The sequence below is a fragment of the Pseudophryne corroboree genome, chromosome 6 (genome assembly GCF_028390025.1).
Source record: "Pseudophryne corroboree isolate aPseCor3 chromosome 6, aPseCor3.hap2, whole genome shotgun sequence".
Classification (NCBI taxonomy): domain Eukaryota; kingdom Metazoa; phylum Chordata; class Amphibia; order Anura; family Myobatrachidae; genus Pseudophryne; species Pseudophryne corroboree.
This window is the reverse complement of record NC_086449.1, coordinates 336,684,845-336,756,933: the sequence shown is the minus strand read 5'-3', so window position 1 is coordinate 336,756,933 and position 72,089 is coordinate 336,684,845. Positions and strand designations below refer to the sequence as shown.

Here is a 72,089-nt window from a genome sequence, read left to right as displayed (position 1 = left end):
CAGGGCGCAGGGGGGGGGGGGGGCGCCCTGGGCAGCAATAAACCTCACATTTGGGCACATGCAGATTGATTAGGCTGCGGAGGCAGTAAATCTATGATCCCCCGCCATTTTAATTGAAAAATCACTGGGACCGAAGCCTGCCGTCGGGTGGGCGGGGCTTGATCCTCAGCACTAACCAGCGCCATTTTCTCCACAGAAGCTGCATGAGAAAAACGCTGGCTCCCTGGTCTCTCCCCTGCTGAACTTCAGACTGGAAATAAGAGGAGGGGGGCACATTAGCGACGCAGTGAGTGGGAATTGGTATATTATATATAGAAAAGCGCTATCTGGTCATATTTTTTCCAGTGTTTTTAAGCTCTGGTGTGTGCTGGCATACTCTCTCTCGGTCTCTTCTTAGGGCCTGGTTGGGGTTTTGTCCCCTTATAGGTTAATCCCTGTGTGTGTGGGGTGTCGGTACGTGCGTGTCGACATGTCTGAGGCGGAAGGCTTCTCCAAGGAGGAGGTGGAGCAAATGAGTGGTGTGTCCCCGTCGGTTGTGCCGACTCCGGATTGGATGGACATGTGGCATATGTTGAATGCAAGTGTGGCATCTTTACATAAAAGGCTTGATAAGGCTGAATTAGGGGGGACATCAGGGGGTCAATCCTCAGATTGGACCGACTCACAGGGCCCGTCAGGGTCTCAAAAGCGTCCCTTAACACAAGACACTACTACCGACACGGATTCTGATTCCAGTGTCGACTACGACGAAGTAAAATTGCACCCTAGGGTGACTAAAACCATTCACTGTATGATTGTGGCAATAAGGGATGTGTTGCATATTGAGGATGAACCCTCGGTCCCCGACACAAGGGTACACATGTTTAAGGAAAAGAAACAGATTAATAACTTTCCCACATCTCATGAATTAAATGAATTCTTTGGAAAAGCTTGGGAGACTCCGGAAAAGAGACCGCAGATCCCCAAAAGAATTTATATGGCATACCCCTTCCCTAAGCAGGACAGGGAGATTTGGGAATCACCCCCCACCGTGGACAAGGCCCTGACGCGCCTGTCTAAGAAAGTGGCGCTACCGTCTCCTGACACAGCGGCCCTCAAGGACCCTGCAGATCGCAGGCAAGAAACTACCTTAAAGTGTATTTATTCTCATACAGGTGCTGTGCTAAGGCCGACAATTGCGTCGGCATGGGTGTGTAGCGCAATTGCAGCTTGGACAGATGAGCTGACAGATCAATTTGATAATATGGATAAGGATACTATATTCTTAACTCTAGCCCATATAAAAGACGCAGTCTTATTTATGAGGGATGCTCAAAGGGACATTGGATTGCTAGCTTCTAGGGCCAATGCCATGTCTATCTCAGCGAGAAGATCCTTATGGACTCGCCAATGGACGGGTGATGCGGATTCCAAAAAACATATGGAAGTACTACCCTATAAGGGTGATGTATTGTTTGGGGATGGGCTGACGGACCTGGTTTCCACAGCTACAGCAGGTAAATTAAATTTTTTACCATATATTCCCCAACAGCAAAAGAAAGTAACACCCTATCAGATGCAGTCCTTTCGGTCGCACAAGTCCAGAAGAGGTCGGGGATCCTCTTTCCACGCCAGAGGTAAGGGCAGAGGCAAAAGAGCACCTGCTTCGGCAGGTGCCCAGGAACAAAAGTCCTCCCCGGCTGCTCCAAAACCCACAGCATGGCGCTGGGGCTCCCCTGAGGGAGTCCGCACCGGTGGGGGCACGTCTTCGACTTTTCAGTCAGGCCTGGGTCAGTTCAGACCTGAATCCCTGGGTGTTGGACATAGTTTCCCAGGGTTACAAATTGGAATTCGAGGAGGTGCCCCCGCGCCGATTTTTCAAATCAGCCCTACCAGCTTCCACATCGGAAAGGGATATAGTGTTAGCTGCAATTCAGACGCTGTGTATACAGCAAGTGATAAGCAAGGCTACCCTGCACCAGCAGGGAAGAGGTTACTACTCAACCCTATTTGTGGTCCCGAAACCGGACGGTTCGGTCAGACCTATTTTGAATCTGAAATCCCTAAATCTGTACATAAAAAGATTAAAATTCAAAATGGAATCTCTCAGAGCAATAATAGCCAACATGGAGGAGGGGGAGTTTATGGTGTCTCTGGACATAAAGGATGCGTACCTTCATGTCCCCATATATGCCCCCCATCAGGAATACCTGAGATTCGCTGTACAGGATTGTCATTTTACCAATTTCAGACGTTGCCGTTTGGACTCTCCACGGCCCCGAGGATTTTCACCAAGATAATGGCGGAAATGATGGTGGTCCTGCGCAAGCATGGAGTCACAATTATCCCATACTTGGACGATCTCCTGATAAAAGCGAGATCAAGGGAGAAATTGCTGAGCAGTGTGGCGCTCTCTCTGAGAGTGCTCCAGCAACACGGTTGGATTCTAAATCTACCGAAGTCACAGTTGATTCCGACAACTCGACTACCGTTCCTAGGTATGATACTGGATACGGAACAAATGAAGGTCTTCCTCCCAATAGAGAAAGCCCAGGACATCCAGAACATGGTCAGAGACCTGCTAAAACCGAAAAGGGTGTCAGTTCACCAATGCACTCGAGTTCCGGGAAAAATGGTGGCGGCCTACGAAGCCATTCCCTTCGGAAGGTTCCATGCAAGGACTTTTCAGTGGGACCTTCTGGACAAGTGGTCCGGGTCCCATCTGCACTTACATCGGAAAATAACTCTGTCCCCAGGGGCCAGAGTGTCCCTCCTGTGGTGGTTGCAAAGTGCTCACCTCCTGGAGGGTCGCGGGTTCGGAATTCAGGATTGGATCCTGGTTACCACGGACGCAAGCCTCCGAGGATGGGGAGCAGTCACACAGGGAAAAAATTTTCAGGGTCTTTGGTCAGACCAGGAGTCCTGTCTACACATCAATGTGTTGGAACTCAGGGCCATTTACAACGGCCTTCGACAAGCGGAGAGTCTTCTTCGAAACCTACCGGTTCTGATTCAATCAGACAATGTCACAGCAGTGGCTCATGTGAACCGCCAAGGCGGGACAAGAAGCAGAGTCGCGATGGCGGAAGCCACAAGGATCCTTCGCTGGGCGGAAAATCATGTAAGCGCTCTGTCGGCTGTCTTCATTCCGGGAGTGGACAACTGGGAAGCAGACTTCCTCAGCAGACACGATCCCCATCCAGGAGAGTGGGGACTTCATCAAGAAGTCTTTGCAGAGATAACGCGTCTTTGGGGAACTCCTCAAATAGACATGATGGCGTCACACCTCAACAAAAAGCTTCGGAGGTATTGTGCCAGGTCTCGGGACCCTCAGGCAGTAGCAGTAGATGCTCTGGTAACACCGTGGGTGTTCAAATCGGTCTACGTGTTTCCTCCTCTTCCTCTCATCACAAAAGTGTTGGAGGATCATAAGACGAAGAAGAGTACAGACGAAACTCGTTGTCCCAGACTGGCCTCGAAGGGCCTGGTACTCGGATCTACAAGAGATGCTCACAGGAGATCCCTGGCCTCTTCCTCTCAGGGAAGACCTGTTGAAACAGGGGCCCTGTGTATTTCAAGACTTAACGCGGTTACGTTTGACGGCATGGCGGTTGAACGCCGAATCCTAGCGAAAAAGGGGATTCCGGAAGAGGTCATCCCTACTTTAATAAAGGCTAGGAAGGAGGTGACGGTAAAACATTATCACCGTATCTGGCGAAAGTATGTGTCTTGGTGTGAGTCCAAGAATGCGCCTACGGAAGATTTTCATCTGGGTCGTTTTCTCCGCTTCCTACAGACAGGAGTGGATATGGGCCTGAAATTAGGCTCTGTTAAGGTACAGATTTCGGCCCTTTCGATTTTCTTTCAGAAGGAATTGGCTTCTCTTCCAGAAGTCCAGACGTTTGTAAAGGGAGTGCTGCACATCCAGCCCCCTTTTGTGCCTCCAGTGGCACCATGGGACTTGAACGTGGTGTTGCAGTTTTTAAAATCACACTGGTTTGAACCACTTACCAAGGTTGAGTTGAAATTTCTTACCTGGAAGGTGGTCATGCTGTTGGCCTTGGCATCAGCAAGGCGAGTGTCTGAATTGGCGGCTTTGTCACACAAAAGCCCCTACTTGATTTTTCATGTGGATCGAGCTAAATTGAGGACACGTCCGCAATTTTTGCCTAAAGTGGTTTCTTCATTCCATATGAATCAACCTATTGTGGTGACTGTGGCTACAAGTGACCTGGAGGATTCCAGATACCTGGATGTAGTCAGGGCCTTAAAGATTTATGTAGCCAGAACGGCTAAAATTAGGAAAACAGAGGCTCTGTTTGTCCTGTATGCTGCTAATAAGATTGGCGCACCTGCTTCGAAGCAGACTATTGCTCGCTGGATCTGTAATACGATTCAGCAGGCTCATTCTACGGCTGGATTGCCGGTACCAAATTCGGTTAAAGCCCATTCCACTAGGAAGGTGGGCTCTTCTTGGACGGCTGCCCGAGGCGTCTCGGCATTACAGCTTTGCCGAGCGGTGACTTGGTCGGGGTCAAACACTTTTGCTAAATTCTACAAGTTTGATACCCTGGCTGATGAGGACCTAGCGTTTGCTCAGTCGGTGCTGCAGAGTCATACGCACTCTCCCGCCCGATTGGATGCTTTGGTATAAACCCCATGGTCCTTACGGAGTCCCCAGCATGCTCTAGGACGTAAGAGAAAATAAGATTTTAAACCTACCGGTAAATCTATTTCTCCTAGTCCATAGAGGATGCTGGGCGCCCGTCCCAGTGCGGAAACTCTGCAAGACTTGTATATAGTTGTTGCTTACATAAGGGTTATGTTACAGTTGGAATAGGTCTTGGACCGTTACTGTCGGTTGTTCATACTGTTAACTGGTTATGTATGTTCCAGGTTACATGGTATGATTGGTGTGGGCTGGTATAAATCTTGCCCTTGGATTGCTAAATCCTGCCTTGTATTGTCCATCTCCTCTGGGTACAGTTTTCTAACTGAGGTCTGGAGGAGGGGCATAGAGGGAGGAGCCAGTGCACACCCATAGTCAAAGTTCTTTTTAGGTGCCCTATCTCCTGCGGAGCCCGTCTATACCCCATGGTCCTTACAGAGTCCCCATGGTCCTTACGGAGTCCCCAGCATCCTCTACGGACTAGGAGATATAGATTTACCGGTAGGTTTAAAATCTTATTTTTGCTCTCTAGAAGCTATAGAAAAATCCCCCTCCAATGCATCAGCCCAGGCAGCCATTGCCTTTGCCATCCAAGCTGAGGCCATGGCTGGCCTTATGACTGCCGCACAGGGGAAAAAAATGGGTTTTAGAAAACCATCCACTCTCCTATCCGTGACATCATTTAATGATGTTGAAGACAAAGGTAATGTAGACTTTCGTACTAATTGAATTACAAGCGTATCTACTTTAGGAACCACCTCCCTTTTTAAACAATCCCCAGCTGGAAGAGAATAATTGGAATTCCATTTCTTAAGAATTCTAAACTTCTTATTGGGCGTAGTCCAAGCCTCTTCCATAATTTCCGTCAGCTGATCTGACCCTGGAAACTCAGTCTTAACTGTTTTGGGATGTTTAAACACAGGTGCCTTGGATTTTAACACAGGTTCTGCTGAATCCTCTAAGGATAGAATGGCTTTCATTGCTTTAATTAACTCAGCTATATCCACTGAGCTGAGACCTTCCTCCTCCTCTTCGTATGCCGAAGTAGAATTAACTGAGCTTTCATCTTCCGATGAATCCACATCTGAATCATGGAGGTCATTCCGAGTTGTTCGCTCGCAAGGCGATTTTAGCAGAGTTGCTCACGCTAAGCCGCCGCCTACTGGGAGTGAATCTTAGCATCTTAAAATTGCGAACGAAGTAATCGCAATATTGCGATTACACACCTCGTAGCAGTTTCTGAGTAGCTTCAGACTTACTCGGCATCTGCGATCAGTTCAGTGCTTGTCGTCCCTGGTTTGACGTCACAAACACACCCAGCGTTCGCCCAGACACTCCTCCGTTTCTCCAGCCACTCCCGCGTTTTTTCCGGAAACGGTAGCGTTTTTATCCACACGCCCATAAAACGCTGTGTTTCCGCCCAGTAACACCCATTTCCTGTCAATCACACTACGATCGCCGGAGCGAAGAAGAAGCCGTGAGTAAAAATACTATCTTCATAGCAAAATTACTTGGCGCAGTCGCAGTGCGAACATTGCGCATGCGTACTAAGCAGAAAAACGCTGCGATGCGAAGAAAAATACCGAGCGAACGACTCGGAATGAGGGCCCATGTGTAGCCTGTGAGAGTGAAGATTTACTTACCACCGGTTTATCAGCTTGTTTCTTTTGAGAAGCTGCTGCTGGAAGTGATACACCATAGGTGGGGAGCTGCATGTAAGGGTTAATAGTGTAACCTATCCCTGGTACAGGAGTTGGAGGAATTATCCGTTCAGCTATACTGGATACATTCTGTGCAAACATAGCCCAAGGTGGATCCATCTGCACCTGAATCTGCCTTTTATTTTTCATTAACCCTTGATGAAAGCTAAAACAATTTGCACACAAACCATCCTGAACCAGATCCTGAGAGGATAAACACAGTTTTGCAAGACAAACATGATAAGAGCGTTGGTGTTGCTGTGAGTGTACCTTCCTCACTTTTGCCGCTCTTAGACATGATAAATAATCAACACTTCCACAGTGTACTACACAATTTGTGACTGTAATCACTTTAAACTTCTTAAAGTGACATACAATCCGACCCTACCCATGCACCAGCATTGAGGATCGGAATAAACGAACTGACAAATCTACTAAAGTCAGCAATCACACTAGCAGTCAGTCACGTTATACATTAGTATATTAAGCAATATGAGCACATCATCAACTACAACTACATTTTAAGTATGTAGGAGAACATATTACTGCATCATGTTTAAACAGATCTAACGTATTCAGACGCAAATGCGAAAGAAACTGTAAATGTATACAGACTCATATGCAATAGGCACTTATCTAACTATTCGTATTCAAAAGGTAGATAGAGACTTTAGTGCTGTATAACCCGTACTCAGTAGAGTGGGATACAGGGAGACTCACCTCGCTTCCAGGACCGATCAATACGTTAGCGAACGCTGAGTGGATCCAGACACTACTAGTGTACACTGCCGCTCCATGAACCTATAGTGAACACAGACGCTCAGTGAATACGGACGCACCAGTCACACAGCCGCCTATGCTGCGACTGGGTCCCCTACATGTACAGCGTCTGACGGAAGCGGGAAACAGTTCATGGCAGGAGACTCGGAGGAAACTGGTCATGAACCGGGGGAGGGGCGACCAGGAGAGCATCTGCCTCGCCACTGCTGACATCAACCTTAGGGATCGCGGCCTCATACTATTCCTGGAGCCTCTGATCCCTAAGGCCTAGCGCTGGTGCACTTGAGGTGGCAGCCGCTTTAGTGACTGTTTGGTGGTCTCCTCCCAAAACAGTGTGGCTGTGTCTGTATTCCCCTTCTAAGCGGAACTGATGCCTTACCTTCTCCCCGTGATCCGGCTACAGCCTGATAACGTCTGTTGGATCTGCTAGTATATCCGACACAGACGCCCACCGAAACAGCACTGTACTCGTGGGTAAGCGTTGCCGCGACCCGGAGGAGAGTTGTTGGAGCGACTCTTTCTAAAGGTACGTATAAGACGCTGTTTAGAAAGATCACTCAAAGAAATAGTAAGACTATAAATATAAAATAACAACGCTTAGGGCTGCTAAAAACCAGCAGCCCTCTGACCATGGTCCGGCTCCTGCCGCACCAAACAAAAAACTGATTTGCCAGATCAAGGAGGCGGGGATATATGGACGGGCCCGTTGCATGCTGGGAGGCCGGAAAAGCTTTGACCGATTGGTGCAAATCCGCTGTCACTTCATCATATCCCATTGTTATCCTGAGGACCCTGCTAGAGAAAAGAGGGATTTGGGTATTTATTTCAAATAAAAGAATACATGTTGACATGATTGTTGGCACATACCATGTGATGTTGATAAACGTATGCAACTTATTTTCAATCACTTGTGCTTGCACTCCCTGGATCAACAGGCACAGGCGGCTGCTAGAGCAACTTTCTTTTAAACTAAAATGATGCTTTATTTTATTACACATGCATAGTAAAACAATAACAGGTTTTGCAGCAAGTAGTTGGACTTGAGTCTGTCTGGACATATAAGTGTGTTTTGCAGCTGTTAGTCGTGGCCACTCAATTTCGGCCACTCAATGGGTTATCAAAGCATTTGAGTGCGCACTTCAGCTGGTAGAGTAGCCATTTTGAAGAAGTCCTATGGTGCAGACATTACCTGGATTCAGGAAGTCCGGCTCTGAAAGTGCATTCATTAAAAAAGATCAGCTGAGTGGAGTGACAATCTTTCAGGTCATCAGCTGCTGTGCAGACACCACGATGTGAAGGAGGGCACATACTGTACAACAATATACACAAAAAACTTTTCCCAAGTATCCTATACTGCATAAACATTTGGACCAACAATTACCAGCAGAACAGATGCACTGGTGAGGGAATACTGTATATGACAGGAACATCTTACAATGAGGCATCACGCACTGTTGTGCTATATGGGGGACTATAACAACCAGTAAAATGAAGCGGTGGTAAGAAACAGAACATAAACAGGTGAGGATGCTTCAAAGACTGTATTAATAATCAATATAGAAATGTTTCCTATACATAACCGATACACTATTAACAGGAAAAGTGAGAGATGAAGAATCAGGCACAGTTGTTCCATGCATTATAGCCTAAACAGAAAATAGGATTTTAATACCTACCGGTAAATCCTTTTCTCTTAGTCCGTAGAGGATGCTGGGGTCACTTCAAGAACCATGGGGTATAGACGGGATCCGCAGGAGACATGGGCACTTTAAGACTTTCAAAGGGTGTGAACTGGCTCCTCCCTCTATGCCCCTCCTCCAGACTCCAGTTATAGGAACTGTGCCCAGGGAGACGGACATTTCGAGGAAAAGGATTTATTGTTAAACTAAGGTGAGATACATACCAGCTCACACCTCAAGCACGCCGTACAACATGGCATTTAACATAACGCAATTCAACGGCATGAAAAAACGTCAGCAACAGGCTGACTAAAAACGTAACACAACCTGTGTTGAAAACGTAACAAAAACTGCAGATACAGTACGCAATGGGACGGGCGCCCAGCATCCTCTACGGACTAAGAGAAAAGGATTTACCGGTAGGTATTAAAATCCTATTTTCTCATACGTCCTAGAGGATGCTGGGGTCACTTCAAGAACCATGGGGTTATACCAAAGCTCTAGAACGGGCAGGAGAGTGCGGATGACTCTGCAGCACCGATTGACCAAACATGAGGTCCTCATCAGCCAGGGTATCAAACTTGTAGAACTTCGCAAGGTGTTTGAACCCGACCAAGTAGCCGCTCGGCAAAGTTGTAATGCCGAGACCCCCCGGGCATCCGCCCAGGACGAGCCCACCTTTCTGTTAGAATGGGCCTTCACCGATTTCGGTAACGGCAATCCAGCCGTAGAATGAGCATGCTGAATCGTATGACAGATCCAGCGCGCAATAGTCTGCTTGGAAGCAGGAGCCCCAATTTTGTTGTGAGCATACAGGACAAACAGAGCCTCTGTTTTCCTAAACTGAGCCGTTCTGGCCACATAAATTTTCAAAGCTCTGACTACGTCGAGAAACTTTGATTCCAGCAGGCGTCAGTAGCCACTGGCACCACAATAGGTTCGTTCAAGTGGAACGACGAAACCACTTTCGGCAGAAACTGCTGACGAGTCCTCAACTCTGCTCTATCTTCATGGAAGATCAAATAAGGGCTCTTGTGAGACAAGGCCACTAATTCAGACACCCGCCTGGCGGATGCCAAAGCCAACGGGCATGACCACTTTCCAAGAGAGGAATTTCAACTCTACCAATGAGATTGAAGGAATTGCAACACCACGTTAAGATCCCACGGTGCAACACGTTTTCACGAAAGTCTGAACTTCTGGAAGGGAGGCCAATTGTTTTTGGAAGAAAACCGATCAGGCTGAAATTTGTACTTTAATGGAGCCCAACTTTAGGCCTGCATCCACACCGGCTTGTAGAAAATGGAGAAAACATCCTAACTGAAATTCTTCCGTAGGAGCCTTCTTGGATTCACACCAAGACACGTATTTTCTCCAAATACGGTGGTAATGTTTAGACGTTACTCCTTTCCTGGCCTGAATAAGAGTGGGGATGACTTCCTTGGGAATACCCTTTCGGGCTAGGATCCAGCGTTCAACCTCCAAGCCGTCAAAGTCGCGGTAAGTCTTGGAACACGCACGGCCCCTGCTGTAACAGATCCTCTCCCAGAGGAAGAGGCCAGGGATCTCCTATGAGTAATTCCTGAAGATCTGGATACCAAGCCCTCCTTAGCCAGTCTGGAACAATGAGGATCGCTTGAACCTTTGTTCTTCTTATGATCTTTATCACTTTTGGAATGAGTGGAAGCGGAGGAAACACGTACACCGACTGAAACACCCACGGTGTCACTAGGACGTCCACTGCTATTGCTTGAGGGTCTCTCGACCTGGAACAATATCTCTGAAGTTTCTTGTTGAGGCGAGATGCCATCATGTCTATTTGAGGAATTCCCCAAAGACATGTCACTTCTGCAAAGACCTCTTGATAAAGACCACACTCTCCTGGATGGAGATCGTGTCTGCTGAGGAAGTCTGCTTCCCAGTTGTCCATTCCTGGAATGAAGACCGCTGACAGAGCGCTTGTATGCCTTTCCGCCCAACGGAGAACCTTTGTGGCCTCTGCCATTGCCGCTCTGCTCTTTGTTCCGCCCTGGCGGTTTATGTACGCTACTGCTGTTATGTTGTCCGACTGAATCAAGACGGGACGATTGCGAAGAAGATGTACCGCTTGAAGAAGGCCGTTGTGAATGGCCCTTAACTCCAGAACGTTTATGTGTAGACAAATTTCCTGGCTTGACCATCTTCCCTGGAAGCTTTCTCCCTGCATGACTGCTCCCCAGCCTCGGAGACTCGCATCCGTGGTCACTAAGAGCCAGTCCTGGATCCCGAACCTGCGACCCTCTAGGAGGTGAGAGCGGTGCAGCCACCACAGGAGTGAGATTCTGGTCTTGGAAGACAGGGTTATCCTTCGGTGCATGTGCAGATGGGACCCGGACCACTTGTCCAACAGGTTCCACTGAAACACTCTGGCATAGAGTCTGCCAAACTGAATGGCCTCGTAGGCCGCCACCATCTTCCCCAGCAACCAAGTGCTGGTTTCAGCATTTGTTTTACCAGGTTCTGAATTTCCAGAGCCTTTTCCACTGGAAGAAAAACTCTCTGTAATTCTGTGTCCAGAATCATTCTCAAAAACGACAGCCGTCTCGTCGGAACCAACTGTGACTTTGGTAAGTTTAGGAGCCAACCATGTTGCTGCAGAATTGTCAGGGAGAGCGTAATGTTCTGCATTAATTATAAAAAAAGGGGGGATATAAATATCAGGAAGCGCTATAATCAAATAACATTTAATTTATTAAAAATCAATACTACAATACATATATCAAAATTGTAGACATATAACTGTGAAAATAAATATAAATATAAATATCTCAACTGTGTCTATATGATTATATTCGTCCATTCAATGGTCGTACAAAACCATTTATATAGTTTTTAGGGAGTCTTGGTATATTAAGATACTATTGCACTTATCTCCTTATATTGTATCAGTCTGGTGGCAACACGAGGATATAGAGGCAGGCAAGCCAACATGCAATATTTCCTCCGTGAATTGTATGCCCAATTTGAAGGAGCAGATGGAGGGAGGGCGCCGGTCTGCTGGAATCTCGGCGCTATGCTGCACCCCCGTCTGTCCTCAGCTGACAGTTTCCAAAATCAGTTTATGCAGATTTGAGGAGAATACTTCTTACCGGACTTAAACGTGACCTGTATGCCGTGGATTTGTTTAACAGCAAATTACCGTGTCAGTCACTGCTGGATGTTGTCCGTGGAAGTAACGTGCAATGGTCTTTAGAAGGTCAGGCTTGAGCATAACATAATACCATCCAGGTATTTTAGCCGTCGGCTCCCATATAGAAAGGAGGTTGATTGTGGCAACTATCTTAATTATAGAAGCTGCCACCATCCAAACTGGAAGAAGAATATCCCTAAGGGGCAATACCTAAGAATAAAACGTAATTGTTCAGATGAAAAAACGTTTGCAGAACAAGCGATTGAATTAACTGAAACTTTTCGAGATCAAGGATATCCGGAAGTATTATTAAATAAATCATTGTTTGAAGTAGGATTAAGGGATAGAGGATCACTCCTTGTACCCTCCAAACATAACAGCTCTAAGTATGATAACAAGAGGGATGATAAAATACTTCCATTTATTAGTAAATACAATACAGGTGCTACGGAGATAAAGAAAATACTTTATAAAAATTTTGAAATATTAAAGTTGGATAAAATATTGAAACCATGTTTAGGGGATAATCCGAGAATAGTTTTCCAAAAGGCTAAGAACCTGAGAAATCATTTGTCACCTAGTTTTTTTCGAGATTCACAAGAAAAAACTCAATCTCTAAATAAAACTTCCTGGCTTTCTACAACTAACGGGAATTTTAGATGTGGTAAAACTAGATGTATATCATGTAATTTTATCTGTCATAGAAGTACCTCATTTCAATCCTCTAGAACAGGAAAAAGCTTTCAGATAGAATCCTTTACTAATTGCCAAAATGTGTATATTATTTATCTTTTAAGTTGTGTATGTGGAATGCAATATGTAGGCAGAACTACACGCAGCCTAAATACACGTTTTTTAGAACATAGAAGAAATATTATTAATCGGAACACTAGTCATAGTGTATCCAGGCATGTTGTACAAGTCCATGAGGGGAATGTTAGTGCTATTAAAATACAAGGAATTGAACTGATTGCCCCGACCCCGAGAGGAGGAGATAGATTCGGCCGACTGTGTACCAGAGAGGCATTTTGGATCTTCACCCTGGACACATTAGTCCCAGATGGGCTTAATGAAAATATAGAACTAAATAACATAAGATAAAAAGGCTCTAACCATTTGACTTTTATTGTTTCTAATATGAGTATTGTTCATTGTGAATAAATACTAATTCACTGGCACTATAAAATATAAAAAATACAAAAAAGGAAATAATAAAATTATAGATATAGATTTATCTTATAAGAGTGATTCTGTAACTATATACACAACAGTTGTTGTACCTTATGGATAATTGTTTCTCAATAGGTTAGTAGTACTGCATAAATAATAGCGAAATACATAAGAGGTTTTTTAATAATTAATTCAAGAATTTATAATTAACAGATTTGGATATAATTATGAGAAGGAACAAAATAAGGCTTCTATTTTGTGTATGGTTTTATTTTCTTAAGAAAGAGATATATGTGTTTTCCATGTGGAGCCATGCTGGGATTCGATCCTGGGTCCTTAGGTGTGGTGATCGGATTCTCTAACCATTATACTATGAATCCTAATGATGATCTGACGTGCTTCTATTGCTAATTAATTATCTAAAGCATGTATATAAATTGTATTACTACAATATATTGTGTTATTAGATTTATTATTTATAATTCATCGTTCTGCTCGTTTGTTTTAAAATACACAAAGAGTATCTGATAATGCTCTCTTTGTTTTTATATCGTTATATGTCATATATGTAGACAAGTGACTTGGTTTAAAGGCGGCTAAATCCGCAGGTGTGTGCACTAATTAAAAACTTCTGATTGGTGCATTTGGGTTTAAATAGTAAGCCAGAATGGCTAACAACATATCCTCTGACGAAACCGCCGTGAGAAGGGGGCGGAGAAACGCGTAAGGACCTCGCACACAGACCCATTCATCAACTGTGTCCACGGCTGCACATTCAAACTGGGAGCCGACGGCTAAAATACCTGGATGGTATTATGTTATGCTCAAGCCTGACCTTCTAAAGACCATTGCACGTTACTTCCACGGACAACATCCAGCAGTGACTGACACGGTAATTTGCTGTTAAACAAATCCACGGCATACAGGTCACGTTTAAGTCCGGTAAGAAGTATTCTCCTCAAATCTGCATAAACTGATTTTGGAAACTGTCAGCTGAGGACAGACGGGGGTGCAGCATAGCGCCGAGATTCCAGCAGACCGGCGCCCTCCCTCCATCTGCTCCTTCAAATTGGGCATACAATTCACGGAGGAAATATTGCATGTTGGCTTGCCTGCCTCTATATCCTCGTGTTGCCACCAGACTGATACAATATAAGGAGATAAGTGCAATAGTATCTTAATATACCAAGACTCCCTAAAAACTATATAAATGGTTTTGTACGACCATTGAATGGACGAATATAATCATATAGACACAGTTGAGATATTTATATTTATATTTATTTTCATAGTTATATGTCTACAATTTTGATATATGTATTGTAGTATTGATTTTTAATAAATTAAATGTTATTTGATTATAGCGCTTCCTGATATTTATATCCCCCCTTTTTTTATGATAATTCTTGTTTGGTATTCCAGCAGTACCTATTTTGGGAGCAGCTATAATCATTTTTTAAATAACGAGTGGAACGATTGAATTTACAAGCGCTAGGAAATTGTATATATTGTTTATATTTTCTGCATTAATTGGTCCCTGGATCTCGCCTTTATCAGGAGATCGTCCAAGTACGGGATAATTGTGACTCCTTGTTGCGCAGGAGAACCATCATTTCGGCCATTACTTTGGTGAAAACCCTTGGAGCCGTGGACAGACCAAACGGCAACGTCTGAAATTGGTAATGACAATCCTGAACTGCAAACCTCAGGTAAGCCTGATGTGGGGGATAAATATGAACATGTAAGTAGGCATCCTTTATGTCTACCGACACCATAAAATCCCCCTCCTCCAGACTGGAGATCACCGCCCGAAGAGATTCCATCTTGAATTTGAATTTTTTTAGGTAGAAATTGAGGGATTTGAGGTTCAGGATTGTTCTGACTGAGCAGTCTGGCTTCGGGACCACGAACAGGCTCGAATAAAAGCCTTCTCCCTGTTGCGATGGGGGAACCCTGACAATGACACAATTTTTTTATTGCGGCGCATACCATCTCCCTGTCTGGAAGAGAAGCTGGTAAGGCCGATTTGAAAAATCGGTGAGGGATAACGTCTTGAAACTCCAGTTTGTACCCCTGGGACACTATTTCTAAAACCCATGGGTCCAGGGCCGAACGAGCCCAGAACTGACTGAAGAGCTTGAGACGTTCCCCCACCAGTGCAGACTCCCGCAGAGGAGCCCCAGCGTCATGCTGTGGATTTGGCAGAAGCCGGGGAAGACTTCTGCTCCTGGGAACTGGCAACGGCCGGTGAACGTTTACCTTTTCCCTTTCCTCTAGTAGCAAGGAAGGAAGACCCTCGGCCCTTTCTGTATTTATTGGGCCGAAAGGACTGCATCTGATAGTGGTGTGCATTCTTTTGTGTTGCAGGCACATAAGGTAAAAATGATGACTTACCCGTGGTAGCCGTAGATACCAAATCAGCGAGGCCGTCACCAAACAATACACCACCTTTATATGGTAGAGACTCCATAGCTTTCTTAGAGTCAGCATCAGCATTCCATTGATGAATCCACAATGCTCTCCTAGCTGAGACTGCCATGGCATTGGCCCGTGAACCTAAGAGGCCAATATCCCTCGCAGCTTCCTTTAGGTAGACTGCAGCGTCCCTGATATAACCCAGTGTCAAAAGAATGCTATCCCTATCCAGGGTATCCATTTCAGATGACAAGTTATCTGCCCATTTTTCGATAGCACTACTCACCCACGCAGATGCAATGGCTGGTCTGAGTAGCGTACCCGTGGTGTTCAATGTATTTTCCTGCCTACAATCCGCAGGATCCTTTAGGGCTGCCGTGTCAGGGGACGGTAGAGCCACCTTTTTGGACAGCCGTGATAGAGCTTTGTCCACAATGGGGGGTGACTCCCTTTTTTCCCTATCCACAGAGGGAAACGGATACGCCACTACAATCCTTTTGGGAATCTGAAACTTTTTGTCAGGATTTTCCCAAACCTTTTCACAAAGCGTGTTCAGTTCATGAGCGGGAGGAAATGTTACCTCAGGTTTCTTCCCTTTATACATACAGACCCTAGTATAAGGAACAGTAGGGTCCTCAGTGATATGTAATACGTCTTTTATTGCCACAATCATGTACTGAATGCTCTTTGCCAGTTTTGGATCTAATCTGGCATCACTATAGTCGACAATTGAGTCAGTGTCCGTGTCGGTATCCGTGTCTGCCAGCTGGGCAAATGAACGTTTTTGTGACCCCGAGGGGGTCTGGACTTGAAACAACACATCCTCTACGGATTTCTTCCATGCCTGGTTCTGAGACTCAGATTTATCCAATCTCTTATTTATCAGAGCCACATTAGCATTCAAAGCACTGAAAACATTCACCCAATCAGGTGTCGGTGGTGCCGACAGGGTCACTCCCACAGCCGTTTGTGTCCCTAACATAGTCTCCTCCTGAGAAGATCACTCCGCCTCAGACATGCCGACACACATGCACCCAACACACGCAGACACACTGGGCCTATAGGGGACAGACCCACAGTAAAGCCTGTCAGAGAGACACAGAGGGAGTTATTGCCAGCTCACACCCCAGCGCCCAATCCCGGTCTGAAACACCACAGAAATGCCCCAGACCTGCAGCGCTTTCATAATTTACATATAATGCACCAAAATAACTGTGCCCCCCCCCCCCATTTTTCACCCTGATACTTATTCAGCAGTGTGAGGAAGGACCAGCGTCTCTGCAGTCTTGTGTAGAGAAAATGGCGCCAGGCTGTGTGCTGTGAGGGCTAAGCTTCGCCCCCGTAATGGCACGCTTCAGACCCACTCTTTTTAAATAAATTTTTATACCGGCGGGGGTCCGGACAGTGCCCTGGCACTATGTCCGCTCTTGCCAGGTAGTAATAGAGGTCAGATATGCTGCCCAGGGCGCCGCCCCCCCCCCTGCACCCTGCAGTGCCGCTGTGTGTGAAAGCATGGCACGCAGCGTGCGATCGCTGTGGGGTACCTCAAAGCCGTCACTGAAGTCTTCTGATCTTCTTCTACTCACCTGTCTTCTGCTGACTCTGCAAGGGGGGGGTGACGGCGGGCTCTGGGAACGAGCATCTAGGCGTACCTAGCGATCAGACCCTCAGGAGCTAATGGTGTACTGTAGCCAAAGAAGCAGAGCCTTTAAACTCACAGAAGTAGGTCTGACTTCTCTCCCCTAAGTCCCACGAAGCAGGGAGACTGTTGCCAGCAGTTCTCCCTGAACATAAAAAACCTAACACAGTCTTTTCAGAGAAACTCAGTAGAGCTCCTCGAAGTGCATCCAGTCTGCCTGTGCACAGATTCTAAACTGGAGTCTGGAGGAGGGGCATAGAGGGAGGAGCCAGTTCACACCCTTTCAAAGTCTTAAAGTGCCCATGTCTCCTGCGGATCCCGCCTATACCCCATGGTTCTTGAAGTGACCCCAGCATCCTCTAGGACGTATGAGAAATATATTCCGATTCTATATAAGTAGTCAGTTAGCTATGGAGCTGGTAGTTATTTAATGAGAAAGAAAAAAAAGAAAGTGAAAAAAAAAAAAGTTAAAAAGGAAACAAGCAGTGAAAATATATGTATATATTTAAAAAAACAGAAAAACAAAACCGGATACTGTAATGTTACGATATTTCATTATGGTGCTTCAATAAAAACAATTTACGGAAAAAAAAAAAAGCCTACATACTGTATACATTTTATTTATTTTCCTTTGTAAAACTGATCACACTTAATAAATACACCCCCTTTTATACAACTGATCCAGTACTTGATTATCACTGATACCCCTTTTACACACAAATCTCAGGGCAGAGAAGTTGTCATCATCTCTGTATACCTCTTTCACAGCGAGGCAAGGAACCAGGAAAAACCTAGGTAGTGTACACGTGTGAATGGTTCACCCTGGATTATGTGACACAGATCCACGTTCTTGTTCATGACCTGGGTAGAGGTCCCTGGTCTCATAATCTGGGATGAACCATTCACCCCAAAACACAACCAGGGTTTAAACCAAGTCCTTCCATGCTTTGCTGTGAAAGGGGTATAAGCATGTTATCTACACAGAATCACCTTTGTTTGTCTGGCAATGTGAGACCTGCAGCCACTACAAACATAAATAATTACATATATGTTCATCTGTATTTTACAGAAACCTTTATATGTTTACATTATAAAATTACACATGCAAAGCAATGGAACAGCAAAATACTGTTACTAATGAAATGTTGCAGTAAACTTGCTTTTAAGTCTTGAACCAATATCTGCAGTTAACAGCAGCAATCTTCAGCATCTTTGAAAAAGCAGAAGTTCTATGGTTTAACACAAAAAGTTGGTGCCAGAGATAATAATGTGTTAACAATTAGATTACAAAGCACCCCCAGCAAAGATCAGTTCCAAAGCAGCTTGGATATCTCCTCCAGTAGCTTGTAAAGCACGCAGGCTAAGGTCCTCATCGCGGATGCCCATATCCCGCAACTGCTGAAGCTGAGGCTGCCACTGGCTCTGAAAAAAAGGGCAAGTGTAAAGACATAAAAAAGTGAATGCATAGAAAGAACAATTCTAACTTGAAATAGATATCTCCCCTCTTGGAACTCTCAACATTTGCACAATATAGCTGAATTGTTCTAGGGAGCTCTAACCCATGCTAACCTTGCAAGAAAAGCAGTACATACTGTATGTATGTATGTATGTATGTATGTATGCAACCAACCAACTGATAGCCGTCTATAGCTAAATCTACACACACACACACACACACACACACACACACACACACACACACGTATAACATACTGTATTTATACAGTGACAATATACAAATGCATATATCCCACACTGTGATATTTACCAGACTGGGAGACCTAGATAACATATTTAAATTAAAAACACACTACCCGCTGGGTAATAAACTTCTCAGAATTCATACTTTACTGTATTTGCAATAAATGTATAGTATTATTGACATCATTATAGCCACAAATATTTAACTGAAACGGATACAGGGAAGTGGCAAGTCGAGTACGTATATTAGTAGGTGTGTTGCTTTTGAACTCCCCTCCAGTTCAAGTTCAAACGTATTATCCTAATCTGTCCCATTCCAGGTGCTGATGAGTGTCAGATGAAATGGTGTAATGTCCAGAATGCACTGGGGGCTTGTGGGAAAACAAGAGTTATGGTAGACTTATCATGGTTAACTCTTTTTCTTCAAGGTCCTCAGGATCCACAGTCCTTACATCGGGTGTAGGTGGTAGCAGTCGACCTGGCACTACACAGATAAGCCTTTAGCTCCCCCAGGATGCTGCAGTCCTCCTCCTCATATACCCCGATCCTGGCCTAGGGAAGCCAGTTTTGTTAACAAGCCAAAGGCAGGAGCAGAATTCAGGAGAGAAGGAAGACCTGAACATACGAGACCCACATATCAGAGAAGAGAAACATCAAAAGGGGAAAAAACAAAACAATATTCCCCAAAGACAGGTGCGTCAAGGTGGGCGTCCTGTGGATCCTATGGACCTAGAAGAAAAAGAGTTAACCATGGTAAGTCTACCATAACTGTTTTCTTCATCAGGGTCCATAGTGATCCACAGTCCTTACATCGGGGATGTCCTAAAGCAGCTTCCCCTAAGGGTGGGGACGCTCCTAAGTAGACAGGTGAATCCGACGCCCAAAGGAAGCATCCGGAGAGGCAAAGGTATCAAAGGCATAAAACCTCAGGAACGTGTTAATAGGAGAATATGTATCTGCCTTGCAGAGTTGTTCAGCCATAGCGACTCGGCAAGCCACCCATTAGGGACCTACTGAACGTGCAGAATGAGCAGGGGCTGTATCTGAACAGGAAGATCAGCTCGAATGTAAGCCTCTGCAATAGTCATACAAAGCCACTGGACAGCTTTTGTTTACTAGCTGGCTAACCTTGCTTATGGAATCCATACAGGATAAATAGAGAATCCGTTTTCCTGATCAAGCTGGTACGTTCCACATAAATCCTTAGTACACGAACCACATCCAATAAGGCCTCTCCAGCCGACAGATCCAGGGACTGAAAGGCTGGAACCACTATCCCCGTATTTAGATAAAACTTGGACACCACCTTAGGAAGGTGACCCACCCTGGTCCGGAGAACTGCCCTATCTTGATAGAAGATCAGAAACGGAGGATTACAGGAAAGCGCTCCCAATCAGACACCCTTCTCGCAGAGTCAATAGCCAGAAGAAATAACACCTTTGCTCTGACAGCCACTTAAGGCCCACTGACTCTAAAGGCTCAATTGGGGAAGTTTTAAAAGTGGCCTGGACATACAAAGGGAGGCTGGATATGGAGTATTTCTTGAAAAATAATCTTTATGGTAGACTTACCGTTGATAACTCTAAGTCCACAGGATAACATTGGGATATGAGGTAGCGACAGCGGATTGGCACCAAACGATCAAAGCTTTCGGCCTCTCAGAATGCAATTCAGTTGTTTTCCAAAGCTCAAGGCAGGAGCATCATAGAGAGCCCTAATCAGGCGAGAAGAACACACATGTACACTCCTTTGTACAAGAAGGAAGAGGTTAGTAAGTGAAAGGAACCTCAAATCAGGTGCGTCAGGGTGGGATCCCTGTGGACCCTGTGGACTTAGGAGAAATAGAGTTATCAACGGTAAGTCTACCATAACGATTATTTCTCCTGCAGGGTCCACAGGTTATCAACAGGATAACATTGGGATGTCCCAAAGCAATTTAGTGGTGGGGACGCTCCTGATTGGACAGGAGAATCCTTTGCCCGAATTCAGCTTCCGGAGAGGCAAAGGTATCAATGGCATAATGTCCAATGAATGTGTTAAAAGAAGACCATGTGGCTGCCTTACAAATCTGTTCTGCTGAAGCACCACATTATGCTGCCCATGACGGACCTACCTTACGAGTAGAGTGAGCAGAGACATTAGCTGGAACAGGGAGATCAGCTTCAGAATATGCTTCTGAAATAGTAATTCAAAGCCACCTCGCCAGTGTCTGCTTGTCAGCAGGCCATTCTCCCTTTTGAAATCCGTAGAGAACGAAGAGAGTGTCTGTTTTTCTGATGGCACTGGTACGATCCACGTAAATCCTTAAAGCACGGTCTACGTCCAACGATGCATCTCCTGCGGAAAGGTCTGGCCCTTGGAAGGTCGGGACTACCATTTCTTCGTTAAGGTGGAATTTAGACACCACTTTAGGAAGATACCCAGATTTGGTTCTGAGAACCACTCTATCTGGATAAAAAAAATAAAAAAAAAAATCAGAAAAGGAGGGCGCCATAACAATGCCCCTAAATCTGAAACTCTTCTAGCTGAAGCAATAGCCAGTAGAAAGAGAACTTTAGCTGTCAACCATTTAAAATCCACTCGTTTTAGTGGTTCAAATGGGGCAACTTGAAGGGCCTTTAGGACTAAACTTAAGTCCCAAGGCACTGTAGGAGGAACAAAAGTAGGTTGAATGTGCAGCATTCCCTGGAAAAAAGTGCGCACATCCTGTAGGTTAGCAATCTTCTTTTGGAACCATACAGTCAATGCTGACACTTGCACTCTCAAGGAAGCCACCCTTAGACCTTTTTCCATTCGTAACTGAAGGAATGCTAGGACTCTGGAAACTCTGAAAGATCTAGGATCAAATTTCCGGTCACTGCACCACTGAATATAGGCTTACCATATTCGGTGATAAATACGAGCTGAGGAAGGTTTCCTTGCTGTGAGCATTGTTTGAATTAGCTGTTGTGAGAATCCTCTTGCTTTCAGGATGAAAGTCTCAAAGAGCCACACCGTCAAAGACAGTCGATCCAGGTGCTTGTGATAGCAAGGACCCTGAGACAGCAGATCTGGACGTTGAGGGAGTAGGAATGGAGCATCCATCGACAACCTCTGCAGATCTGTGTACCAATGTCTTCTGGGCCAAGCCGGAGCTATTAGTATCACGGCACCCCTTCCTTGTTTTACCTTTCTCATCACCCTGGGTAACAGGGCGATTGGTGGAAACACATAGGCCAGATGAAAGTCCCATTTCACTGACAGGGCATCCACAAAGATCGCTTTGGGATCCTTTGTTCTTGAGCCGTATGCGGGAACTTTGTTGTTCTGACAGGACGCCATGGAGATCTATCTCCAGCAACCCCCACCTGTTGACCAGGGTCTGGAAGAGCTTGGGGTGTAGAGCCCATTCGTTTGCATGAATGGCGTGTCAACTGAGAAGATCCACTACCCAGTTTAGGACTCCCGGAATGAACACTGCGGACAAGGCTGGATGATGAAGTTCTGCCCACTTTAACGTGTGACTTACCTTCTTCATTGCGTTTTGGCTGCGAGTTCCTCCCTGATGGTTGAGGTACGCTACTGCCGTTGCATTGTCCGAGCGGACTTGGACTGGTTTCCCCTGAAGGATGTCCTTTGCCTGAATAAGGTGCATATATATGGCCCAAAGTTCCAATATATTTATTGGCAAGCAACTCTCTTCCTTGGTCCACTGCCCTGGAAGCAACTCCTTCCTGACACTGCTCCCCAGCCCTGAAGGCTGGCATCCGTTGTCAACCTGATATCTAAAAGGGTCTCCCTTTGTCCAGATGGGATGTCTGCAGCCACCAAGCTAATGACCTCCTTACTTCCAGAGGAAGGACCATAGCCTGCGTTTTTATTGTCTGAAGAAAACCATTCCACTTGGAAAGAATCAGACGTTGCAGAGGCCTCAAATGGAACTGAGCATACTCCACCATGTCGAATGTCGACACCATCAACCCCATCACACGCATTGCTGCGTGAATGGATACCCTTTGACTGTGTAGCAGCTCCCGAATCCTTGACTGAATTTTGGATATTTTGTTCAGAGGTAAAATTACTCTCTGAAGACCCGAATCCAACACAGCCCCCAAGTGAGTCATCCGTTGTGACGGAAGCAGGGACGACTTTGCCAAATTTATGAGCCAACCGTGTCTCTGCAAACAAGCCATTGTCTGCCGCAGATGACACTGAAGCAATTCCTGAGATTGAGCCAGGATTAATAATTCGTTGAGGTATGAAAAAATCCTTATCCCCTGCTGACAGAGATAAGATGCCATCACCACCATAATTTTGGTGAACACTCTGGGAGCTGTGGCTAGTCCAAATGGTAGGGCCTGAAACTGAAAATGTTGCTGGAGGATAGCAAACCTGAGATAGCGCTGATGGGACAGTGCTTGGATTTATGTGTGGAAGGAAACTTCACTTTCTTGGGAGTCTGCTTCTGACTCCAAAATACTGTTTAATTCTTTAACAAAAATAATATCTCCAGTAAAAGGCAAAGACTCCAGAACCATCATAGATTCTGAGTCAGCTTTCCATATACGTGGCCAAACCGCTCTGTGAGCTGCTACTGCTGAGGCGGATGCCTGAGTGGCAATTGTACCCATATCCAAGGCTGCTTCTTCCATAAAAATAGCTGCCTGTTTTACATGTGCAATATGGGATTTTTGCTCTCTAGATGCCATTGAAAGGTCATCCTCCAATGCATCAGCCCAGGCTGCCACTGCTTTTGCCATCCAAGCCGAAGCCATGGCTGGTCTTATGATTGCCCCAGACAAGGAGAATATGGTTTTAAGAAAACCTATCTATTTTCCAATCCGTTACATCATTTAAATGATGTTGAAGGCAGAGGTAATGTAGATTTTCGCACCAATCGGATGACATACATATCTACTTTGGGAACCACCTCCCTTTTTAAACAGTCCCCAGCCGGAAGAGGATAATGGGAACTCCATTTCCTTGGAATTCTAATCCTCTTACTGGGTGTAACCCAAGCCTCTTGCATAATTTCCGTCTGCTGTTCTGAACCAGGAAACTCAGTCCTAACTATTTTGGGACGTTTAAACACAGGTGTCTTAGATTTTAACAAAGGCTCTGCTGTTTCCTCTAAGGATCGAATGGCTTTCATAGCACTAATTAGCTCAGGAATGTCCAATGAGCTAAGGCCTTCCTCCTTATCGCTGTATGCAAACCAGGAGTGTGATGAATCCTCATCTGAAACATGTGTAGACTGTGAAGATGTTGTTTCATGTCTATGTGATTTACTTACCAGCGGCCTTTCAGCCTGTTTCTGTTGAGAGGCTGCCGTTTCCTCTACTGGATGTGATAATCCCCAGGTGGAATGTTGCATGTAAGGGTTAATAGGGTAACCTATCCCTGGTATAGGAGCTGGCATTATTCGCTCAGCTATACTGGCTAATGTCTGTGCAAACATAGCCCATGGGGGTTCAACCTGAACCTGTGTCTGCCTCGGATTGTTCAAGAGGCTTTGGTGAAAGCTAAAACAATTTCCACATAATCCATTTTGAACCAGATCCTGAGAGGTTAACCCAGCTTTGCAGCACAAACATGATATGAGTGTTGGTGCTGCTGTGGAGAGTGAATCCTCCTCACCCTTGCCTCTCTTAGACATGATAAATAAATCACACAGCTTTACAGTGTTAACTACAGAAATTGTGACTGCAATCACTTTAAAATTTGTTAAAGTGACATACAATCCGATCCCTTCCTGCTTTGCACCAGCATTGAGTATTGGAATACACAGAAACTGACAGAAAATAGTAAAGTCAGCAATCACACTAGCAATCAGTCACAGGTTAAACATTAGTATAATAAGCAATATGAGCACATTATCAACTACAGATACATTTCAAGTATGCAGGAGAAACATATTACTGCATTACCTTATTTAGGAGTTTAAACGTATTTAGTCGCACAGCGAAAGAAAAACAGCAGCAATAGTTTACAGACTCATATGCATCAGACACTTATCCAACTATTCGTACCAAAGGTAGATAAAGACTTAGTGCTGTATCACCCGGCTCAAGAGAGTGGGATACAGGAAGCCTTCACCCCACTTCCAGGATCCATCAATATGTTAGTGAACGCTGAGTGGATCCAGACGCTATTACTGTACACAATCGCCCAGTGTACCTACAGTGAACACCGACGCACCAGTCATACAGCTGCCTATGCTGCGACTGGGTCCTTTTAGATACACAGCGTCTCAGACGGAAGCGGGAACTCAGTTCATGGCGGGAAACTCAGAGAAAGCTGATCATGAACTGGGGGGGGAAGGGCAACCAAGGGAGAGTCTTACTCTCCACTGCGGACATCAACCCTAGGGATCACGGGCCTCATACTACCCCTGTAGCCTATGATCCCTGAGGCTTAGCGCTGGTGCACCCGAGGTGGCAGCCGCGTCAGCGACTGTTCGGTAGTCTCCATCCCGAAACAGTGCGGCTGTGTCTCACGTTTCCCCTACTAAGCGGAACCGAGGCCTTACCTTTTCCCTGTCCTCCTGCCACAGCCTGGTAACGTCTGCTGTACTTGCTAGTACATCCTACACAGACGCCCGCCAAAACAGCACAGTACACGTCGGTAAGCGTTGTCGCGACCCGACCGGGAGTTGTTGGAGCGACTCTTTCTAAAGGTACGTATAAGACGCTTTTTAGAAAGAACGCTCAAAAAATATATAAGACTATAAAATTAAAAAAGCTTATGGCTGCTAAAAACCAGCAGCCCATTGACTATGGTCCGGCTCCTGCCGCATCAAACAAAAAACTGAATTGCCTGAGCCAAGAGGCAAGGATATAGGGACAGGCCCGTTGCATTCTGGGAGGTCGAAAGCTTTGATCATTTGGTGCCAATCCCCTGTCGCTACCTCATATCCCAATGTTATCCTGTGGACCCTGCAGGAGAAAAGATATGCACATGTTGTAGTAGAGCGATCTTTAGTTGAAGCCACTGATAGTGCAGAAACTTGTACTTTCAGAGATGCTAGGTAAAGACCAAGGTCTAACCCTGCTTGCAGACAGGCCAGTACCCTGGACTCCCTAAAGGTACGAGGGTCACAGCATCTAGGCGTACACCACTGAAAATAAGCGTGCTAAATCCGGTAATAGATGCAGGCTAAAGATGGCTTACGAGCCCGCAGCATTGTCTGTATCACTGCATCTGAGAACCCCTTAGCACTGAGGACTGATGACTCAAGAGCCAAGCTATCAAAGACAGTAGACCCAGGTCCCGATACAGACAGGGACCCCGAGACAAAAGGTCTGGTCGCTGTGGCAGTAGGAATGGCATGTCTATGGATATATTTTGGAGATCGGCGAACCAATGGCGTCTGAACCATGCTGTCCTGCGATGTGCTTGCACGTTTTCGGGGAGGAAGGGGGGGCGGGGGACCCAGCATGCGAGGCAGACTTACCCTGTGCTGCACTTTCCCCTGCATGTCAGAGTAAAGGGTTGTAGGTGTGTGACTTTTTCGCACATCTACAACCCATGCTGAATTAGGCCCTATGACTGCTACTGCAAAATGTTCATAAACATTGTTCATGTTCTGCAATGTTTTGTGGTGTTAGGCACTTTCTTCTTGTTCTGTTTATGCTGTCTCTTTTTACGTACTCTGTAAGGCGCTGCAAACCCCTTGTGGTGCCACATAAAGAATAATAAAAGTAATAATAAACTGTACAGACTATTTTGGTAAAATACAGCTACTTTTACATTGATAGTTTATGGTCTACAGAATGATCTACACTGCTATGTGTGTGTGGTGGATAGAGATAAAAGCCCATTTACTTCTTGCATCTGTAAAAGCTTTATTATACATAGACATTATGTATAATATTATTCCGCACAATACGGCGTAAAGGCTTTTTTACGGTAAGGACGATACGTGTTTGGAATTCCCTGCCTGAGGGAGTTGTAATGGCCAACTCAGTCAACACCTTTAAGAATGGGTTAGATAAATTCCTAATGGATAAGGATATCCAGGGTTACGGGGCATAGTCACGCACTATGGTTATTATAAAAAAGAGGGGTTAATCGGAACGGCAGTCAGCAACTTCAGTCAAAATTTTATTCAAAATAATCGTGCATAGGAGACCACAAATAGGTTGAACCCGATGGACAATTGTCTTTTTTCAACCTTAGATACTATGTTACTATGTTACAGTTGCAAATCCCTGGGCTCCTCTATAAAGTCTTCTTCCTAATGTCTCAATGTTTTTGTTGACAACTAATGGGCTGAGGGAACTCGTAATATATGGATATGGGTCAGCTTGCTGAAAAAGCAGAACCTTTATATTAAGCATGATTGAGGTTAATGTAACACTGTAACACTAATACTGTTTTTAAGTTTCACCTCTATATATCAGAAAAAAATAAGTGGATGAAATGGCACTGAATGCTAGACTACATCCCTCAGACTGTTCTATTGCAGGAGACCCATTATTATAGCTTGGGACAGAAGCTCTGTAGTGGACACAACTTCTGACCGGTAGTCAGGGTCATAGGATTTCTCTTAATGAATTACATGGGTGCAAGTATATTGCTTAGCAAAGGTTTGGAGATAGAGATTAATTTGATCAACAAAGTACATGACACTATAAAACTCACAGGTCATCATCGCCCCATACATATAAGACTATTCCTCCATACTTAGCGCTCTGTGCAATCCCAATGACAAAGGAAACTTGGAAATGGAGTCCTGAGTGGTTATAAACTTCTCAACTTGCACAGTCATTTAGGATTCATGTGGGACTAAACATGAGGCTGTTTTAGAGTATCCTCAACACAGTGGTCCTTATTACACAACTGATTCAACAGACAACAATTACAGAACATTGGCAGAGAGGCATAGGGTACATACAGCATAGAGTACACAACTGGAAGTCAGTACAGCACCTCTGGTGAACCCTGTCACAGCTGAAATTGATAGCTACAGGCATTCATACACTGGGTGGCACATCGTGTAAATGGCAGTGCCGATATTGACAGAGGTGTCCCTGTCATGTAGCATACATCACCACAGTAATAAATGGGAAAAAGTGATTCCAGTGCACAGAAACGTGCGTTGATCCCACTTTACCCCATAATGGCTAATAATTCATCTTTCCCCCATCTCCATCCTTTTTATCTTTCTCCAGGGTGTAGTGCATAGACCCCTAGATATGCAATACATTATACCACCATGAGAGGAGCATTCAGTTTTCCTTTGTGCAAAATATTTCTCTTACGTCCTAGAGGATACTGGGTTCCATTTAGTACCATGGGGTATAGATGGGTCCACTAGGAGCCATGGGCACTTTAAGAATTTGATAGTGTGGGCTGGCTCCTCCCTCTATGCCCCTCCTACCAGACTCAGTTTAGAAAATGTCACGCTTATGGAAGCTCCTGAAGAGTTTCCTGCATTTATTTTATATGTTTGTTATTTTCAGGCAGGGCTGGTTGGCCCTAGCCTGCCTGCTTCATAGGACTTGGAGGGGAAGGGGGGAAGGGAACAGCCCAACCTCTTGAAGGGTTAATGGTCCCGCTCCCCGCTGACAGGACACTGAACTCCTGAGGGAACTATTTGCAAGCCCCACCATGGCGAGCACACAACCCCGCAGCACGCCGCCACCCCTAACAGAGCCAGAAGAATAAAGAGTGGGGAGTACGAAGCCGACGTCCCGGCTAGCGGGTCGCCGGCCATTATGGCGGCATGAGGGTACGGAGACTCACAGCGTCCCAGTACACTGTACACAGTACCCTTTCTGGCAAACACAGCCTTAAAACAGATCTGGCTCCATTTTAAGCACTAATTACCTCAGCCAGTATTAAAAAAGCGGGAAGACCATGCGCCATTGAAGGGTCGGGTCTTCAGTGGATCCAGCAGCTCACCAGCGCCATTTTCCCTCTGCAGTGGACACAGACACTGACTGACAGGGACGCGCAGCTCCTCCGGAGTGACTCCAGATTACCTCAGCGATATCAGGGGGAAAGCGATTATTAATGTTCTAGGTCCCCTATCAGGGTACTTAGTCTGCGACCCGGCTAAGCTTGGCATTAGCGATAAGGGCGCGGTGGGGGCTGGCTCCAAATAACTCTATGTCTCCTTGAAGGGCTCTTTATGGGTTAATTGTGCTTAATCTTTTTCGTGTGTGTGTGTACTGTCACATTTCCATTATGTCAGGCAAAGAGTGTGTTTCTTGTACAGCGGAGTGTTCCTCTTCACCAGGGGGCTCACTACTGGGTACTCAGGGCAGTGCACCTTCCCAGAATAGCGGGGCTGAACCAGAGTGGGTTAATTCCATTAAGGGAATGATCTCAAATATTTCTACAAAACTATCCCACAATGAGAAAGAGACGCAATACTTAAGACAGACTGTGGATGAGTTTATGAAGAGACTCAGTCCCCAAACCAGCGTCTCAATCCCCTCCCATTTGTCCGCAAAAACGATCTCTGGCCCATATCCTGCAGTCTGACTCTGATGGGTCAGACATAGAGGAGGGTGAGGTGGATTTGGAGGGGGGAATGCTACTCTGTCACAGGGAATAGAGGCTCTTATAGAGGCTATCAGAGATGTTCTGCAAATTCCTGATAAGGTGTCAGAGGAGTGTGAGGAATCTTATTTTAATGTAAAAAAAGAAGTCCTCAGTCACTTTTCCTGCGTCAAAGGAATTGAATACCCTGTTTGAAGAACCATGGGTTAATCCTGATAAGAAATTTAAAATCCCTAAAAGGTTGCTCTTATCTTTTCCTTTTTCTCTGGAGGATTGGAAAAAATGGGAAAAGCCACCGATAGTGGACGCATCAGTCTCTAGGCTGTCAAATAATATTGTATTGCCTGTCTCTGGTGCAGCCTCCCTAAAAGATACGGCTGATCGTAAAATTGAGACTACACTCAAATCATTGTAAACAGCTGCTGGGGTGGCCCAAAGACCCACTATTGCATGTGCGTGGATCACAAAAGCCATTGCTAAATGTTCAGGTAACCTAATTGAGGGGTTAGATTCCCTGTCTAGGGGGGATGTTGTTTTACTCCTGCAGCATATACAGGACCCTGCGAACTTTATGGTGGAAGCCATAAAAGAGATTGGTTTGCTTAATGCACGCACCACCGCTATGGCTGTGTCAGCACACAGGGGCTTGTGGCTACACCAGTGGACTGCTGATGCGGACTCCAGGAAAGGCATGGAAGGCCTATCATTCACAGGAGAGGCCTTGTTTGGAGACGAACTAGACAAATGGATCTCCAAAGCTACTGCGGGTAAGTCTACGTATCTTCCTTCCGCAGCTCCCCCAGCCAGGAAAGCTTATTCAGCTTCAAATTTACAGTTCTTTCGGACAGCCAAGTTTAAAGGAAAATCCAGAGGTGCTACTATGGCCTCCAGAGGCGCAAGAGGTAAACCACGCAAACCAGCAACTGCAAGTGCTCAGGAACAGAGCTCAGGCTCTGCTTCCTCAAAACCTTCAGCATGACATTGGACCGCGAGGCCTGGAGGACTGTCAGGTGGGAGCCCAACTAAAATTCTTCCGTCACATCTGGTCAAGTTCGTTCTGGGATCCCTGGGTAATAGATCTTATTTCCCAGGGCTACAGACTGGAGTTCCAAGAGCTCCCAACTCACGGATTCTTCAAAATCAGGCTTACCAGCTTCACAAGAGGCAAGTATAACGTTACAGCAGGCCATCCAAAAACAGGTACAGACTCAAGTCATTGTTCCAGTTCCACCTCATCTACACAACAAGGGGTACTATTCCAACTTGTTTGTAGTACCTAAACCGGACGGTTCGGTATGACCAATTCTGAACCTCAAGTCCTTGAACCCGTTTTTAAGAGCGTTCAAGTTCAAGATCGAGTCTCTGAGAGCGGTGATCTCAGGTCTGGAGGAAGGGGAATTCCTAGTGTCTCTGGATATCAAGGATGCGTACCTTCACATTCCGATCTAGTTGCCTCATCAGGCTTATCTATGGTTTACTCTGCAGGACTGTCACTACCAGTTCCAGGCCCTGCCATTTGGTCTCTCCACGGCACCGAGGGTGTTCACTAAAGTGATGGCAGAGATGATGTTTATACTCCGCAAGCAGGGAGTGAATATAATTCCGTACCTGGACGATCTTCTGATAAAGGCACCGTCCAGGGAGAGGTTGCTGGACAGCATTGGCCTCTCAACCAAACTCCTCCAGGATCACGGGTGGATTCTGAACCTTCCGAAATCTCACCTAGAGCCAACACAGAGGCTCCCATTCCTGGGAATGATACTGGACACGGAGTCGCAGAAAGTGTTCCTACCGTTGGAAAAGGCATTGGTAATCCAGTCGATGGTTTGGGATGTCCTGAAGCCAACCCGGATATCGGTGCATCTATGCATTCGCCTTCTGGGGAAGATGGTGGCCTCTTACGAGGCGCTTCAATACGGTTTCACTCAAGACCCTTCCAGCTCGATCTCTTGGACAAATGGTCCGGATCGCATCTTCACATGCACCAGAGGATTCGTCTGTCGCCAAAAGCCAGGATCTCCCTTCTGTGGTGGCTACAGACCTCTCACCTCCTCGAGGGTCGGAGGTTCGGAATTCAGGACTGGATCCTGTTAACCACGGACGCAAGCCTCCGAGGTTGGGGAGCAGTCAGCCAGGGGGTGCAGTTTCAAGGAAGATGGTCAAGTCAGGAAATCATCCTTCCAATCAACATTCTGGAACTCAGGGCCATATACAACGCCCTTCTGCAGGCCTCTTATCTTCTTCAGGATCGGGCCATTGAAGTCCAGTCGAACAATGTGACGGCAGTGACGTACATAAACCGACATGGCGGAACGAAAAGCAGAGCAGCAATGTTAAGAAATCTCCTCTGGGCAGAAAAACATGCTGTGGCGTTGTCAGCGGTCTTCATTCCGGGAGTAGACAACTGGGAAGCAGACTTCCTCAGCAGACACGACCTGCACCCAGGGGAGTGGGGCCTTCACCCGGAAGTGTTCAGGTGCTTGACACGTCGGTGGGGATATCCACAATCGACATGATGGCCTCTTGTCTCAACAAGAAGCTGAAGCGGTATTGTTCCAGGTCGAGAGACCCACAGGCGACGGTAGACGCTCCGATGACTGCATGGGTCTATCAGACGGTGTACACGTTTCCTTCACTTCCTCTGATCCCAAGAATTCTCAAAATACTAAAAAGGGAAAAGGTTCAAGCATTACTCATTGATCCGGACTGGCCAAGAAGGGCCTGGTACGTGGACCTTCTGGAGATGCTCCTCAAGGATCCGTGGCCTTTACCTCTTCACAAGGATCTTCTGCAACAGGGCCCGTTCGTCTATCAGGACATACCGCGGCTACGTTTGACGGCATGGAAGCTGAACGGCTGATTCTAGCCAGAAGAGGCATCCCTAATAAAGTTATTCTGACTATGATCCAAGAAAGGAAAGGGGTAACGTCTAAACATTACCACCGTATTTGGAAGAAATACGTCTCTTGGTGTGAGAGCAGAACTTATTCTGCGGCGGAATTTCACCTGGGACGTTTCCTGCTTTCTCTGCAGGCAGGTGTGGATGTGGGCTTACGTCTGGGCTCCATAAAAGTCCAGATTTCGGCCTTGTCCATTTTCTTTTAAAAACAATTGGCTTCTCTCCCTGAGGTCCAGACATTTTTAAAAAGGTGTTCTGCGCATCCAACCTCCCTTTGTGCCTCCCACGGCACCTTGGGATCTCAATTTAGTGCTGCAGTTCCTCTAATCGGACTGGTTTGAACAATTACAGGAGGTGGACGCAAAATATCTTATGTGGAAGACCGTCACACTGTTGGCCTTGGCTTCAGCAAGACGTGTGTCGGAGCTGGGGGCTTTGTCTCACAAGAGCCCCTATTTAATTTTCCATGGGGACAGAGCTGAACTCGTCAGCACTTTCTTCCGAAAGTGGTGTCTGCATTTCACATCAACCAACCTATTGTGGTTCCGGTTATCACCGACACTTCCACTACTTCAAAGTCTTTGGATGTTGTGAGAGCTTTGAAGGTATATGTAAAGAGGACAGCTCGTCACAGGAAATCCGACTCGCTGTTCATACTATATGATCCCAATAAAATTGGGTGTCCTGCTTCAAAGCAGACAATTGCACACTGGATCAGGCTCGCTATCCAGCATGCTTAGGCCACGGCAGGCTTGCCGGTTCCAAAATCTGTACAGGCCCACTCTACTAGGTCGGTGGGTTCTTCCTGGGTGGCTGCCTGGGGTGTCTCGGCTTTACAGCTCTGCCGAGCAGCTACTTGGTCAGGTTCGAACACGTTTGCTAAGTTCTACAAGTTCGTTACTTTGGCCTCTGAGGACCTTCAGTTTGGTCAATCAGTTCTGCAGGAACTTTAGCACTCTCCCATCCGGTTTGGGAGCTTTGGTACATCCCCATGGTACTAAATGGAACCCCAGTATCCTCTAGGATGTAAGAGAAAATAGGATTTTAATTACCTACCGGTAAATCCTTTTCTCGTAGTCCGTAGAGGATACTGGGCGCCTGCCCGGTGCTTCGTTCTTACTGCATTGTTACTTGGTTAGGTATTGTTGGTTCAGCTGTTGCTGTTCCTGTTTAAAGTTGAGTTAGCATAGCTTTCCTCTGTTTTGGGTGTGCTGGTTCAGAATCTCACCACTATCTTTATCTATCCTTCTCTCAAAGTATGTCCGTCTCCTCGGGCACAGTTTCCTAGACTGAGTCTGGTAGGAGGGGCATAGAGGGAGGAGCCAACCCACACTATCAAATTCTTAAAGTGCCCATGGCTCCTAGTGGCCCCGTCTATACCCCATGGTACTAAATGGAACCCCAGTATCCTCTACGGACTACAAGAAAAGGATTTACCGGTAGGTAATTAAAAACCTATTTCTTCTATGTGGTCAGTATATGAGCCAGTGTATGTGAGTTAGTGGACTAATTATTATTTATCATCTATTTTTCTTTTATCATATTAATTTCATTAAACATCATACTTTAATTATTCTGTTAACTGATTTTTAATACAGTATTCTAAAAGTGGAGATTTGAGATGTTGTTTTTGCTTAATGGCTTATATAGACTGTATACAAGTTTTTATAAATGCACTACCAATAAAAGTCATAAGTAACTAATTACAGTAAGTTGTTTTCTGTACAGAATAACGTGATAGACGTAAGGTTAATTTATACTGAACAGGCAATCGGTGACTTGGTGAGATAGACACATCCACCAGTGTTAGTAAGCATGAAAACTTTATGTCTCGTCTTCAGATCTAAATGTTCTGTACAGCTGGACAGAAGAGACTACTGTTTAGGGGTATATTCAATTCCTGTCGGATCCTTTCTGACGGAAAGGATCCGACAGGTCAGTATTCAAAGCCGTGGCCAAACCCGACAGGTTTGGCCCGTTCCAGAAAATGCCAATCCGACTTTTTTTAAAGTCGGATTGACATTGTCGGAAACGGGGCTAAAATCTGTCGGGTTTGGCCGCGCTTCCGACAGAACACGTGGATTCCGACAATCCACGTGTTTTACGACAAGTTGAGAATTCCTGACTTGCCGGAAAAAAACAGCCGGCATTGAATAGGTTGGAACCCCTTCCGACCTAAACCTGTCGGAAACTGACGTATTTCCGACAAGACGACAGTTTCCGACAAGAATTTAATACCCCCCATAGTATCTAATCATGTAGGATCTGCTTTATGTTATACCATGGGAAACCACAAAAGGAAAAACTATCTGTTTGGTAAGGTATAGTTGGGTTTACCACTCCACCATGTCTGACAAGGTACTGAAGCTTCAGTCACACAGCATATAACTCACCTGCTGTGTACTCTGGCTGGAAGCTTGTAGTGCATGTTGTAGAGCTTGGCTGAACAAGTCATTGGTGATAGGTGTTCCTGACTGAACGCTTGATGACATAGGGGATGTACCTGACGAATGACCCTATAAAGGAGGGGAGCATGGTTAGATTTCCTCCATAGTAAGATAACAACTACAATTATCTAGAGAACTATTTCAGTGAAATAGGTTTAAAGCAATCAGAACAAAGGATATAAAATGATAGAGCAGGTTCTGACCTGTGTTCCAGGTGTGGGTGTATGAGAGCTGCTTTCTGGTGTACTTGCAAGTGCTAGAGCTGTAGCCAGTTCACTTTGGGTGATGGGCCGTGGACCTGCTGCTCCTGTGTATCCAAGGGAAGCAGGACGGGGACCTGACGTGCTAGCAGATGATCCTGAGCGGGAGGTCTGCATTTTGGTGATCGAGAAAGAAAAAATGTATAAAATAATAACATTAAAAAATAAGATTTTACTCACCGGTAAATCTATTTCTCGTAGTCCGTAGTGGATGCTGGGCGCCCGTCCCAAGTGCGGACTTTCTGCAATACGTGTATATAGTTATTGCTTAATAAAGGGTTATGTTATGTTGGCATCCGTGGTTGATGCTTTGTTGATTGTTCATACTGTTAACTGGGTATGTTATCACAAGTTATACGGTGTGATTGGTGTGGCTGGTATGAGTCTTACCCTGGATTCCAAAATCCTTTCCTTGTAATGTCAGCTCTTCCGGGCACAGTTTCCTTAACTGAGGTCTGGAGGAGGGGCATAGAGGGAGGAGCCAGTGCACACCAGTAGTACTAAATCTTTCTTAGAGTGCCCAGTCTCCTGCAGAGCCCGTCTATTCCCCATGGTCCTTACGGAGTCCCCAGCATCCACTACGGACTACGAGAAATAGATTTACCGGTGAGTAAAATCTTATTTTTCTCTAATGTCCTAGTGGATGCTGGGGACTCCGTAAGGACCATGGGGATTATACCAAAGCTCCCAAACGGGCGGGAGAGTGCGGATGACTCTGCAGCACCGAATGGGCAAACACAAGGTCCTCCTCAGCCAGGGTATCAAACTTGTAGAATTTTGCAGAAGTGTTTGAACCCGACCAAGTAGCTGCTCGGCAAAGCTGTAATGCCGAGACCCCTCGGGCAGCCGCCCAAGAAGAGCCCACTTTCTTTGTGGAATGGGCTTTTATCGATTTTGGATGCGGCAATCCAGCCGCAGAATGAGCCTGCTGAATCGTGTTACAGATCCAGCGAGCAATAGTTTGCTTTGAAGCAGGAGCACCCAGCTTGTTGGATGCATACAGGATAAACAGCGAGTCAGTTTTCCCGACTCCAGCCATTCTGGCCACATAAATCTTCAAAGCCCTGACTACATCAAGCAACTTGGAATCCTCCAAGTCACGAGTAGCCGTAGGCACCACAATAGGTTGGTTCAAATGAAAAGATGACACCACCTTCGGCAGAAATTGTGGACGAGTCCGCAATTCTGCCCTGTCCACATGGAAAACCAGATAGGGGCTTTTACATGACAAAACCGCCAATTCTGACACACGCCTAGCCGAAGCTACGGCCAATAGCATGACCACCTTCCACGTGAGATACTTTAGCTCCACGGTCTTGAGCGGTTCAAACCAGTGGGATTTCAGGAAACCCAACACCACGTTGAGATCCCAAGGTGCCACTGGTGGCACAAAAGGGGGCTGAATATGCAGCACTCCCTTAACAAACGCCTGAACCTCAGGAAGAGAAGCCAGTTCTTTTTGAAAGAAAATCGATAGGGACGAAATCTGGACCTTTATGGACCCCAACTTCAAGCCCATAGTCACTCCAGACTGTAGGAAGTGCAGGAACCGGCCCAGCTGGAATTCCTCGGTAGGGGCCTTCCTGGCCTCACACCAGGCAACATATTTTCGCCATATACGGTGATAGTGTTTTGCTGTCACGTCCTTCCTAGCCTTTATTAGCGTAGGAATAACTTCATCCGGAATGCCTTTTTCCGCTAGGATCCGGCGTTCAACCGCCATGCCGTCAAACGCAGCCGCGGTAAGTCTTGGAACAGACAGGGCCCATGTTGCAACAGGTCCTGTCTGAGAGGCAGAGGCCATGGGTCCTCTGTGAGCATTTCTTGCAGTTCCGGGTACCAAGCCCTTCTTGGCCATTCCGGAACAATGAGTATTGTTCTCACTCCTCTTTTTCTTACGATTCTCAGCACCTTGGGTATGAGAGGAAGAGGAGGAAATACATAGACCGACTGGAACACCCACGGTGTCACTAGTGCGTCCACAGCTATCGCTTGAGGGTCCCTTGACCTGGCGCAATACCTTTTTAGCTTTTTGTTGAGGCGGGACGCCATCATGTCCACCTGTGGCAGTTCCCATCGATTTGTAATCTGCGTGAAGACTTCTTGATTAAGTCCCCACTCTCCCGGCTGGAGGTCGTGCCTGCTGAGGAAGTCTGCTTCCCAGTTGTCCACTCCCGGAATGAACACTGCTGACAGTGCTTGCATGTGATTCTCCGCCCAACGAAGAATCCTGGTGGCTTCCGCCATTGCCACTCTGCTTCTTGTGCCACCCTGGCGGTTTACATGAGCCACTGCGGAGATGTTGTCTGACTGAATCAGCACCGGTTGGTTGCGAAGCAGAGGCTCCGCTTCACTCAGGGCGTTGTATATGGCCCTTAGTTCCAGGATATTTATGTGCAGACAAGCCTCCTGACTTGACCACAACCCTTGGAAGTTTCTTCACTGAGTGACTGCCCCCCATCCTCGGAGGCTCGCATCCGTGGTCACCAGGACCCAGTCCTGTATGCCGAACCTGCGGCCCTCGAGAAGGTGAGCACTCTGCAGCCACCACAGAAGAGACACCCTGGCCCTGGGGGACAGGGTGATCAGCCGATGCATCTGAAGATGCGATCCGGACCACTTGTCCAACAGATCCCACTGAAAGATCCTCGCATGGAACCTGCCGAAGGGAATGGCTTCGTATGATGCCACCATCTTTCCCAGGACTCGCGTGCAGTGATGCACCGACACCTGTTTCGGTTTTAAGAGTTCTCTGACTAGAGTCACGAGCTCCTGAGCCTTCTCCGCCGGGAGAAACACCTTCTTCTGGTCTGTGTCCAGAATCATGCCCAGAAAGGGCAGACGCGTCGTAGGAATCAGCTGCAACTTTGGGATATTCAGAATCCAGCCGTGCTGCTGAGAGTGTGTTATGCTGATCAGCAACTGCTCTCTGGACCTCGCCTTTATGAGGAGATCGTCCAAGTATGGGATAATTGTGACTCCTTGCTTTCTCAGGAGCACCATCATTTCCGCCATTACCTTGGTAAATATTCTCGGTGCCGTGGAGAGCCCAAATGTCTGGAATTGGTAATGATAGTCCTGTACCACAAATCTGAGGTACTCCTGATGAGGTGGATAAATGGGGACATGCAAGTAAGCATCCTTGATGTCCAGAGACACCATAAAATCCCCCCCTTCCAGGCTTGCAATGACCGCTCTGAGCGATTCCATTTTGAACTTGAATCTTTTCAGATAAATGTTCAGGGACTTTAAATTCAATATGGGTCTGACCGAACCGTCCGGTTTCGGTACCACAAACATTGTGGAATAGTATCCCCTTCCCTGTTGAAGGAGGGGAACCTTTACCACCACCTGCTGGAGATATAATTTGTGAATTGCCGCTAACACTACCTCCCTTTCCATGTGGGAAGCTGGCAGGGCCGATTTGAGGTAACGGTGAGGGGGCATCACTTCGAATTCCAGCTTGTATCCCTGAGACACAATCTGTATAGCCCAGGGATCCACCTGTGAGCGAACCCACTGGTGGCTGAAATTTCGGAGACGCGCCCCCACCGCTCCTGGCTCCACCTGTGGAGCCCCAGCGTCATGCGGTGCATTTAGTGGAAGCCGGGGAGGACTTCTGTTCCTGGGAACTAGCTGTATGGTGCAGCTTCTTTCCTCTACCCCTGCCTCTGGCCAGAAAGGATGCACCTCTGACTTTCTTGCTTTTTTGTGATCGAAAGGACTGCATTTGGTAATACGGTGCTTTCTTAGGCTGTGGGGGAATATATGGCAAAAAATTTGACTTCCCAGTCGTAGCTGTGGAAACTAGGTCCGAGAGACCGTCCCCAAATAATTCCTCACCCTTGTAAGGTAAAACCTCCATGTGCTTTTTGGAGTCGGCATCACCTGTCCATTGCCGAGTCCACAGGACCCTTCTGGCAGAAATCTACATTGCATTTATTCTAGAGCCCAGTAGGCAAATGTCCCTCTGGGCATCCCTCATATATAGGACAGCGTCTTTTATATGCCCCAGGGTCAGTAAAATAGTATTTTTGTCCAAGGTATCCAGTTCCTCAGACAGATTATCTGTCCATGCTGCTACAGCACTACACATCCAGGCCAATGCAATTGCCGGCCTCAGTAGAGTACCTGAATGCGTATAGACAGACTTCAGGATACTTTCCTGCTTCCTATCCGCAGGATCCTTTAGGGAGGCTGTATCCTGTGACGGCAGGGCCACCTTTTTAGATAAGCGTGTCAGAGCTTTGTCTACCCTAGGGGAGGATTCCCAGCGCATCCTGTCCGTTGGCGGGAAAGGGTACGCCATAAGTAACCTTTTGGAAATCAGCACTTTCCTATCGGGGGAATCCCACGCTTTTTCACATAACTCATTTAACTCATGTGAAGGGGGAAAAGTCACCTCTTGCTTTTTCTCCCCATACATATAAACCCTCTTGCCAGGGACAGGGTTTACCTCTGATATGTGCAATACATCCTTCATTGATATAATCATGTAGCGGATGGCTTTAGCCATTTTAGGCTGCAATTTTGCATCATCGCCATCGACACTGGAGTCAGAATCCATGTCGATATCCGTGTCAACAATTTGGGATAGTGGGCGCTTCTGAGACCCTGACGGCCTCTGCGCTGTAGGATCAGGCATGGGCTGAGACCCCGACTGTCCCAAGGTTTCAGCTTTATCCAACCTTTTATGCAAGGAGTTTACATTATCATTTAACACCTTCCACATATCCATCCAATCAGGTGTCGGCGCCGTCGGCGGAGACACGTCATTCATCTGCACCTGCTCTGCCTCCACATAGCCCTCCTCGTCAAACATGTCGACACAAGCGTACCGACACACCACACACACAGGGGATGCTCTATATGAGGACAGGACCCCCACAAGGCCTTTTGGAGAGACAGAGAGAGAGTATGCCAGCACACACCCCAGCGCTATATAACCCAGGAATCACACAGTAACTTAGTGTTTACCCAGTAGCTGCTGTATACATGATTAATGCGCTAAATTTATGTGCCCCCCCTCTCTTTTTACCCTCTTTCTACCGTGAGTCTGCAGGGGAGAGCCTGGGGAGCTTCCTCTCAGCGGAGCTGTGGAGAGAAAATGGCGCTGGTGAGTGCTGAGGAAGAAGCCCCGCCCCCTCAGCGGCAGGCTTCTGTCCCGCGATTTTGTGTAAAAATAATGGCGGGGGCTCATGCATATTACAGTGCCCAGCTGTATATATGCTGCTTTTTGCCAAGAGGTACTCAATTGCTGCCCAGGGCGCCCCCCCCCTGCGCCCTACAGTGACCGGAGTGTGTGGGTTAGTGTGGGAGCAATGGCGCACAGCTGCAGTGCTGTGCGCTACCTCATATGAAGACCGGAGTCTTCTGCCGCCGATTTTGACGTCTTCTTGCTTCAACACGCCGGCTTCTGTCTTCTGGCTCTGCGAGGGGGACGGCGGCGCGGCTCCGGAACCGGGCGACCAAGGTTAAGTTCCTGTGTTCGATCCCTCTGGAGCTAATGGTGTCCAGTAGCCTCAGAAGCGCAACCTAGCCGCAGTTAGTAGGTTTGCTTCTCTCCCCTCAGTCCCACGTAGCAGAGAGTCTGTTGCCAGCAGAAGCTCTCTGAAAATAAAAAAACCTAACTAAAATACTTTCTTATTAGCAAGCTCAGGAGAGCTCACTAAAGTGCACCCAGCTCTGTCCGGGCACAGATTCTAACAGAGGTCTGGAGGAGGGACATAGAGGGAGGAGCCATTGCACACCAGTAGTCCTAATTCTTTCTTAGAGTGCCCAGTCTCCTGCGGAGCCCGTCTATTCCCCATGGTCCTTACGGAGTCCCCAGCATCCACTAGGACGTTAGAGAAAACTGATAGTTCCTTCTAAAATATATACACGTGTAACACCACCACAATATTATCTCACCTGTGGGAATTCATCCTCTTCATCAGACAGACCATCAAACAGGAATCCACCTAATACAAAGCACAAACAAAGTTCTAGACAAAGGCTGCAAAGCTGGGAAGGAAGCGTAAGATGGAAGTTGATTCGTGTAGGACAGAAATTGAATGTAACTGCTAAGACAGACAGGAGGGAGAAATGTTACACATGGGCATACTCCAAGTTGTCCCTGTTCTCACCTGGCATGTGCAATGTTGCAGGGGGAACTGTGAGAGCAGCGCCATCTGCTGGAGGTAAAGAAGATGATCCACTCACTGAATGTAGGATGAGTATTATGGCATTGACAAGTGCAGGATGAGACGAAACCAGCCTAGCATAAACAATATATATATATTATTATAATGATATTAACTTAAACATAACATATGTTGAAATATATGGAGTAATTCCATCATCAAGACCAATACTTAGTTACAATCTAATAAGCCAACAAAAAGCTGGATATGGATTTGGCTCTGATTTGTTGTCCGCCTTTGGATTTGCCAAACCGCTGTGACTGGTTTTGGATTTAGATTTTTTTTCAAAAAGTGGCAAAACAAGCTAAAATCACCTACTTTGGCCATTTTTTTGTTTCTGAGTATTATTAACCTCAATAACATTAATTTCCACTAAATTACAATAGATCTCTCTCTATTTATATATATTTATTATTTCTATTTCTAAACTTGCAGCTTAATTCAAATTGCGTGGATCACAAGGATTATAGATGAATGTGAACAAAACGCACAAAAGTAAAGCGCGTCAAACTGTACAATTTACAGCAGAGTACAATACAGCAGAGTGCAGTATGCTCCTATATACAGTCACTACAGAGCACAGACACTTGTAGTCACGGGACATCTAATACAGCAGAGTATAATGCAGCAAACAGCAGCATGCACCGTGCTCCCTATACACAGTCACTATAGAGCGCAGGCACAGCCACCTGTGGACACAGCACAACGAATACAGCAAAGTCAGTGCAGCAAACGGCAGCGTACTTTATCGTTAAATGGTGCCTTATATAGAATTCAAGTCCCGCGAGAATCCGCTGGGAGGATGATGTTCGGACTCGACATGGGATCCGAGTCTGGAGAGAACACCCGAGCTGGACCCAGATCCCCGATGTTCGGAGCAGACCGTGGGGTCAATCCAATTAGCTGCAATATCATCACAGCTGCAAATCATCGCGACAGGGGCCACACTTTATAGCAAGCCGAATTCGCACAAAACTGTTTGCCACCCCATAGAGGTCCAAGCAATTTTGTGCGAATTGGGGCTGATTCGAGCCCACGAAGGGTGCAAGACCGGGTGCCGTTACCAGCGTTAACACGCCATTGCAACAGCACTTCGCACCCTTCGCAGCTAATTGGATTAAACCCTGCGTATATATTATCGGCTTTTGGGCCAAGCGTGGCAGTATTTCTGAAAAAGCGCAGTTTGTGAAGTGTTCACGTACTGCTTTGGAGAAGGTGTATCGTGACTGGACAAATGGCACCATTGCGAATAACTGATATGGAAACTGCAGAGCACCACATGCCACTGATGTGAGAGGCGAACGCCGGCTATGAAAGTGCATGAGGGCTGGCCAACACGCTACAGTGGAGAAGCTCACCATCAAAATTAACCTGGGGGCTACCAGACGTGCATATGGTGCTCAGAAGCAAACAGATGGTCACTACCATGCCATTGTTAAATTGATCATGGTACAATATAGGATAATACAAGGTATTAAGTACAACGTGAGAGAATAAAAATCCAAAACCTCTCCACAAGTCATAAATTGTATTCACACTGCTTGGAATTGCAAAATCATATGTGCAATATGTTACTTGACAACTCATACAATTGGTTCATTAACGCAATCTGTGTTACAATGAACGGATCACCTCATCAATAATTGCATCAGTGAGGTCTTAGTCTTGTTCCAGGATGTGAGATGTTAATTTGTTCATTAACGCAATCTGTGTTGCAATGAACGGATCACCTCATCAATAATTGCATCAGTGAGGTTTTACAGCGGCGTCTTGTTCCAGGATGTGAGATGTTTATTTGTGAAGAAAGTCAGGGGGCTGAATACTTGTTGAAGAATGCATATGTATACAATTCCTTTTTATTTTTCACTTCAGAGAAAATTAAATTGTGTGTTTTAGTTCATACAAACCTAACACCAGATAACCAGAGCTGCAGGAATACATTCTTTTTCACACTACACTAAAAATATTAAGCTTGTAAGACTGATGGCAAGTTCATGCCTTCCGAAGTGATCCCATTTTTATCATTTCACGGCACCTAGCAAGCTGTTCCATAATAATACAATTCCAGCCATCTGTCTTCTAGCTTGTGCCTGCATGAGGTATGGAACTATACTGCTACTTGGATAATGTTTCTGCTTTATGCAAATGTCTTAACACACATATGAGCTTGGGGGGAGGACTATTAAACAAACAATGGTTTTGCTGTCAGATTTCAGGTAGCATTTTGTTAAAGATAGAGCATGTCATTTATTGCTTTCAAAAAAACTGCCAAAATCATCAGTTTGAAAAAGCCCCATTTAGTAAATGTCTTAATAGACAGTCACACTTACGTGTCCAGCATGCTGGGATCAGTAAACACAGTGAACAGATCTTTGTCCTGCAGAACTCCTGTGAATACAGATGAGCGGCACAACTGTAATCATTTGTACTAGTCCCATCCTTGCCAGAATCTAAACTCACATCACGCTTGTTATTATAATTCCCCAGTAAATAGTCTGCTTCGTCTGCACCACATTAGAGGGTGAAATATAATTGCTGTCACTGGTTTGATTGACTATATTCTATTTTTCTTTTCTCCTAGAAGTACTTAACTCACCCATAGCTACAGGATCAGAGCTAAGGCCAGGAGTAGCCACAACTATTTGCTCCAAGGATTCTCGGCTCCCAAGCAGCTTGAACACCTGAATGACGAGATGTTTTTATTTTTTATTGAAACAACAAATTTGACGATAATAGAATAAGACACAGAAAACAAACAGGAAGAGGGAAGGGAAGCGGAGGAACATGTGAGAAGGAAGAAAAAGACAAGTAGACCCAGATATGTAATAGAATACAATATATTATGTCATGTAGAGTGAGCAACAAATATCTGTGCTAAGCACAATCAAAGAGGGCAAGATAAGAATGAAAAAGAGAAAAAAACACCTGGGTTGTTAGAGTTAGTAGACTGAAGGATAAGGGGGAAGGCTTGTGACCAAGAGGAAGCATGAAGGAACAGTCTCTATCTGTAACAAATTCATGCCAAATAAACCACTTCGTAATAGGTGAAGAAGCAGCAGCAGTGAATTAGGGAACACTCAATGCTTCCATTTCAATACACTACATTAGTATTGGGGAAGGAGGACGCTTCCAATTCTGAGCTACAGCAGCACAAGCAGCTATAAATATATGGCTCCTCTAATCTGTGATGGTGAGGGAACCCCAAGGAGTAGAGTTGCAGTGCAAGTGCAGGAGAGGAAGGAAGGCTAATACCATAGAACTTTAGTAAGGAACAGGAAAACGTTTTGCCAACAAGATGGTTATTGGCAGCGCTTGGTTTTAGGGATTACAAACCATACACAATATGACTTTTATGGGGTAATTCAATTGTTTTACGTGCTGCACAAATTAATGGGAGCAGTTCAATTGTTTTGTGCGCCCATTAATTATCGTGTCTGCTGTGCCCAAATCAAGTGGGCATAGCCGTGTAAAGCGGCTATAGCCAATAAAAGTACTGGTTAGCATGCCCATTTCTATTCGCCACCTTAGGAGGCTGCAAGCAGAAATGTGTGCACCTGCGGCATTCACGCCTGATCAGAGCAACAGCTGAATTGCTCCTTTGGATGCCCATTAAATAGCGCAGCGCGTAAAACAACTGAATTCATCCTATTAAACTGCAGTGTGCAGAGGAAGAATACGGTCTAGCAATAAAGTGACTCCTAATATCTGCAGCATACTACACCAGTCCTGGGACTGCGTTAAGCCGCCGTTTAGGGAGTGCGGTCCGGCCAACGCAGGCGTGGCCGGACCGTTGGGTGGGGCTGGCCGCGGCAGCAGCGCGACGTCTCACGCAGCCGCTGTGGCCAGTGGCAGCGACGATCAACTCCCAGCCAGCCGCAGGAGCTGCGCTGGCCGGGAGTTACTCCACAAATACAAAAGTATCGCCGCTGTGCGATGCTTTTGTATTTGAGCGGGGGGGCCGGACTGACATGCTGGGCGTCCCCCCGCACGTCAGGGAAGATGATCGTAGCTGTGCTAAATTTAGCACAGCTACGATCAACTCGGAATGACCACCTTAATGCACCAATCCGGAACCCATGCACAACTGAATTGCCCCCTAACAGTGAGAATAGGCAGAAAAATGATAATTTGATCTGCCCAGATACATAGCAGTATAAGAAATGGAAGATCATCATTGTAAGACTTATAGGCCCTACACATTAGGCGATTTCACTGAAAGATATGAGCGCTCTCATTCATTAATGAACGAGATATCGTTCATATCTTTCAGTGTGTAGGCACCAACGATGAACGATGCGCAGCCCCGATGAACGATGGTGCCGGGTCACTTATACATGTATGCCAATATGGACAATCTTGTCCATATTAGCATGCATTGCAATGTCTCCGGGTGATGGGGAGAGTGATGAAACTTCACACCCCCCTATGTCACACCCCCACCCCCAACGCTGGGTTGCCTGTCGGCAGTATCGGCCGTAGGGCACCTCAGCGTCATATCACCTTATGTGTAGGGCCCATTAGACAATAAACTTTCTGAACAATCTTTTTATGAAGATTGTTTTTATTATAATGTGTGGGCACCTTTAAATATGCTTTAACATCACTATGAATGCAGCACACAAAAACGTGACTCAAGAGGAATAAACAGGGCTCACAGATCCCTATGAAGAACATAAGATCTATGCTTCCCATTTCATTTATATTTATAGGACAGTGTGGAAAAATGCATCATAAAACATATCGGGTCGGACTGCCCTAGAATCCCAAAATTTGAGAAGGATATACACAATATACTCACTGCATCACGATAGGCAGAGCTCGTATGCAGAGCTGTGTGCAGAGCGCGGAACTCACGACTAGCAGCAACTTTATCGACAGGCTCTAAAAGAAAAAGAAACAGATTAAAAAAATACCACAGATAAAGGTGTTCCAAGTATTATCAAAATATATAATCTGAACGCTTGTCCCTTACCGGGCCGGGGTGGAGGTTCTGGCCACGCTCTACGCAAAATATGGACTGTGCTGCCTGACTGGACTCCATAGAATTCCAGAGTCTGGTCATCTCTGAGTCGCCGGCCACAGTGTATTAGATCTACACGGGAATATTGAAATTTAAGGAGGTCTTTCGATTTGTGTTATCTAAATCAGTGAAAAAGCATACACTTCTGCTACATGCCAACAGCATTCTACAGCTAAACAACAGACAACGTGCCCATAACTGTACAGTTGTATATGCCTCACCAATCAGCTCTGGGTCAGGGAGGGACTCTGGCAGCATAGCAGTAATAAGCTGCTTGACAACTGACACCCGGTGGCCACATGAAGAATCTCCATCAATGGTGGAGTTAACTGGGAGGTGGACGATGGATTTCGGAGAGAGGGGCTGATCTGCCAGCTGGACACATATATGGAGCTCTGACATGATCCGCAATTGTAGCTGTCTGGAAGAAAGAAAAAAAAAATGTCAATGAAATGACACAGTAGTGACCCCTTGTTACATATAAAACACTCAGAACCCAATTCAGTAAGTGTTGCAAATTCTGCTTTTTAGCAGAATTTGCAATCCTTTTGATCGCATGCTGGGGGCCGCCGAGCATGCTACCCGTCACCTCCCCCTGCAATCACGCTAAAATTGCATTGCAGAATTTGTTGATGCCTCCTGCCGGCGCAGCCTGGCGACGCATCTTACTGATTGGAGCAGCTGCGTGTGATGTCACACAGCCTCCCCGATCATGCCCCCTGTTCGTCTGCTGCCACCTCCGTTTCCCTGACGCCGCTCCCGCAATGCTCCATCTCAGCCTAGGAAACAGAGCGTTGCAGCCCCTCTCCCAACCTGAATAGGGTCCTCAGACCACACTCTAATTACAAGCATTAATATGAACCCTACTCACTGTATTTTTCATTTGGCAAGCCAACATACAAGCGTACAGAGTGCAGTCTGTATCTGCTGTGGGTGAGGTGGGACATATATAGAAATCCAGCCTATAAATGTAAGTACACAGCTGAAATGCAGGCAACACTAAAGGAGTGGTCCGCCTACATATTACTTAAGTTTGACACATCTTCCTGTAGGTTTTAATGTATTAATGCTTTCTTACTTACACATCCAGCAATTTAGCTACTTCGCCTAATTATATAACAAAGGCTGAAGATGACAAAAAGAAGAGGGAAGGCAAAAGCAACATATTTAATAAAAGTTGTAGGAGGACACATATAGGGGTAAAAATCAGTCATATGAAGGTGGAAAGCCCATTTAAACCCAAGCACAAAAACCTTCACAAAGCACAGCTACTGTGTGCACAGACATTTTGTTGCCAATCCAAGTTAAACGCTGCTGTTCCAGGTGTAAAATTTCTGTGCAAGCAAAACAATGGGAGAGCTAAAGTAAGCTGCAGTACTACTAGTACTACTAGGGGTGTGGCCTGGCTCACTACTGGCGACATTCCTGAGCAGTGTGTCAATGCTGGCATCGTATATTCAGTACTGCTGATCATTGTGGAAAATCCTGTTTACCTTATTGGAAACCCAGAGTGGTTGGCATGCCTGAACACATCTTTACTGTGGTATACATCATTTATTTATTTTAAACTGCAAAACAAATCTATTGCTCTTTTTTTAATGCAGTATGAAGCACCCTCTCTTTGAATATATATACACACATATTATATATATATATATTATATATATATATATATATACTGTATATGGACATGGGAGTCACCCCAGTAACTCCCGTGTCCGTTGATTTCTGCCCGTCTTTGGGATAGATAGATAGATAGATAGATAGATAGATAGATAGATAGATAGATAGATAGATAGATAGATAGATAGATAGATAGATAGATTCATTCAGCATTTGATTCTGACATTTGATCGTCAAGTAATGGTGATTTAACGATATACTGGAGGGAAATAAAGTAGTTGGAGATAAAGTAGCAGGCAATCAATTCTTATCTGCCATGTTACATGCTGGGTTTTAAAAATGACACTTAACAGCAAGTTGGTTGGTACTTTATCTCAGTCCACTTTATTTCTCTCCAAGGCTTAGTACACAGACCCGAGGGAGATAAGCACACACATTGTGTAACCTCAAACATTTTTGGCTAGGTGTAGAACAGACAGACATGATTTTCACACTGCATGGCCTGTCCAACATAAAAAGAAATGGAGGTTAAAATGTCTTCATGACAAGGGAAGGTCAACATGGCGAGTGGGTCAGGAGACAATGAAGCTCAAAGTAAATGCTTTAGGTTGGTAACACTTGGCACAGTCTCTTACACCCAAATGCACAGTATATTGGGGCACTATGCTGCTTATCAGGTGCATCTCATTAACAATGTACTGCTTTCAGACATGTGACCTGGAAATTTGCGGGGGCCAAGCAAGCCAGCAAATTTGCGAGTCTCGGCTCCGTGTCCTGTTTCTTTTGCATTTACACATATAGAAATCCCGGGTTGACACGCATTCATGTGCAAAAACCTGACATTTCCATATATGTGTGAAAAGGGTATAAGCGAAGTTTGGGGATTTGCAAGACCTATTGATACATGTTCACTGAATATGATCACAGTGTAATTCAATTGCTTTTAAGAAAAAACACAACACAAAATTGTAGCTTATTCTAGCGGGTGTGGTTCATTAGGTCGACCTGAGTTAGGTCAACATACATTGGTTCTACATGATCACTAGGTCGACATGGTCATTGGGTCGACATGAGTTTTTTTGTGGATTTTTTGTGTCGTTTTCTTCTAAAAGTGACGGAGAACCCCAATTAGTGCACCGTAACCCCTCGCAAGACTCGCTTTGCTCACCATGCTCCGGGCCCGGTGCCTCAATGCGCTCGACACAGATTACTGTTCCCAATTGTAGTCCACGTGGATCGTTAAGTATGAAAAAGGTCAAAAAAACTGAAAAAAATTGTGATAAACTCATGTCGACCTAGTGTTCATGTCGACCTAATGCATGTAGACCCAATGACCGCCATCCTATACAAGCAGAGGAAAAAGCTACATATATGGGTTAGGATTGAAATGCCAGCATTCAGAATACCGACCACAAAATCCCGATGTTGAGAATCCTGACTTCCCCCAATGGCCCCCTAACCCTTCCATCTAGCAGCCTACACCTCCCCCTCCCCTTCCCCAACCCTCCCGTGGGTGCTTAAACCTAACCCCCCAATCCCCTGCCTAAACCTAACTCTTGTGACCAGCAGCTTAACCCTAACCTTGCCCAGGGGGTGCCCAAACCTAACCCCCCCCCCGGCAGCCTAACCCTAATCACCTCCCCCACAGTCTTGCCTCTCATAGTGGCTGGCACATGCTCGATCAGGATCCCTGTGGTCAGGATTCCGGTATCGGGCTTGTGACCCTATTCGGGATGCCGATGTCGGCATTCCGAGTAGTGTCGGGATTCTGGTGTTGGTATTTCGAGAGAAACGTGTGCAGCTTGGTCAGTATTAGTACATGGATGCATATTAGGTCTATTTTGATGAATGACCAGTCTAACTAGTGGAAAACTGGAAAATTATTTCGGCTGATATCTATTAGCTACAAGGTACTAGATCTTGGAAAACCATGTGCAGTTGCATCCGATGGCAATCTGAAATTATTTAACCAGCTGAACGGGTAATTTTTACTTTCTGATTTACAGATGGGGTTATGCTGCACCATTAAATTCTCACAGAGGGGGGTGCTCAGTTCATGGCTAGAAGCAGATCACAGGAACATAAACTTCAAGGAAAGTACAACATAAGCAATAGCCAGAGGGTTCACCAGGTTATCTAAAGGCCAATGTGCACCAAAGTGAGAAAGATCATTGCGAGGAAATCCTTCTCATCCACCCATATCATTGCTTATGATTTCAGCAATTCACCACATGCATACTCACACATGCTCTGTGCACGGTAAACATAAATGAATTCTGATTTAAGAAAAAAGTCAAATTGTAAGCACAAGCAATAACCACAACAGTATGCAGTTTTATGCAAAAACTGATCAAAACTTATATGCGACTATTGTAAAAGCTTTCTGCGTTTACAGCAAGCATTAGTCACCACTTCACGTTACTCTTTCCCTTATATTCATTTTATATTTAACATAGTCTATGGATAAATCCCCCAAAACAGTCATTCATAAAAAATCAGGTAGACAAATGAGGCCAAGACATAGCTGGGTACACACCTATTCAATTGCTGGGCTGTTCGTTCGATATCAGAAGAGTGTGTACGCATAGTGTTTTGTTGGAAGAAACCCTGTCGAATTGGACGGTTGCATCTTATGTACTGTGTAATATTCAGCCGATTCAGCAGGGCCAGGTCGGCCCAAAAGTGCAGTGTGTATGCAGCGTTCCTCCTATTGTAACCAAATCATGGCCACCTCTGCAGCCTGGAATTGGGAGAGTGTATGCTGACACAATCATTTTCTTTCAATATTTCGGCAGCCGGGGATAGACGCTTGCAAGTATGATTGTATATGTGGGTGAACATGTGTATAGGCACAATGGTTGGGACTTCCAGACGGGAGACAGATCGCCTAAACTATTGCATCTAAAGAAGGATTGCACAGGTGTGTACCCAGCTTAAAGTCTTTAAACCAAGAAGTGTCCCGGAAATCAGGCACATTTGACAAAGGCAAAATGTGATTTCAGAGCAGACTCATGGGCAAGCATAGGGGGTGTAATTGTGGAACAGACTCAGGGGCAGGTACAGGGGGGTGTTACTGCAGAGCTGACACAGGTCAAGCACAAGGAGTGTTATTGCAAAGCTGACTCTCTGGCAGGCACGAGGGGGGATGTTACATGGCAGGCACATGGGATGTTACTATACAGCAGGAGCAGGTACAGGGGAGATATTACAGTGCAGATTCAGGTGAGCCACAGGGGATGTAATTACAGGGGTACGGACTAATGCAGCGCTGTGTACATGGTCGATTAAAGAAAAGATATACAATTACATTACATACGAAAGCTGCATCGAGAGCACCTACCTGTGGGCACTTCCTTTGTTTACAATCTCTCGGAAGTTGTGAGTGCGCATCGCCAGATCTACCAAGACTACACATCCCATCACACACCGTGCGATCGCTGCGGGAGTGTGTCACTTCCGCCTCACGCACGCAGCGACAGTGTGAGATAACCACCAAAATAACGCATAACGCTAGATGCTAGAATCAAGTGGGCTAAGGGACCTTTTCCGTAAGGGGGAGGAGTTACAACACAAGGGGGAAGAGCTAGGCCAGTGCAAGCGGTAGTGGCAGTGCAGCCCTGTGCAGTATATGCAGCCCTGAAAACAGCAGGGAAACCATTGTGAAAACAGCTACCATCGATGGTGTATAACCATCAATGATTTTGAATCATTGATGGTCGATGGCCATCACTATGTGCAGGTTGTCAGAGTCTCCTGCTGCATACCCTCCAACATTGGTTGATTCTATTTCGGAGTACATAGATGCACATAGAGATGGCCATCGACCATCAATGATTCAAAATCATTGATGGTTATACACCATCGATGGTAGCTGTTTTCACAATGGTTTCCCTGCTATTTTCAGGGCTGCATATGCTGCACTGCCACTACCGCTTGCACTGTGTGTGAGAGGCTGAGCTGTCATTCACAGCTCAGCCCCGCCCTCCGGCTCTCGGACAGAAATTGGCAGCTGCTGTGCATGGCTTAATCAACAAAAGTAAAAACCATCAATGATAATGCGCTGAACTGTTGCCTGCCATTGATGGTTTGTGTCACCATCACCATTGACATACCTAACGGCACATGCTCGGTGCCAGATTAAGGTCCTAATGGGCCTGGAGCTGAAATTTCTGAAGGGCCTATTATGTGCCACTGCAGGGGGTGCGACCAGCATGGTGGATGTGTGGCTACTGATATGGGGGTGTGATGAGTGCTATATATATATATTTCTCTATCGTCCTAAGTGGATGCTGGGGTTCCTGAAAGGACCATGGGGAATAGCGGCTCCGCAGGAGACAGGGCACAAAAGTAAAGCTTTTACAGGTCAGGTGGTGTGTACTGGCTCCTCCCCCTATGACCCTCCTCCAGACTCCAGTTAGATTTTTGTGCCCGGCCGAGAAGGGTGCAATTCTAGGTGGCTCTCATAAAGAGCTGCTTAGAGAGTTTAGCTTAGGTTTTTTATTTTACAGTGATTCCTGCTGGCAACAGGATCACTGCAACGAGGGACAGAGGGGAGAAGAAGTGAACTCACCTGCGTGCAGGATGGATTGGCTTCTTGGCTACTGGACATGAAGCTCCAGAGGGACGATCACAGGTACAGCCTGGATGGTCACCGGAGCCACGCCGCCGGCCCCCTCACAGATGCTGAAGCAAGAAGAGGTCCAGAATCGGCGGCTGAAGACTCCTGCAGTCTTCTTAAGGTAGCGCACAGCACTGCAGCTGTGCGCCATTTTCCTCTCAGCACACTTCACACGGCAGTCACTGAGGGTGCAGGGCGCTGGGGGGGGGCGCCCTGGGAGGCAAATGAAAACCTTTAAAAAGGCTAAAAATACCTCACATATAGCCCCAGAGGCTATATGGAGATATTTACCCCTGCCTAAATGTACTAAATAGCGGGAGACGAGCCCGCCGAAAAAGGGGCGGGGCCTATCTCCTCAGCACACGGCGCCATTTTCTGTCACAGCTCCGCTGGTCAGGAAGGCTCCCAGGTCTCTCCCCTGCACTGCACTACAGAAACAGGGTATAACAGAGAGGGGGGGCAAAATAAATGGCAATATATTAATATAAAAGCAGCTATAAGGGAGCACTTAATCATAAGGCTATCCCTGTCATATATAGCGCTTTTTGGTGTGTGCTGGCAGACTCTCCCTCTGTCTCCCCAAAGGGCTAGTGGGTCCTGTCTTCGTATAGAGCATTCCCTGTGTGTCTGCTGTGTGTCGGTACGTGTGTGTCGACATGTATGAGGACGTTATTGGTGTGGAGGCGGAGCAATTGCCAAATATGAGGATGTCACCTCCTAGGGGGTCGACACCAGAATGGATGCCTTTATTTGTGGAATTACGGGATAGCGTCAACTCGCTTAAGCAGTCGTTTGCCGACATGAGGCGGCCGGACACTCAATTAGTGCCTGTCCAGGCGCCTCAAATACCGTCAGGGGCTGTAAAACGCCCCTTGCCTCAGTCGGTCGACACAGACCCAGACACAGGCACTGATTCCGGTGGTGAAGGTGACGAATTAACCGTATTTTCCAGTAGGGCCACACGTTATATGATTTTGGCAATAAAGGAGATGTTACATTTAGCTGATACTACAGGTACCACTAAACAGGGTATTATGTGGGGTGTGAAAAAACTACCAGTAGTTTTTACCGAATCAGAAGAATTAAATGACGTGTGTGATGAAGCGTGGGGTGCCCCGATAAAAAAACTGCTAATTTCAAAGAAGTTATTGGCTTTATACCCTTTCCCGCCAGAGGTTAGGGAGCGCTGGGAAACACCTCCTAGGGTGGACAAAGCGCTAACACGCTTATCAAAACAAGTGGCGTTACCCTCTCCTGAGACGGCCGCACTTAAAGATCCATCAGATAGGAGGATGGAAAATATCCAAAAAGGTATATACACACATGCAGGTGTTATACTACGACCAGATATTGCGACTGCCTGGATGTGCAGTGCTGGGGTAGTTTGGTCAGAGTCCCTGATCGAAAATATTGATACCCTGGACAGGGACAATATTTTACTGTCGTTAGAACAAATAAAGGATGCATTTCTTTATATGCGTGATGCACAGAGAGATATCTGCACACTGGCATCACGGGTAAGTGCTATGTCCATTTCGGCCAGAAGAGCTTTATGGACACGACAGTGGACAGGCGATGCGTAGAGGAGTTATTTGGGGTCGGTCTATCGGATTTGGTGGCCACGGCTACGGCCGGGAAATCCACCTTTCTACCTCAAGTCACTCCCCAACAGAAAAAGGCACCGACCTTTCAACCGCAGCCCTTTCGTTCCTTTAAAAATAAGAGAGCAAAGGGCTATTCATATCTGCCACGAGGCAGAGGACGAGGGAAGAGACAGCAACAGGCAGCTCCTTCCCAGGAACAGAAGCCCTCCCCGGCTTCTACAAAAGCCTCAGCATGACGCTGGGGCTTCGCAAGCGGACTCGGGGGCGGTAGGCGGTCGTCTCAAGAATTACAGCGCGCAGTGGGCTCACTCGCAGGTAAATCCCTGGATCCTGCAGATAATATCTCAGGGGTACAGGTTGAAATTAGAGACAGAGCCACCTCGCCGTTTCCTGAAGTCTGCTTTACCAACGTCCCCCTCAGAAAGGGAGACGGTTTTGGAAGCCATTCACAAGCTGTATTCTCAGCAGGTGATAGTCAAGGTACCTCTTCTACAACAAGGGAAGGGGTATTATTCCACTCTTTTTGTGGTACCGAAGCCGGATGGCTCGGTAAGGCCTATTCTAAATCTGAAGTCCTTGAACCTGTACATAAAGAAGTTCAAGTTCAAGATGGAGTCACTCAGAGCAGTGATAGCGAACCTGGAAGAAGGGGACTTTATGGTATCCTTGGACATCAAGGATGCGTATCTCCACGTTCCAATTACCCCTCACACCAGGGGTACCTCAGGTTCGTTGTACAAAACTGTCACTATCAGTTTCAGACGCTGCCGTTTGGTTTGTCCACGGCATCTCGGGTCTTTACAAAGGTAATGGCCGAGATAATATTTCTTCTTCGAAGAAAAGGCGTATTAATTATCCCATACTTGGACGATCTCCTAATAAGGGCAAGGTCCAGAGAACAGCTAGAGATGGGTTTAGCACTATCTCAAGAGGTGCTAAAGCAGCACGGATGGATTCTGAATATTCCAAAATCCCAATTAATGCCGACAACTCGTCTGCTGTTCCTGGGGATGATTCTGGACACAGTTCAGAAAAAGGTTTTTCTTCCCGAAGAAAAAGCCAAGTAGTTATCTGACCTGGTCAGGAACCTCCTAAAACCAGGAAAGGTGTCTGTACATCAATGCACAAGAGTCCTGGGAAAAAATGGTAGCTTCTTACGAAGCAATCCCTTTCGGCAGATTCCATGCAAAGGGATCTGTTGGACAAATGGTCAGGGTCGCATCTTCAGATGCACCTGCGGATAACCCTGTCGCCGAGGACAAGGGTATCCCTTCTGTGGTGGTTGCAGGAGGCTCATCTATTGGAGGGCCGCAGATTCGGCATGCAGGATTGGATCCTGGTGACCACGGATGCCAGCCTGAGAGGCTGGGGAGCAGTCACACAGGGAAGAAATTTCCAGGGAGTGTGGTCGAGCCTGAAAACGTCTCTTCACATAAGCATTCTGGAACTAAGAGCAATCTACAATGCTCTAAGCCAGGCGAAACCTCTGCTTCAAGGAAGACCGGTGTTGATCCAGTCGGACAACATCACGGCAGTCGCCCATGTAAACAGACAGGGCGGCACAAGAAGCAGGAGGGCAATGGCAGAAGCTGCCAGGATCCTTCGCTGGGCGGAGAATCACGTGATAGCACTGTCAGCAGTATTCATCCCGGGCGTGGACAACTGGGAAGCAGACTTCCTCAGCAGACACGACCTTCACCCGGGAGAGTGGGGACTTCATCCAGAAGTTTTCCACATGCTATTAAACCGTTGGGTAAAACCAATGGTGGACATGATGGCGTCTCGCCTCAACAAGACACTGGACAGGTATTGCGCCAGGTCAAGAGATCCGCAGGCAATAGCTGTGGACGCGCTGGTAACACATTGGGTGTACCAGTCGGTATAGGTGTTTCCTCCTCTGCCTCTCATACCAAAGGTTTTGAGGATTATACGGCAAAGAGGAGTAAGACTAGTGGCTCCGGATTGGCCAAGAAGGACTTGGTACCCGGAACTTCAAGAGATGGTCACGGACGATCCGTGGCCTCTACTTCTGAGAAGGGACCTGCTTCAGCAGGGTCCTTGTCTTTTTCAAGACTTACCGCGGCTGCGTTTGACGGCATGGCGTTTGAATGCCAGATCCTAAAAGGAAAAGGCATTCCAGAAGAAGTCATTCCTACCTTGATAAAGGCAAGGAAGGAAGTCACCGCGAAGCATTATCGCCGTATTTGGCGAAAATATGTTGCGTGGTGCGAGCAGCGGAGTGCTCCGATGGAGGAATTTCAACTGGGTCGTTTTCCTACATTTCCTGCAATCAGGATTGTCTATGGGTCTCAAATTGGGATCTATTAAGGTTCAAATTTCGGCCCTATCAATATTCTTCCAAAAAGAATTGGCCTCAGTCCCTGAGGTCCAGATTTTTATCAAAGGAGTACTGCATATACAGCCTCCTGTGGTGCCTAAGGTGGCACCGTGGGATCTAAATGTAGTTTTAGATTTCCTCAAATCCAATTGGTTTGAACCACTAAAGAATGTGGATTTGAAATATCTCACATGGAAAGTGACTATGTTACTGGCCCTGGCTTCGGCCGGGAGAGTATCTGAACTGGCGGCTTTGTCTTATAAAAGCCCTTATTTAATTTTCCATTCGACATAGGGCAGAGCTGCGGACGCGTCCGCATTTTCTCCCTAAGGTGGTATCAGCGTTTCACCTGAACCAGCCTATTGTAGTGCCTGCGGCTACAGACGACTTGAAGGACTCCAAGTTGTTGGACGTTGTCAGAGCCTTAAAAATATACATTTAAAGGACGGCTGGAGTCAGAAAATCTGACTCGCTGTTTATACTGTATGCACCCAACAAGTTGGGTGCACCTGCTTCTAAGCAGTCGATTGCTCGTTGGATTTGTAACAAAATTCAACTTGTACATTCTGTGGCAGGCCTGCCACAGCCTAAATCTGTTAAGGCCCATTCCGCAAGGAAGGTGGGCTCATCTTGGGCGGCTGCCCGAGGGGTCTCGGCATTACAACTCTGCCGAGCAGCTACGTGGTCAGGGGAGAACACGTTTGTAAATTTTTACAAATTTGATACCCTGGCAAAGGAGGACCTGGAGTTCTCTCATTCGGTGCTGCAGAGTCATCCGCACTCTCCCGCCCGTTTGGGAGCTTTGGTATAATCCCCATGGTCCTTTCAGGAACCCCAGCATCCACTTAGGACGATAGAGAAAATAAGAATTTACTTACCGATAATTCTATTTCTCGGAGTCCGTAGTGGATGCTGGGCGCCCATCCCAAGTGCGGATTATCTGCAATACTTGTACATAGTTATTGTTAACTAATTCGGGTTATTGTTTCGGAAGCCATCTTTCAGAGGCTCCTCTGTTATCATACTGTTAACTGGGTTTAGATCACAAGTTGTACGGTGTGATTGGTGTGGCTGGTATGAGTCTTACCCGGGATTCAAAATCCTCCCTTATTGTGTACGCTCGTCCGGGCACAGTACCTAACTGGAGTCTGGAGGAGGGTCATAGGGGGAGGAGCCAGTACACACCACCTGACCTGTAAAAGCTTTACTTTTGTGCCCTGTCTCCTGCGGAGCCGCTATTCCCCATGGTCCTTTCAGGAACCCCAGCATCCACTACGGACTCCGAGAAATAGAATTATCGGTAAGTAAATTCTTATTATAAATATATATATATATATATATATATATATATATATATATAATATGTGTATGAGTATGTATGCATGTGAAAAATAGAAAGCTCTCAGCACTTAAATGCCCAATTATTTCCAACAGCGTCAACACATGCGCTGTACCAGCTTTTATTCCATTAGATGGAGGAGAGGGCACTCACTGGACTTTATCAAATATCAAATGTTTATTGACCAAAACTCATAGCAAAAAGTCAGAGTCAGCATTTTGATTCCTCCGAACATTTGGGGCAGCATCAAAGCACAAGTGCAGCAGATCAGGCAGAGATTACAGCACTGTCTCACAGGCCTTTCTACTTATACCATCAGAACCATGTGTAAAAAAGGCTCCAAACTACATGTGTTCCACCTTGGAATGCCTGGCCTCCCCCGAAGTGATATCAGTTCCTCTACCAGTGGTTCCCAAACTTTTTTTAAATCAAGGCGCCCTATGGCATCAGAAAAAAATTTCACGTCGACCCTAGGCCAACAGTTTCTTGTTGAGAAATTTAGAAATAAATATTATATTAAGTAAATTATGTTTATATGTCATCCTTGGGTTCAATTATGAGGTGAGGGACAAGATTAACTTCTGTCTCTCCAAATATTTTATGATTGACAGCCACCAGCACTGGTTTTGCTTATAACACCACCAATCCAAGGTACCCCTGCAAGAGTCACCCCAGGGTGCCACGGCACACAAGGACAGATGTACTAAACAGTGAACATAGTGGAGAAGTGAGCCACTGGACAAGTTGCCCATGGTAACCAATCAGCATTGAAGTAACATTTATAATTTGCATACTACTGTATAAATATATACAGAGCAACTGATTGGTTACCATGGCCAACTTCTCCACTGGCTCACTTCCCCACTCTTTTCAATGCTTAGTACATCTTCCCCATACTTTGAAAACCACTGTCCTGTACTGAAGCAACAATATTAACATAAGGTCCAAGCACAACAGAAAACAGAACACTTAAGTCATGTAATTGGTTAGGCAAAGTTCTACCGCTCTGCCTGTAACCTCAGGGTATCACATGAACATCATCTGGTACTGATGCACCAGAACTGTGCATCTCATGCTGGAACAGAAAACTGGATATCTACAGCTACAGTAGCTACTCCCATGGAACGCAAACAATTTCTAATACAGCTACCAGTTACCAAGTAACATCAGTGCACACGGACTAATAAGGACCAAGGTGGTCATTCCGAGTTGATCGCTCGCTAGCAGTTTTTAGCAGCCGTGCAAATGCATTGTCGCCGCCCACTGGGAGTGTATTTTCGCTTTGCAGAAGTGCGAACGCTTGTGCAGCAGAGCGCCTGCAAAAACATTTTGTGCAAAACAAGACCAGCCCTGTACTTACTCTTCATGTGCGTTGATTCTAACGTTGGAGGGACGGCTTTTGACGTCACACACCCGCCCAGCGTTCACCCAGCCACGCCTGCGTTTTCCCTGGCACGTCTGCGTTTTTCTAAGCACTCCCTGAACCGGTCAGTTGCCACCCAGAAACGCCCACTTCATGTCAATCTTCTTGCGGCCCCCAGTGTGAATGAAAACGTAGCTAGAACCTGTGCAAAACCACAAAGGCCTTTGTACCCGTACGTCGCGCGTGCGCATTGCGGTGCATGCACAGAAATGCAGATTTTTAGCCTGATCACTGCGCTGCGAACAACGGCAGCTAGCGATCAACTCGGAATGACCCCCAATATCATAGCACTGATCCAAAGATTTGAAGGACTAGCTAAATTACAGGAATAATTTTGAACATCCCTTTATCTCATGGCTCCAATGGGAGAACATACCTACGCATACAATACTAGCAAACGCAATCTAATATGAGCAAATTACAAATAATTATATTTGTATGCATATATACATTATATATATATATATATATATATATATATATAATTCTATACACACATACATAATATATATTAACCTACCAGTATATTTTTGGATTGTGGGAGGAAACCAGAGTACCCGGAGGAAACCCACACACACACAGGGAGAATATACAAACTCCACACATTTAGGCCATGGTGGAAATTGAACCCATGACCTCGGTGCTGTGAGGCAGTAATGCTAACCATTACACCATCTGTACTATCAAATATATATAATGAACCCCCTGTGTAATGCTACGGCTCCACCGGAGAAAGAATAGGCGGCACTTCTGACGTTTTTTTAAGTGATATATTATTCGATCGACTTTATTTATGGATTTCAATTGAATAACATATATCACTTGAAAAAACGTCAGGCGTGCCGCTTATTCTTTCTCTAGTGGAGCCGTAACGTTACACAGGGGATTCGTAGAAACACAGGAAAAACAAAAACACAGGAAAAAATAACTGATTCATCCCCTTTACATTATTTGTCATTTTTGTTCCTTATAGTAATACCCCTTATACTTTATGCCACACACCGCAATGCCCATTATGCTTTATGCCACACACCGCAATGCCCATTATGCTTTATGCCACACACCGCAATGCCCATTACACATTCTGCCACACACCATAATGCCCATTACACATTGTGCCACACACCTTAATGCCCATTCCACATTATGCCTCACATTGTAATGCCTATTACCCATTATGCCACACACTGTAACACCTATTACACGTTATGCCACACATCATAATGCCTATTCAAGAGGCAGGTAGAGGACTGCGTGCTCCAGAGGCTTCATTTTCGGGAACCTGCCGAACCCCACGTGGGTGCTCAGTAGGCTCTAGCGGCAGCAGGTGCGTGAACCAGGCATGCTCCACACTGGCGCCAGGCTATATTAACCGGGTGCATTGCACGTGGGCGCCCCACAGGCTCCATCGGTGGTGGGTTCGGGAACCGGGTGCACCACACATGGGCATCTGGTGGGCTCCAGCGGCGGCGGCTATGGGAACTGTGTACAGTGCACCCCACGTGGGCACCCTGCAGGTTCCAGTGGCGGTGGGTGCGAGAACCGGGTGCACCCCGAGTGGACACATAAGAAGAGTAGCTTCCTTGCTTGTAAACAGTGCAGCAGGCCTGTACAGTGTCAATGGCTCTGCACACTACTATTCATAAAAAAAACAACTTTCGAGTCAGTGACGAAGTGCGGGTATGCCATACCGCTGCCACACATACATACACTAGAACCGTAGATAGAGGTATATGTCCACATATGTATAAAAACAAGAAAATATATGTATATATATATTATATACACATATACATACATACATACATATACACACACAGTACATATATATATATATATATATATATATATATTCACATTATTGTCAAAGTCAGAAAAATATCACGCTACACACTGCCATATTTGCACCTCATGCGAGTGCCTGTTGCACGTTCATGAGCCCTGCCGTGCGTGCGCATACTCGCTGTTGCGTGCACCCGCGGGCGCACAGTGTGCGCATTTACGGTAAAGTTTATGTGCGTCTGGCGGGCGACTCGTTCGTAACATATTTTAACTATATAATGTATTTTGTAGATTATGGTCCCTTTGATAGAATCTGAAAGTTTAGTTAAGGTAGCATGTTCATGGACAAAGAGATCCCTCTTTGTTTGATACGAAGGGTCAGACATGGGTCATACAGTGGTGTTTAGTATCCATCGGAAGAGTATTTAATTAGCAATATTCCGGTGTTGGTTTGAAGCAGATTAATCGCTCGTGCGAATAGTTATGGACATAAGAAGTTTATGTACTTTTACTATTATTTGCACTTACTTATCCATGCGGCGGGAAACCTAGTATCCCACCCACCTGAGCAGTTGGAAGTAGACACAGCCCACCTGTATGAATCAACCTATGACCTTTTGTTATAATGCGAAGACGAATTCCTGTGTCCAATGAACAATGAGATTGTAGGGACCATTGAATTGTATTGTGTGTGGGGCATAAATAGACAAGCCGATCGTATCCAGCTCTCACTCTTCAACGGTTCTCATTGCTGATAATCGGGAGCTGGATATCCAGAGGCGCATGCGATCGTTCCCCTTGTGCGTAAGTTTTCTCCGCAATCATATTGTCTTTATTGGTATGGTGGGCCATATCTCTCTCTCTCTCTCTCTCTTCTCCTCTTTCTCTCATTTTCCCTTAAACGTACTTGTATTGTATTGTATTTCCTGTGTAGTTATCTGGTTAGGTAGTCTATGTTATATTGGTAGTGTATGACTTGTATTGTATTATTCTTTTGCAAGTATAACATTCATATAAGGCGTTAGACCCTAAGCCCGGTATTTGTGTATTTCTTATAGTGTTAAGTATTCTCAGAGTGTCGGAGATGCTCGAACAGCTTTAAGTTAATAAGGTTACATTGTGTTGCATCTACACCCCACCATTACACTAAGGTTTTTCCTGTATAATACATTGTTCATGGTTTACATGTAAAGGTTTAACATTGTGAGCGTCTGCGCCGCTGGTGATCTCCTCGTGGTCCCGAGCGTCCGCTACGCTATAGCGAACCATAACGTTAGTCGGCAGCCAATAGCGGGCCTGCCTGTGATCTCTTGGCCGTGAGCGAACGTAACGCGTGAGCGTCTCGACTACGGCTAAGCGATTGTTACGCAACGTGCGTACCCTTACGGTACTCCAGACGTCAATAGCGTACAGTGTTATTAGGCCTCTTAAAGGGTTTTAAGTAAGATAAATATTTAGCTTTATCAATTGGCGGCTCGTCCGTCCTTCACATATCTGCACTAGGTAATTTCAGCAGACATTATCCACCAGCAAAGGGCGGGAGGTCATATTCCTCGTAGTGCTGTCTGGATAAGCGTCTGCTTTGCTTAGTAAAGGGTGCTGAGGGAATCCGGAACCGGAGGTAAGAACAACACGCTAGTGTCTTTTAAAACTGTTTATTTCTGTCTTGCATACGCACGCACGCATATATCTGCATTTCTTTTCATTTGTGTATTTTCATATCACTCTCCTGTTTGCCATTTCACAATTGATAAACGTGCTAAGAGAGATTTGTCGCTATTTCATAGTTAAAGTATAAAAGTAATACATTAAGGGATAAATTGCAAAGCACGCACGCAGCTCTACCTAAAGATACAAGGAGAGATTGGTGTGGTGTTCGGTAGATGATTGAGGATCATCTACATTGATAAACATGTAAAATTGTGTTACGGTGTATATTTGCTTTGTGTACACGTGTCTCTAACAAAGGGTGAGACTCGCGTACGCAACTCAAAGGCCGACGCACGCAGCGTATATTACGCAACGTAGCGTCCGGGTACGCCCACGGAACTCAAATCACACGCTAGTGTTATTGTAACAGGCGAAAAGGTGGCAACGCGATAAATAGCGCAAATCTATTTTAGTGTCCGAAATTTAGACTAACAGATCCTTCTCCAAATTTACAACACATCTGGTCTAAAGGAAAGAAAATTTCTGCGCAGAAATAGAAATAGAAACAAAAGTGTACATGTGGTGAGTGAGTGCTTTGCATATATAAGTTTCTACAATTTTTTGAGGTTGAACCACAAGAAGTCGAGTTCTCGCAGGGTACATACATGTAAGTGACGTGCATGGTGGCTAGGGAGGCATCCCTTGTTAAACATAAAATCTGAGCATTAGAGTATAGCAGACCAGGAGGGCATACTGTAGCACAGACCAGGAGGTCCAGAACAGACCAGGAGGTCCAAGGTACAGCAGACAAGGAAGTCCGCTATAAATAGAGAAAAGAGCACAACCCAGGGGGTTGGTGCAGAACCCATATAGGCCATTAAAGCTCATGCTGAAGGAATTCGCAGCCGCAATTTTCGATTCCACTGGTCGCTCTGCACATAAGATTAGTTGCTTATGTGCAGATTGATTGTACCGCACGTAATTGTGTGCATTAGTTAATCTGACCAGTACCATTTGTGTACGCAACGGGTCATAAACACTATTTGTACATTCTGACGTGATTTGTGTAATTTTTTATTTTCTAAAGGGAAGTTCGCTGGTCACTCAGGAATTATCCAACAACCAACAGTTACTGGAAAGGGTTAATGCTCTGCGGATCACACTCACATGTTCCAGTAAACGAAGGTTCATAGGGGCCCTGGGTCGAGTACGCCAGCACTAGGGCAGTGTGTAGGTCGTATTGGTCGGCGTGGGCGAGTGAGTGGGGTACTCGGTAAACCGCCACCGTCAGCCTATCTTGAACATTTTGGTTTTTGTAAGGGTTCGCTGAAGACCCTGATTGAAGGTCAGAGGTGGTGAAAGCAACACCTACAGGTATGGGGGCCAATTGTTCAGGTAGGGGGCGATCAACCTCGGTTCGGGTTGATTCAGTAAACCGACCAATCGGGTCGGCAAGGTACGTAATGTGTGAAAAATATGGTTCACACACAGAGGTTTTATGTGATGAATGGGAGAGAATGACGGTACATGACGGGGAGAAGTTCCCAAGAGTAGGCAGCTTTAGCCCAGAAGTGTTACAAAATCTAAGGAGGAGGATATGTCTCATTAAATCAACAAAGAGACGAATCAAACATTATGATTATTTGCAGTTATGGCAACAGGAGGGTGAAATACAGAGAGGATTGGCTCAGGCGGCGGGATCTAATCCTATCAGGAAACTGGTAGCCACGGCCCCGCCGCCACCATACATATCAGGAGAGAAATTGGTTGCGGAGAATGACGCATTAGGGTGTAACAAACAAACACTTAGCAACTGTGTAAATGTTAATAAATTAACCAATGCAAGTATTAACCCGTGCAAGTTGTACCCTGTTTTGAACTTTCCCCAGGAGTGTGATCAAGAGGACGAATCGGCAACAATATCGGCGCTCTCTCTAGCAGCCACCATATCAGAAACAACAGTAGGCACGGCCCAACCCTTAAGATTAGTAACAAAGGCCCCTAGCGGAGGGACAGGTGAGGTCGTATCTACGGGTAAGTACGGCACCATACACTATGCTGAAACCATTTCACCACAGGCTGTAGAATCTACACAGAATGATGTTGCTATACTAAATCCTGTTAGGGTAATAGCAGTGCCAAATGGGAAAACTGACACGTCAGGAGTCACTCTTGTTAGGAACATTGCCATGTACAGCCCATTTTCCCGAATGGAATTAAGAACCATAGTGTCTGAATTCCCTGACCCTAGGAAAGACTTAGTTGCTAGCCAGAAATACATCAGAGACCTAGGGAACACTTTAGAGCCCAATAACAAAGACTGGCAGGTATTGCTGAGGGCTTGTTTACCCTCCAATGTCGACTCGGCTCAATTTTTAGCTGACTGTGGATTGGATCAGGATGTACCTCTTACAGATGTGTACAACAAAGACAATGTAAAAAGGATAAGTTTACAGTTAAAGGAGTATTTTCCAGCTGTAGTTAAATGGAACAAGATTTTCTCCATTAAACAAAAAGAGTCAGAAACTGCTGCAGAATATTTTCACAGGGCATTACTAGATATGGCAAAATACACAGGCATAGAGGACATTAAAACAAACATAAACCATCGAGAAGTAGCAGTATCTGTACTAATGGATGGTTTAAAAGAGGCATTAAAGACAAGGGTACAGACCACGCAACCATGTTGGCGAGGTCTGTCGGTGGCTACTTTGAGAGAGGCAGCTGTGGATCACGATCGGAATATCACCAGACACAGGGAATTACAAGGTGATAAGTTAATGGCCGTAAGTATACAGGCCCTGACCACAAGGCAGCCTTTGTATAAATCACCAAACCCTGTGGGTAAGTCAAATGTGGTAACCTGTTATTTCTGTCATAGAGAGGGACACTTTGCACGAGACTGTAAATCGAGAAACATACAAAAGTCTTATCAACCCCCTAGACAACGACACGACACACGACATTGGGAGCAGGGTCCGCAGAAACGGAGTTATGAGCCACATGCAGGGGAAACAAAAAGATACCCCCCGAACAGAGACTGGCAAGCCTCTGGCAGTTCCCAGTTAACCCCTTCACAAGTAGTTGCTGCCAGCGGAATTCAGGGAGGTCACCATACCCAATAGGGGTGTGGCCATACCTGTAATCTGCAGCCAGTAAAATTGATTGCAAGTCTTGGAAGTGAACCCGAAATTGCAATTAATGTAGCTGGTAAATCATTAAACTTTCTTGTAGATACGGGGGCGGCCAAATCAGTGATAAATTCGACAGTGGGCATGAGAACCACTGGTAAGACAATTCCAGCCATGGGAGTAACGGGAGTAGTCCAGCATTACCCTGTTAGCAAACCAGCCGAGATTACAATAGGGCCTTTACATACCAAACATTCCTTTTTGCTGGCTGCATCGGCACCGACAAATCTCCTGGGAAGAGACTTATTGTGTAAAATGGGGTGCTTCATTTATTGTACTCCTGAAGGTGTATTCTTGGACATACCTGAGAATCACGCTCAGGAAGTGCGAGACATGTTAGACTCCCCATCAAAATTAACGTCACATACCATTATGACAAATAGGACTCCATCCCAAGTAGAAGAAATGACATCCCAGATACCAGAGTCACTGTGGACTAAAGACGGACAAGACACTGGATTGATGGCAAACGTAGCTCCAGTAGTTGTGCAAGTAAAAGATGGTAGGATAGCTCCAAAAATCCCACAATACCCTCTGAAGCCAGAGGTGGAGTTAGGAGTGTATCCCGTAATAGAGCGCTTGCTACAACAGGGCATCCTGGTAAGAACATCCAGCACAGCCAATAGTCCCATCTTCCCTGTTAAAAAGAGTGGGGGGAGGGGTTACAGGCTAGTGCAGGATCTAAGGGGGATTAACAAAATAGTTGAGAGTCAGTTCCCCGTAGTGCCAAATCCAGCTGTCATCCTTATGCAAATCCCTCCCACTGCGAAATTTTTCACTGTTATTGACCTCTGCTCCGCTTTCTTTTCGGTACCTCTGCACCCTGACAGCCAATATTTGTTTGCATTTACATACAGAGGAGTCCAATACACATGGACTCGATTACCACAAGGTTTCATAGACAGTCCAAGTATATTTTCCCAGGCTTTGCATGATTGTTTACAGTCTTTCCAACCAGAGAGTGGATCAGTATTGATACAGTACGTGGATGATTTACTACTGTGTTCAGATTCATTGGAAGCATCCCTGAAGGATACGAAACAGCTCCTGTTTCATCTTTCAGACACAGGACACAAGGTTTCCAAAGACAAGTTGCAATTATGCCAAACTAAAGTAAAATATTTGGGACACTGTCTAACACAAGGACTGAGACACCTGACCGCTGATAGAATTCAAGCAATTAGAGACATGACTCTGCCTCAAACCCAGCAACAGATCAGAACATTTTTAGGAATGTGTGGGTATTGCCGTAACTGGATCCCAGGATTTTCCATTCTAGCATTACCTTTGCAGGAGATGGTTTCCTCAAACAAGCCTGATCGGATTTCGCACACAGACGAGTCCGAGATGGCATTTGAGAGACTTAAACAGTGCCTAACGCAGGCGCCAGCATTAGGTATGCCAGACTATGGGAAACCCTTTGAGCTGTACGGAACAGAAAGTGCTGGTTGCGCAGCAGGCATCCTAACCCAAAAGCACGGTGATGCCAGCAGGCCGGTAGCATACTACAGCGCTCAGCTAGATACGGTAGCGCGATCCCTCCCCACATGCTTGCGAAGCGTTGCTGCGATAGCATTGCTAGTAACGAAAAGCGAAGATGTAGTGCTAGGTCACAACCTCACAATTCATACACCACATGCAGTGTCAGCCTTGCTAAATTCTGCCCAAACCAGACACGTCTCATCAGCGCTGTTTACAAGATGGGAATTGGCACTAATGGCCCCCGTAAACATCACCATAAGGAGATGCAGTGCATTAAATCCTGCAACATATCTCCCAGGTGTGCCTGGACAGGCACAAAGGGTGGAGGATGAGAGTGGTGGGGAAGGAGAATTTAATACAAAGGAGGACACACATGATTGTATGGAATATTTGACCCAAAATTTTACCGCAAGGCCTGACATCAGTGACAACCCACTGGAAGATGTAGATCTTACCTTCTACACGGATGGTAGTTGTCACAGACAGTCGGACTCGGGAGACTTGTGTACTGGATACGCAGTCGTAGATGACCAAGGCACCATAGAAGCAGAACCGCTAGGCCCACCTCACTCAGCCCAGGTTGCTGAACTGGTCGCCCTAACCAGAGCATGTGAATTGGCTAAGGGCAAATCAGCCAATATCTACACCGACTCTAGATACGCATTCGGGGTAGTCCATGATTTCGGAGCCCTATGGCGCCTCAGAAATTTCATGACGGCAGCTGGTACACCGGTAGCGCATGCAGCTCACATCAAAAGGCTTCTAACAGCGATACAGGAACCCGACAGAGTGGCTGTTATCAAGTGTAAAGCACACACATATAGCCAGGACCCAGTATCACTTGGTAACAGCCGAGCAGACGAAGCTGCTAAGTTAGCAGCTGGTACCCCCAGACAGACAGACACCACACAACTGATGGTATTTAATACCATCAACACACAGAAGTTGTGTGAGATGCAAAATTTGTGTTCCACACAGGAAAAGGCAGTCTGGAAGGCAAAGGGATATGGCCAGGAGTCCTCAGGACTCTGGACAGATGGACAGGGTAAACCAGTGGCCCCCAGAGCATATCTTCCATGTTTAGCTGAGGCAGCACACGGGCTGACTCATCTGGGCAAGGAGGGAATGTGTAAGTTGGTAAGAGCATATTGGTGCGCCCCAGGATTTTCATCTCATGCAGGTAAGAGAGCAATGTCATGCCTTACCTGCTTGAGAAAGAATATCGGAAAGGCAATACCAACAGAACCATCGCATATCCCACCTACAGGCGGCCCTTTTCAGGTAATACAGATTGACTTTATTCAATTACCCCCTTGTCGAAATTTGAAATATGTACTTGTTTGTATAGATGTATTCTCAAATTGGGTCGAAGCATTTCCTGCGGCCACAAATACCGCTATGTTTACTGCTAAGAGAATTGTGCAGGAATTTGTATGTAGATATGGTATCCCTAGAATAATCGAAAGTGATAGGGGTACCCATTTTACAGGTGATGTCTTTCAAGGAATGTGTACGTCGTCGTTGATGGGAATTGATAGCAAGCTGCACACTCCATACCGTCCACAGGCGAGTGCGAAGGTGGAAAGAGTGAACAGCACTATTAAAAATAAATTAAGCAAAGTTATGGCAGAAACAGGATTGACATGGCCAGAAGCTTTACCCATAGTACTGTACAGCATCAGAACCACTCCCAGGTCCCCTCTTAATCTGTCTCCCTTTGAAATCTTGTTTGGTCGACAACCGCATGTTATGATTAACCCTCAGGATGATTTGAAGTGTAACAATGAAGTGACTGTAAAGTACCTGATTAACATGAGTAAACAGCTAAGGAATCAAAATGATAATTTGAAGTTAGTGATTCCTGATTTACCAGATAGTAATTGTCATGACATTGAACCTGGGGATTATGTAATGATACGGAATTTTCTACGCTCAGGTTGCCTTATTGACAGATGGGAAGGACCATACCAAGTCTTATTGACTAGCACTACAGCATTGAAGGTTGCCGAGAGAGAGACTTGGGTTCATTCGTTCCATTGTAAGAAGGTTGCTGATCCAGAGAGGTCCCGTGATAAGGAACAGACGGTAGAGGAAGTTGTATCACTGGAGTGTCTGTTCCAGGAGGACTGAGGCGGCACCTGAGCTTTGAAAATCACAAGATCAAAAGCAGTTGTCGATTCCCTGTTCCCTTTTATTGTTTTTCTCCAACTTCCCATCCCACCTCCTTCAAGTATTTCCTTCCCCCTTCTCATTTTTCTCCATTTCCTCCTCTAAGATGGACTTGCCCCAAGAGACTGTGATCCGGATTTTCCTGTTGACCATGATGTTGACCAGAGCAGTCTGTTCCGGCGAGAGTACCATGGAGGTCGAGAAAGGTTCTGGAATGGGTTCTGATGACAGAGATGGAGGCGTAGTTTTCCAAGAACAACATAATCAACAAGCAAAGGCGAGTATCAGAAAACGATCCGATAACATAGACCATAGAAGGAATTGTGAAGGATTGTTAGCTGAAGAAAACTGTATCTGTAGGCTCTGTGACAATGTAGTTGAGGATGGGTGTATCAAGAAATGTCAGTCCAGTTTTAATATCCACATGGACCGGCATCCATTGAGTGACTATCACTCCTTAGTGGGTAATGTGTTAAATCAGACAGATTGTTGGGTATGCTCTCAAGTACCTCAAGGTCATAGCAAATCAGGACTAGTACCATTTCCTTTAACGGTAGGGGAGGTACTTGAGCTAAAGGGTGGGAGACCGGTGGACAGGAGGTTTAATATCTCCAGTCCTCCTAGTTTGAAGCTCCACCAATATCATGTGGATAGATCCCTAATATGTTTTAACATTTCCAATCCCCGAAAGCCGGGAAATTGGGAAGTGTCATGGAGTAACCAAACCATGACCTTTTCATATAGAGCAGATAGAATGCCGACAGATACAGAACTTATACGCCACATAGCCAGTAGAGAAAAATCTTTCCGATATAGGTATACCCTAGGAAGTAGGATTACGAGAGTTGGAGAGGTATCACCAGGATACTGTGCACATATCGTACAAACTGATACGTGTACCAGACAGATGGGAGAATTAGGGTTAGGAGATTTCACATGGAAGATGTGTAATATGGTTATGTCCTACTCCGTCCCATATGTTCTCCCCGATGATGCCTATTTCATATGCGGGAGGAAGGCGTATAAGTGGCTTGCCCCAAACTCTGAAGGATTGTGTTATATTGGAAAAGTACTGCCTGAAGTAATGACTGTATCACATGCCAAAATGAAAGATATACACCGTGGTGCCCAAGCTCCTTATACTCACACTCATTACGAGCACGTAGTTAAACGGCACCTGATAGAAAGAACAGAGCATCCGGCCTCTGACATGATCCATGAATCCACCGGGATTCAGGTTCTACTCGCGTTAGACATCTCTCGCACCGCCAGAGGAGTGTTGAATTATAAATACATATCAGCGCTTGCAAATTTGTTAGACAATATCACAGAAATGTATGATGACACTTTTAGGTATACGGGGAGAGAGCTTCAAGCTTATAAAACAGAACTGGTTCAGCATAGTATGGTTCTTAATTATCTCACAGCAGTAACAGGTGGATATTGTGTCACACTGGCAACGCAGTACGGCGTGAAATGCTGCACATATATAACGAATAGTACCGAGGATCCGGTCGAGGTCATAGACCAAAAGATGGATGACATTCTCCAATTAAAGTGGGAATTTCGCAGGAGACACAATCTCACCCTTGCTGCTGTGGGTAATGAACTGACTGGTTGGGTGTCATGGTTGAACCCGTGAAATTGGTTCTCTGGTTTAGGAGAATGGGCTCAAGGAGTCATAATGGATGTTGGGAAGTTTCTCCTATGTATCTTAGGTGTTGTCATATCGATTGGCTTGATATTTAGATGCGGTCAGGCTTTAATGAAGTGCAAACGTAGTACCAGGGTAATGAGTCTAAGGAGTGAGGAAATTGTAATTCCATTGGATTTGATTTATGACCCAACTGTAGAAACAATGATGTGATGAAAATGCGATTATACGGTCCGTTTCTTTCACCTGTTTTTCCGGTTTTTCCAAGGTAAAAAGACCCACTTTTGACGAGGAATTTGATGACCCTGTATACCGACAACTGATGGATTAAAGAAGAAGTTTTGACAACCTTATACACAGATATTTGATGAACTATGCCATAGACCCCCAGTTTCCCTAGAAATTTTAAAATTACGCTAGCCCAACACTTTTGTAAGTCTATGGACATTGACAAAGCTTTTGCCCACACCTTTTGGCAAAAGCCCAAAGAAGACTGCATTCAACAGACACCAGACAAGACTTCAACCGACAAATGTTCATTAACCTGACATAGAATACCACTGCATTTACCATAATTGTTTCTTATCTTCATCTCTACAACCTTCAGGTAAAGCACACACATAGGCGATAGGGAATACCGGCACAGATATCAGCATTCACATATCCCCCCATTCATGTATCATCAACTAAAATGTGCTCCCCCATTTTGTTACAACCACAGCCAAAAAGAGCTCGGTAAAGTTTGACAGCCCATCCACAGACCCGTACCACGGGATAAGAAGGAATTCAAATGTATACTTCGCAATACCTCGAAGCTTGATTTAAGACACGTACGGCACGATGATACATGACCCCCAAAACATGGATTCATACACACATGCTTCTGCTATCTCACTAGGTCATACCCTTTTCCTACCTTCTCCTCTCCTCCCCTACCCAACCATAGAAATATTTACACCTGACATATATTTTTCTCTTTTTGAAATGTTTTAGGAAGTGGCAGTTATTGTTGACTGCCA

The 72,089-nt window shown here is 45.8% G+C and overlaps 1 protein-coding gene across 2 annotated transcripts; it reads right to left on the bottom strand.

The window, feature by feature from the left end:
• Positions 1-17,686: 17,686 nt before the first annotated feature.
• On the bottom strand, positions 17,687-51,412 carry UBL7 (ubiquitin like 7). 2 transcript variants are annotated; one of them, XM_063926439.1, is made up of 11 exons: positions 51,161-51,412; positions 46,419-46,618; positions 46,150-46,269; positions 45,976-46,058; positions 43,774-43,858; positions 43,508-43,565; positions 41,121-41,251; positions 40,906-40,955; positions 34,939-35,106; positions 34,682-34,804; positions 17,687-18,622 (listed from the first exon to the last, which is right to left on the bottom strand). In XM_063926439.1, the coding sequence occupies exons 1-11, from the start codon at positions 51,238-51,240 to the stop codon at positions 18,485-18,487; spliced, it is 1,236 nt and encodes a 411-aa protein (XP_063782509.1). In that variant the 5' UTR covers positions 51,241-51,412; the 3' UTR covers positions 17,687-18,484. The 2 variants fall into 2 exon arrangements, with proteins under 2 accessions (XP_063782509.1, XP_063782510.1); XM_063926440.1 differs by lacking the exon at positions 51,161-51,412 and adding an exon at positions 50,357-50,448.
• Positions 51,413-72,089: the final 20,677 nt, after the last annotated feature.

Bases quoted from the DNA above. Each gene is read 5' to 3' on its own strand.
- UBL7 (XM_063926439.1), bottom strand. From the start codon at position 51,240: ATGGGATGTGTAGTCTTGGTAGATCTGGCGATGCGCACTCACAACTTC. The intron at 46,619-51,160 runs GTAGGTGCTCTC...TCTTTCTTCCAG, and splicing joins AACAAAGGAAGTGCCCACAG to ACAGCTACAATTGCGGATCA. The intron at 35,107-40,905 runs GTGAGATAATAT...ACCAAAATGCAG, and splicing joins AAGAGGATGAATTCCCACAG to ACCTCCCGCTCAGGATCATC.